Genomic DNA, 72,089 nt, shown 5'->3' on the forward strand with positions numbered 1-72,089 from the left:
ATATGTTTCATCCAATTAAAGAATAAAGTAAAATGCATTTAAATTTATTTAATATAAATAATATAAAAATATACTTTAAGAATCCTCCTTGTCCACACCTTAGGAATAATTACTATGGGTGTTATACAAACATCAAACTTTGTCAGGCAGCTTAGCACCATTTTTCAAAAAATCACGACACTATTTTCAATTAAATGTATGTTATCTTATCGGCATTACTAAAACTACACCGTAACTTGCACTGATTTTGGAATTTACTTGAGCTTTTTTTACATTAAACTAATCATATACTCCTTCCGTCCCAAAATGAGTGAGTCATTTTGACTATATACATCATTTACATATTTTACTTTAACCCTATTTTTCTACTAATAAATAAAAACAAATATTAGCATATAAAATGTTGTTAGATTCATCTCGATAATTATTTTCAAAATATCATATTTTTATATTTTTTACTATATATTATATAATTAAAAATACTAATCGTCAAAGTTATGCATTAACATGTGTGACGCAGTCAATTGGCTCACTTACTATGGGGCGGAGGGAGTATTTCACTTTTCAGCAATATTCACTCCCTCTAAACATTGAATGAACCTTATTTTGTTTGACTTATAAAAAAAACTTATTTGGTTGTTTCTTTTTGGTGAAAAACTTATTGTTTTATCTTTTGGTAAAGTGTGTAACTTTGGTCCATTGTACACCCTACATTATTTTTGTGCAAATAAAATAAAAGTGATTTTAACAAATTCAACCATTCATTAATCATATATCTATATTTATTATTTTTATTAAAAAATGATTATGATGTATGTTACTCCCTCCAGACACAAATATAAGAAAGAAAATACTTCAAATTTTAGACACAAATATAAGCAAAAGTTAACTACTTTTAAATTAATTAATACTACTATTCCTAATATACCCTTATTTAATTATTGCACTTTTCAAAAGTTTATGTGATTTCCAAGGCATAAATCACTTTTCAAAGGGTAATATAGTAAATTTAACTCATGTTTTGCATTAAATCAAGCAAATTAACAACACTTAACTAAATTTCTTAAATACCGCGTAAACAATTATTTTTTCTTATATTTGTGTCTGGACGGAGTAATATTTAAATAATGTAAGATAAAAAGTCATAAATCACACACTTATATATATAGGGGGCTGCTAATTTAGACCTAGTTGGGTCTAAATTAGTAAAGTGCACCTTTTCAGTTGGACCAAAATACCCATTCTTTTTAATTAATTAATCAAATTACCATCAATGGACGCGGATCCAGTGTCGCGCGCGTACCGCAGGTCCATGCTTACAGGCCGTTGATTTCCATCAGACAGCCAAGATCTGATCTCATCAAGACTGTCTGATCAATCAGACAGCCCAGATCATCCGAATCCATCAGATTCCAGAGCGTGCACCACACTGGATTACACCCTGGAGAGAGAAGAATCTACTTTTTAAAAAGCAGGACACGTGTCGCTGTCTGATTGGCTGAGCGTGATTTTTTTCCATTTAATACTTTGAACTCAATTATTTCGTTGTAAATTAATTTTTTATTTTTTTTTTATACCAAAATTCATAATTTTTTTTTCTCTACAAATAGAGACTTGGTTCGTTTGATTTGGACACAGAAAAAAAAACCCAATTTTTCACTACCTTAATCTCATTTTTCACTACCTTACATCAACTCACTGAAACCATTCTACCAGGAAAATGGTTTCAGAGTACAAATCTCTGAAACCATTCTACCAGCTAAATGATTTCAGAAGCAAACACAATTAATAAATTACTCACTGAAACCATTCTACCAGTAAAATAGTTTCAGAGTACAACTATGTGCAACCATTCTACAAGCTAAATGGTTTCAGAAGCAAATAACTAATAATCAACTTACTGAAACCATTCTACCAGCAAAATGGTTTCAGATTACAACTCTCTGAAACCATTGTACCAGATAAATGGTTTCAGAAGCAAACACAATTAATAAATTACTCATTGAAACCATTCTACCAGTAAAATGGTTTCAGAATACAACTATGTGCAACCATTCTACCAGTAAAATGGTTTCAGAAGCAAACATTAGTTTTTAATTACCGTTTTATCTCATTTAATTAACTAAAAATAGTTTCAGGTCTCCAAAAATTTCATAAAATATACCAAAAGTTCCAGAATATTATCTACTATTTTCCTGGTATAATGGTTTCAGTGAGTTGGTTGAGTGGTGCGTGTTAAATTACAACACACAAGTAACGTATTTAGTAGACAAAAAATGAGATTAAGGTAGTGAAAAATTGCATTTTTTTTTCGGTGTCCAAATCAAACGAACCAAGTCTCTATTTGTAGAAAAAAAAATTATGAATTTTGGTATAAAAAATAAAAAATAAAAAATTAGTTTACAACGAAATAATTGAGTTCAAAGTATTAAATGAACAAAAATCACGTCCAGCCAACCATTGTGTGACACGTGTCCTACTTTTAAAAAGCAAATTTTTCTCTCTCTTCAGGGTGTAATCCAGTGTGGCGCACGCGCTGGAATCTGATGGATCAGGATGATCTGGGCTGTCGGATTGATCAGACAGTCTTGATGAGATCAGATCTTGGCTGTCTGATGGAAATCAACGGTCTGTAACCATGGTCCTTCGGTACGCGCGCGACACTGGATCCGCGTCTATTAATGGGTATTTTGGTTAATTAATTAAAAAGAATGGGTATTTTGGTCCAATTGAAAAGGTGCACCTTGCTAACTTAGACCTAACTAGGGTTTAAGTTAGAAAACCCCATATATATATATATATATATATATATATATATATATATATATATATATATATATATATATATATATATATTTAGCGGTGGTTTATAACCGAGAAACATCGGAAATATTAATTTGTTGTTTTAGCGACAGTTTATAACCGCAGCAAAAAGCACACACATTGAAAAATATTACAGCGGTTCCAAATCGCCGCTATTAAAGATATATACACATACTTGAACACAACACTTGCATACTCAGAACTATTGATATACTCTGAAAAGTAAAAGCGTAAAAACACTTAGCATATACTTACAACTTTGTATCTCAGAATATTCTAATAGTTAGAAACTTTGAGTTTAACTTAGCTTCCCACTCTTTGTGTGTGAAGTGTAAACATCCAATCTACTTTCTAAAACTCTGATTAAGAAAGTCCTTAAATGTAAGACAGTAAGACTTGGACTTGTGTGTCTGAGAACACATGGACATGTGTGTCTAAGAAATATTTGTAATCTTGTGTGGTTATAGTTAAAGCTGTCAAAAAAGGGTCGGACTAATGGACCGGCCAATTAGCCCACGATCTTGGGTGGAACGGGCCTAAAAAAACATAGCCCAAAATACAACCGCAACTTTTTGGCCCAAGCCCATATATCCCATATGGACATTGGGCTGGATCGGGTTAGCCCATTGGACTTCGGATTGGTCCATTATAAACACATTTATGTCATTTAGTAAAAATAAAATCAATAAAAATATAAAAAATTTATCTGTTAATTGATAAATTATTATAAAAAAATATATTTAAATGTGTAAGCTTAAACCATTAATTTTTATGGGTCTCAATGACATACCGAATGATTTTCAATCTTTTCAAAAAAAGTTATGAATGATCTATATAATATTAACTTTCAATCCAAATATTGATTTTGTAAAATTCATACTCATTATAATAATATTCACGACTTGTACACGGTGAAAGACTTAACTAGTATAATTGGCCTCCAAATCATTGTTCTTCATTTAGATTCAACCCCATTATACTTTTTGTTGTTTTTGGTTAACATTATATACGTACACACACTATACCTTGATTGTACCTTCCGGCATTTTTCTTTTCTCCACTTTTTTAGCAACAAAACTAGTAATAGACTCGAGCAATCGAACGGGTCGTAACATTACGACGATATTTTTTTAAATTATAGTTTGGTAATCAAAATTGGTTGCAATTATAAATAGGGTAAATAGGCTTACCCCCTGCAAAATATTCGAATTTTGTGTTACCCCCTGCAAATTAAAAATTTTGAATTCCCCCTCATAATATGAAGATTCTTTGTCTTTCCCCCCTTGTTGGCCAACTTGGACATTATTGATGAGAGTTTAATTGATATGCACCGACGGTGTAAAATAGTTTTACACCATCGTCCAATAAAAAACCATTATTTTGCCATGTCATATCAAGAAAGTGAGGTGAAGTGGGGTGATGTGGCGAAAAACATGGTTGATATTGGTTGACAGTGTAAAATTATTTTACACCGTCAGTGCATATATCAATTAAATCCTATTGATGATGTAGCAAGCATACATGTCGTTTCTATCACTTTTTTTTTATTTATTAAGTGCCATATAGGTTAATTAATGATATGTTTATTCTTAAAAGAAAAAAATATAAAAAAATATTTTTTCTATAGTTTTTTTTTACCGAAAAAGAAAATACATAAAGAAATAAAAAAACATATTAGAAAACATAAATCCAGAAACCTTCTCTCTATGGAAAAAAATATAAGATTATATTTATTTATTTTTTTTAAAAAAATATTGTAAAATTATAATCTGATTTATTTATTTTTTTGGAAATATATATACAATAAAAGAGGGAAATTAATTTTATTCAAAAAAAATATTTTTTTAAAAATAAATATGAAATATATTTATATATGTGTCACTGAATAAATTAAACAAGATTGAAATAAAAAGCCACATAAGCTGCCACATCATCAAAAATAAAGATTTCATATCTAGTTGGCCATTGAGGGGGGTAATTGAAAGAATCTTGACTTTTCGAGGGAGGAATCAAAATTTTTTATTTTGCAAGGGGTAACACAAAATTTGACTATTTTGCAGGGGGTAAAAGCCTATTTACCCTTATAAATATTTAAATTGAAAGAAAAAATTACATAGAACATATTTATATATCAGTTAGAATTTATCCCGTGTAAAATAGTTTTTTTGAAATTTTTATTAATTAGAACTTGTTTCACATATGATAATTATTTTAAAATTTTTATCAGTGATAATTTATCCCGTATATGATAGTTAAAATTTATATATCAGTTAGAATTTACCCCGGCTAAAATAGTTTTTTTGAAATTTTTATTAGTAAGAACTTATCTCGCATATGATAATTATTTTGAAATTTTTATCGATGATAATTTGTCCTGTATATCATAGTTAAAATTTATATCAATTAAATTTTATCCCGTGTAAAATAGTTTCTTTTATAAATTTTTTATTAGTTAGCAAGAAAAAAGAACAGCAAGGTTAGATTGTGAAATTGAAGTGAGAAAAATGAAGAACAAATAAAAAAGGAGAGAAGATGAAATAAGAAGTAAGTGATCATGTTGGGTGAAAGAATGAGTAATATAAAAATATGTTTAATTTGAAATTTGAATATCATAGTTTGCCTCCAAAAAAACAACTCATGACAACTTACAAAATAAAGGACATTGTCACATGTATCTTAAGTGGCTTAGATGACTTAGTTACAAAAACCAATTTTCCACTCAAAAAGAGATAAATAGCTCATGTGGCTTGGTTAGAATGCAAATGCTAGTTTGAAAAAGCACTTTTTCAATCACAATGTCTCAATTGGCTAATGTTGCTTGGTTGGAATAACAAATGGTGTGTACTTTTAGTCCAGTTATCAATTTTTTGGACATCAATTATCATCATTTAGGACATATGACAACAAATTAAGTAAGAGTATTTTGGACTTAATCAGAACAATTAACTTTCTTAGATAAATTAGATAGATATTCAAATATTAGCTTATTAAGGACTATAGGTTATACATTATGGAACTGTCAAAAAAAAAAGGTTATACATTATGGAACCTATACATTATATATAGCTTGCCAAATTAAGTCACCACCACTTTCTTCATTACCATCCAATTATTTGGGCAAGCGAAATTTCTCCATTTCTTGAAATTGATCTTTCAAACAAAAAAATCATTGCTTTGATATTTGATTAGAAATCGAACCAATGTGGAATTGAAACGTCCCTGGCTAGCCCAAGGATTCATATCCCTTCATTTTGTACTCCTTTAGTCCTTTTTTCATGACATGATGAAAATCTTCCAACTAAATCTATATCCATCTTTTCATTGATGCAACGAATTGTACACTCTCTTGCTATGTAAAAAACAAAATAGGCAAAATTTCCGCACATGTCCTTTTTCTTATATAATTTATAATTAAATTTCCGCACAAATTTAGAAAACTATGATAAAAGAATATACTCTCTTGCAAATATAGTTACTCCCACCAACAATATTTTGCAAAAGGATAGATATTTAGATCATATAATATTTAATTTTAAATTTAATTTTTAATTAGTATAAATAAAGAAATATTTATTGAGAAACACCGATTTCTAAAATACATTTCAATTATTTTTTTAAAAATTATATCATCAAGTTGTGTACGTACAAAAGAAATATTAATTTCAGCTCCATCAAAAAATACATTAATTTACACAAACAAAAACAAGCGAATCTCAACTGACCTGCAAACCAAATTAAGAGGTTTAGTGGACCGGATACAAATGATGGAAAAAAATCAATTGTTTTTTTATGCATCATAATTAAATAGAAAAATAAACTCGATAAGAAACAGGACCGGCCTAAAAGCCATGCAACTTAAGCAAACGCTTTAAACCTCAAGTTTTTTAGGTTAAAAAACGTCTTAAAAAAGTTAATTTAATTATAAATTAATAACATGATAAAATATTTGCATATATTTATCTAACTTAATTGGTTAGAAAAGCTGTCTCAAATCCTCCTTAATGAAGGTTTAATCATCTAAATTTTGCATAATATATAATATTGTTAATTTTTTTTTTTTAGCCTTGTGTTTTATTTTTAGACCTCACAAGTTTTGTTACTTGAAGTCTCTATGCCCGGATGCCAAATCAAATCCTAGGTTTGATTATTCCCCATCTTCCTCCTCACTCTCAAATCACAATTATCTTCAAACAACCCAAGCACTATGAACATCAACCCTTATGCTATAAGATTTTATGACCATGTAATTTCTCGATTTCAACATCAAGCCTACAAATTGAATTTAGTCTAAATTGAATGTTCTAGTTCTTCAACTTGTTGATCATAACAGCACTCAGATATTCAAGATTGAGCTTTTTCTCATGTTCAAATTACACTACAACATTTTTCACTTTCTGCAATAGCTACAAACCATGGCTAAAAGTACAAAATTGTTGCTAAAACGTTTACAGTCATGTTAGACATGCAGTTACAGTACAGTCGTGTGTGGTGGATTACGGTAGAGAAGGTATCCGCGCAAAATAGATTAGCACTTCAAAGCTCAAGTCAATATGTGATCAAGAAGGAGTAAAATGAAAAATGATTAAATTGTGTACGCCGAATTATATATATAGTTATTATAATTTTATTGACAGTTTATGGGGAATTAAAATAAAAAGTATCAAATTTTATATTTGTGACAGTTTTAAAAAAATAATATTTAGTTATTATAATTTTTTAAATGATAGTAAAAAGGATTTCATTCAAAATATATTCAAATACCTATTAATTTAATGACATAATGTATCGATACATTCGAATTTTCAAATGGACAAAACTTATATGCATTTCTTTAGATGCTGTTTTTTCTGTTCCTCTCACAAAAAGATAGTTATTTATATTTTTTAGTTAAAAAAAGAAAAAGAAAAAGAAAAATGTTTTTAAATAAAAATAACTTCCCCATGTATCTAGCACAGTAAAAACTGTGTATATGGAACTGTACATAAGTTTAGTCCAAAATATACCATAGAATTTTCCAAGTTGAACATATATAAATTGATATTTTTCAATTTATATCTTTGCCTTTAATGAAGTCTTAAAGACATAATTGTGATGCTAATCTTTTAAAGACTAACTTGATTAAAGAACTCTAAAAAATTATCTTTTAGAAAATACAAACTTTGTTTCTCTTTGTCTTTTGCTGCTCCAAAGGCTATATTTATTCAAAACATATTTTATTTAGTTTTTGTCTTTTATCAAGGTAAGTTAAATGAAGACATAATTGTGATCCAAGTCATTTATAATTAATAAATCATCTAGATAACTTTTTTTTTATTCAAAGAATTGAACTTTTGTGCTTCTTTTATATGTAAGATTCAATAAATTGCTCATTCATGTTAGTGATTTTGCATGTTGGAGTGAAAGAGAAAGCTCCTCTTGCCTATATATATAATGCAAATTTCTTCTCCCATTGCACCAATAAGTAGCTTTGGCTTTTCTTTCATCTTTTCTCAAACCTCTATCTCTTTTCCTCTACATATTATTTTTTATCATTTTTATAATTATTATTATTATAGCATTGTTAATACAATGGCTATAGAATGCATTACAAGTAAAAATCACATGAATCAACCATCAAAACAAAACCATGATAAAAATGAAGATGAAGAATCATCATTAGTTTTTGATGCATCATTTCTAAAACACCAACTTAACATTCCAAAACAATTCATTTGGCCAGATGAAGAAAAACCATGCATGAATGTGAAAGAACTTGATGTTCCACTTATTGACTTGAAAAATTTCTTATCTGGTGACCCTTTTGCTGCAATGGAAGCTTCTAAAATCATTGGTGAAGCATGTGAAAAACATGGTTTTTTTCTTGTTGTTAATCATGGTATTGATGCAAAGTTAATAGAACATGCTCATAGTTACATGAATGATTTTTTTGAGGTTCCTCTGTCTCAAAAACAGAGAGCTCAGAGAAAAACAGGGGAACATTGTGGTTATGCTAGTAGTTTCACTGGTAGATTCTCTTCAAAACTTCCATGGAAAGAGACACTTTCTTTTCAATTTTCAGATGAGAAAAACTCACCTAAAATTGTTAAAGACTACTTATGCAACACTTTAGGAGAAGATTTTGAACAATTTGGGTAAGTATAAAATATATCAATATTAATTTCATATGATTAGTGTTACTGGATGTCCCTCTTATGTCTACTAGTCACTCTGATGTCTTAATGCTCTTAATTAAATATAATTTATATGTATTCCTTTGTTAAATTTTGTGTTTTTGTTTGTTGTAAATTAATAGGGATGTTTATCAAAAGTATTGTGAAGAAATGAGCACACTTTCTTTAGGGATAATGGAGCTACTTGGAATGAGTCTTGGAGTTGGAAAAGATTGTTTTAGAGAGTTTTTTGAAGAGAATAAATCAATAATGAGGCTTAATTATTACCCTCCATGTCAAAAACCTGATCAAGCTTTAGGAACTGGACCTCATTGTGATCCAACATCTTTAACTATTCTACATCAAGACCAAGTTGGTGGCTTACAAGTTTTTGTTGATAATGAGTGGCATTCCATTAGGCCAAATTTCAATGCTTTTGTTGTCAATATTGGTGACACTTTCATGGTATGTTTAGTTCTCTTTCTTTTCAATGAGTTTTAGAATCTGTTTTGTCACAACTTAATTTGTGTAAAAAAAACCACTTTTAAAAAGAAAAAAACAATACTTTTAACATTTTTCATCTATTGTTATAAATTTGATTAAAAATCATTTTAATTAGAAGTTTTGATTTTAACTAATAAATTGGGATCAAGTGGTTATGAGCTCCCCCAATAATAAATTGTTCGGAGAATCTGAGTTCAATTTTTGCTGGGGACAATTATTGATCAGACTTTACTTATCTTGGAGTCGAATTTTCGATTACCGGGACCTCTTTCCCTAAGAATCAGAAGGATAAATACCAGAAAAATTATGTTTTACTAGTTTCTCTTGAAAATCTTTTTTTTTTATAAAATCAAAGTGATTCTCATTATGATAAACAAATTTAAAATAGATAAATTATTGAATATAATTTTTTTTTTTAATTCATATCAAATGGGTGCTAAATTTTGGGTACTATTTTTATGTATGGTGTTATTGAACTTTTTTTTCACTTTGAATTTGTTTAGGCACTTTCAAATGGGAGATACAAGAGTTGTTTACATAGGGCAGTGGTGAACAACAAAACAACAAGAAAATCTCTTGCATTCTTTTTATGTCCAAAAGGTGATAAGGTGGTTAGCCCACCAAGTGAATTGGTGAATGATTTGACACCAAGGATCTATCCAGATTTTACATGGTCTATGCTTCATGAATTTACTCAAAAACATTATAGAGCTGATATGAGAACACTTGAAGCATTCACAAAATGGATTCAACAAAAAAGTGGCTGAAATTATTTTCAACCACATGAAATGATATATATATATATATATATATATATTATTAGTCATTGAGAACCTTATTAGAAAAGTGACCAATCATATGTGGAAGTACAAGTGTATAATTCATTCTTCAAAGGACTTATTTGAAGCTTATAAGAGTTAAAAGTGTATTTCATGTGGCACACAAGTGATGATAAGTAATGAACAAATCAGGGAATATATATAAAATAGTTATAAGGCATCAATAACAAAAATTGCCAGCTAATTTTGTAATTTTTATTTTTTATTATTATATAGAAAATATTATTAACTATATGCATTATTTGTTCTTTCATTTAACTTGCATAGCAACATATTATACGGTTTATTATATTGAACGTCTTATTGCAAAATTTTACAAACAAAAAATATGTAAAATATAAAAATACAGCTTTCAAATAAGGCCAATTCTTTTTTTTTTTTTTTTTGAAAAATACAGCTTTCAAATAAGGCCAATTCTAACATGCACTAGTGATGCATATGCTGCATGTTGCACAAGTTCATGATCTCATTATAAGGAATACGAATTTTACAAATTCTACCGTTGGATTGAAAGTTTGCATCATATAGATCATTCATGTCAAATTTTAAAAAAATTAAAAATCATATGATATGTTATTGAGATTCATCAAGATTAACGGTTTATAAGTTTTTATTAAATACCGTTAATCTTGATGGATGCCAATAACATATCAAATGATTTTCAATTTTTTTAAAATTTGACATGGATGATCTATATAATATAACTTATCAATCTAACGGTGAATTTTGTAAAATTCGTATTCGTTATAATGATATCGTTAACTTGTGAAACATGCACCATATGTCTCACTTGTGCATGTTAGACAAATAATCATTCACTATTTTCACAAAGGTCAAAATAATGTTACAAAATTTGGTGCTATTTAGAATGAATGTAAACATATTTTTAGTTTGTATTTAAGAAACTCTCATGTTAAGCTTGTTAAGAAACAAGAAAATGAGGCGGTTCATGCTCTTGCGATGGTAGTCACATCTTTAGCCAACTCTAATATTTCCGTACCGACATGTATCAACTATATTATTATGAATGAAAAATGCTTAAGTATCTTGAAGTAAAGAAAATAAAAAATCATTCACTATAATATAAGAACTGAGATTCCAAATTTTAGAACCTCCAAACCATGTTTTGAATTTATTGGATTCTATTTATTTTATTTTTTTCTTTTGTAAGGTCAAGTTGTTTGAATCATCAGAAAACCACGTTTAACACCTAATGAATCCTAATCATCACTTAAATTAATTTAAATGATGCTATGTTGCTAAATTATGCTTACTCATAAGCCTCATGCATCAATCAATAGTTTTTTTTCTTTATCTTGAAGGTCTTGGAAATATATGAGAGTAAAGTAAATACAGCAAATACATCCAATAAAACTAGTGGTCCCACAATTTGAATGATTCTGAGAAATAGGAAGCTAAAATCCATTGAGGATTGGCAGTGATCTTTTTTGTAATTTATGCAAATTTATTCTTCAATTGGAAGCACTTGTTTCTTGGTTTTACTATTCTGATTTTTTATATCTGTAAATTTGGAGGTTTGTGTAATTTTGTATAGAAGAGAATACTTGCCACAATCCTACCCTCAGTTGTCTTGTGGTGCTGCAACATTCTTCTAATGATATTTTAATCCCTACAAAGGCATAAAATTAAAATGTAAAGTAAAATAATGATACTGAAATCATCAAATTGTGCTCACTCATTGCTCCCCAATCGGACTCTGATATTACTGTTGCATTATGAGGGGAAAGTTTCACTGGGTTAGATCGACATATTAGGCATTGAGTAATTTAAAAAGTGACTCTAACACCACATATTCATCAAAAACATTATTAGGGCATTAGGTTTATGGGTCATCTCACTTATAAAGTGTTTAACTTCAACTCTTCCGATCAATGTGTGGCTTAACTCATACTTGTTTGATCTCAACACAACCTACATTTGTTTTAAAATAAATAGAAAACACGGTAGCATGAGTCATTAAAAATAATGTCCACATGCGCTTTAACCCGATCAAATTAAAAGGGGTCGATCTTTGCAAAAAGGGCTAGCTAAAATTAGGGCGTTAAAAATATTCTTTTCAAAATAGAAGACTAAAATTGATAAATTATAAAACTTTTTGTTAAGGATTATATATATATATATATATATATATATATATACACGATATTGAAAGAAAAACGGGTAATTAGCTGTGTCGCTATCTCTTTTTAGATGGCAAAACCAACCATCTTAAAACTTTGTTGACAAAAATTGCAATTTAATGTAATTATAAATAAGATTTAAATAATTGTGTAACAAAAAAAATTTAAAATAAAGTTTACAAAGAGCAGCCAGAATGCGGCCTCAACAATCTTGGATTCTGTATTCCTTCACAATTGTAAAACATTTTTCCTCCCACAAGAATGTATTCTATAGGGGTGATCCAAATGGGGCCTCTCTTCAAAAACTCAACGATGTTTTACCAATAGTCACACTTTTTACTGTTTTACCATGAAATGTTAAACATATCGGTCCAAAGTAGTTCCAGTGAATTTACTGAGTAATTAGGGACATTTTTGCATAGTGGCTAAAGATTCGAATCCTAAATATTCAACTTATTTATCTTAAAAGTTTGTTTGGTTAAGAAAGTGTTAAGGTAAATAAATGGAGTATTAGGGATTCGAATTCCGGCCCCTAAATATAAAAATGTTCTAACCAATTGAATTAAATTCACGAGGATTATTTTATATCGGCTTTATATAACCTTAATGGTACAAAATTTATATTCCCACAAAATAATTGTAAAATGGCAACGTCTCAATCCTCACCATACAAACTCGTTTTGTAGGGTTGAATTCGGCCAAACTTTCAATTATAAGATGGTATCAGAGCCTCTTCAAGATCCGTTGGGCCACCCGTTATTGGGTCATCCACCATTTATATCTACGCACCAAACCCAATAATGTTGGGCGTAACAGAGTGTGTTAAGAAATCTCTTATCGGATGTGAGATGGTCTGAATATGAAATTATAAATAAGAGGCAATTATCACCTTAAAAGTTTGTTACTTTTATGCTGGTATCTGTTCGTCTTATGCAGAGACTTGATTAATAATATATTTTTCGTAACCCATTTGGGGGTTGGTTGAGTGGTGTTGGCTTGGGTCCTTGGAGTATGCTCCTCTCAAGGTCTCAGGTTCGATTCCCACTGGTGCCAATTTCGGTGGGCTAAGTCCATACAGAGCAAAAAAAAAAGCTATGGCTTTAAATGGGGCCCCGCAAGTGGACGGTGGGATTGGTCCCCTTTGAATAGTGTCCTAAGGCCGGATACCAAGATTTCAAAAATATATATATATATATATATATATATATATATATATATATATATATATATATATTTTTCGTTAAAAAAAAATCACCTCAAAAGTTTGTTTTGTAAAATTGAGTTAGACCCAAATCTCAATGAGTAATACCACTTAAAACTTTGGTTGATAAAAGTTTCTCTCTTTCCTAATTAAAAAATTATTTGCATGGTATATTTTATACATGATGCTCAAGTTCCCAGCAGAAATATTAAATATTTACATATTAGCAAAAACAATATTATCATGAAGCAAATTTAATTCGCTGAGATTCTTAGACAAAACTTTTTGAAATGTCACTCCTCTTAAAATGCATCACAAAAACACAAAGTAACCAATATTTTCTTTTAAAAAGGTATTATCTTTGTAAATATCTGCATATATCTCAAAATTCGTGAATATACACACAATTATCAAGGAATTACAAATATCATAATTATTTAGAGTCAAACGGCCGTGATTAATCTATCACACCAATTAATCTCAATCACTGATTTAAATCGGACGACTGACATAAACACAAATAGGTAACTATATATTCCATACAAAATCCCTCTCATTTTCTCACATTTTGTGTGATTTTTATTTTTTATTTTTGAAAAGCACATTTTGATTGATTTGGTTTTTAGATGAAAGGCACAGCCGCCACAAGTAAGGACAATGACAGTCCCATTCTTGTACTCTTTTCCAAAAGGCCCGCATCACGTGGAAACCATCTGTTGTTTGTTGTTTTGGCATCACTTCTAATCCAACTTCATGCATTTTATTTAATTTAATTATATGGTTATTATTTTTTAAAATAAAAAATAAATACAAAATGACAATAAACATTTGTGTATATGCAACACAACTATGCTCTCTTGAAAAACGACATATCATAGGATTTCTGTCACAGATACCTCCTTCATTAACCTATCTGTATTATTCTTGTTTTCTAGCTCTCCCTTATTTATTTATATTAATTTTTTGTTTCTTTTTATTTGAAAAAAAAAAAAATTGAGAAAAAACAACTGTGGTACTGCTAATATGTACATCGGATTTTGGGCTTGGATTTACTGCAACTTTTATTTCGGGCATAGCTCCATTTCAATGGACTTGTCACAATATATGGATTTCAATTTGTACAATAGTGATTTGGGTCAAATTTCTTTTTGTAGAATAGCGATTAATATATGAATCATAGAAGACTATATAAATTTACGTTTCTATATTTATTGAATAATTGATATTTTTTTAAGACAACAAATGCAGTATTGTACATAAAAGTAAGGGAAAGAAAAAGATAAGAATTTAGTATAAGAAGTATTCTACCTACCCACCCTATTAATGGGACGGGATTGTCTCCGGTCAAATGAAAATTCAGTTAAATCCTAACCATTCATTATTTTTTAACATATGCATAAATAATTAAATAAGAAAAAAGGGAGGGCAAGGATCTGCACTTTATTCTCTCTCATGAGATTGTCACGGGAAACAATGTTATCCCCCTATTAAGGGTAAGTATATACATTTATTACTAGACCCAAAATCCAAAAAAAAAAAACAGAAGTCATACACCCACATACAAAAAGCCAAAACAACAATGTGGAGGGAGCCTCAATTAATGCCTAGTACTATACAATCTAGAGGATTAACACATCATTCACATGATTTGCCTTTCTTAGCCAGTAACATTTTACACAATGTGCATTTTATCCTATGTCTATGACCTCTCCAAGTACGTGTTCCTTGTTGGAGAAAATTTTGTCAATTTCTAGTTCACCAAAGCACTCAAACCACCATATGTCAAACCAATATCAATCTCTTATAAACCTTCTTTCCTCTCTTAATAGACGATAGAAAGCCTTCGAAATGGGTCTAAAGATTACCCGAAATTACTTCGACCACTTCAAAACACTTATGAACCTCCACCCAAATTGACCAAGCAAAGGTACAAATTGTTGGTTATTAGAGGGTAATCAGGTAGTTTATTCATTCACAAGTGTGCCTTTTATAGGCAGGGATACAATAGCTTGTTATACAAGCAGAACAGTCTTAGGCCTAGACAGGCAAGCCCAAGGCAAGGCAGCGCACGCTCATAAGCAGGCCCAGGCACAAACTAACACACACACAACTAACATACATGCTTAACATACCCTCCCTTAAATTGAATACACTAAAAATGGTATTCAATTTAGTGAACAAAAACTACTAACATCACAAATTCCTAAGCCCTCTCTTAACTTGCAAAAGGATTCCAATTTCAGAGGCTTAGTGAGCAAATCAGCCAATTAATCTTCACTCCTACCATGCACAAGCTCAATTGTTCCATCCTTTGTGAGGTCTCTAAGGAAGTGGAAACGCACATCAATATGTTTACACCTACCGTGCATGATAGGGTTCTTTGAAAGCTTAATGGATGAATTGTTATCACAATAGATCATAATGCACTTTGCTTGCTTCATCTTCAGGTAACTCAACACATTTTTTAACCAAACTCCTTGGCAGGCACAAGCAGCTGTTGATACGTACTCTGCCTCAGTAGTAGATAGTGTAACAATGGGCTGCTTCTTTGATGACCATGAAATAGCACTAGATCCCAACATAAACACATAGCCTATTGTACTCTTTCTGTCATCCAAATTTCCAGCATAATCTGAGTCACACCATCCTTTAAGTTTCATATTAGTTTTGCAATTTGACTTGTACACAATACCAAAACTCAGTGTCCCTTTCAAATATCTCATAATTCTTTTGACTGCAGTGACATGAATTTTAGTTGGCCTATCCGTAAATCTAGCAACCAAGCAAACTGAATATGCTAAATCAGGCCTTGTAGCAAGCAAATACATCAAGCACCCTACCATTTTCTTATAGAGAGTAGCATCAGTACATTCTTCATTTTCATTTTTAACCAATTTGCATCGAGGGACTATAGGACCGCATACTTGATTGTAGTTTTCCATTCCAAATCTAGACAAGATCTCAGTTGCATATTTTTGTTGTGTCATAGAGATTCCATTGTGACTTTGATTTACTTCAACACCTAAAAAGTATCTCATTTTTCCAAGATCAGACATTGCAAATTTCTTTTTCAATGATTATTTGAATTCATCCATCAATCTCTGATTATTTTCAGTGTAGATTATCATCAACATAGAGACTTACCACCAAAATCTCATCTTTCACACCATATTTGACAAATAATGTGTGTTCATAAGGACAATTTTCAAATTTTTCTGCAATGAAGTATGATTCTATCTTACTATACCATGCCCTTGGAGCTGGTTTCAATCCATATAGGGCCTTCTTCAGTTTATAAACTATGTTTTTGTTATTGTTGACATACCCTAAAGGTTGGTTCACATAAATGTCTTCAGTCAAGTCACCATGTAGGAAAGTCACCATGTAGGTTGCTAATATAACTCTGATAGTATCCCATCTTGCAACTGGTGCAAACACCTCATTGTAATCTATGCCATGCTTTTGTGTGTAGCCTTTTGCTACCAACATGGCCTTGTATTTATCAATCTCTCCCTTTTCATTATATTTTGTTTTGTAGATCCATTTTACCCCAATTGAATTGCATCCTGTAGGTAATGTAGTAAGTTCCTAGGTATCATTATTTTTTATTGATTCCATTTCAGCATCCTGTAGGTAATGTAGTAAGTTCCCAGGTATCACTAGTTGCAACTTGTTTCTTTGATTTTTCCTAATTCCAACCCTTTGATTCTTCAAAGACAACATCCCTACTAATTATAATCCTTTTCTCAGTGGGATCATACAGTTTATATGCTTTTGATTCTTCACTGACTCCAAGCAAAAGACACTTTTTTGCTTTTGTTGTCCAATTTCCTTCTTTGATTGTCATAAATGTGCACATGAGCAAGGCAACCAAATGTTTTGAAATGATTTACTGATGGCTTCTTGCCACTCCATGCTTCTTCAGGTGTCACATCTTTAACACTGAGAGTAGGGCTTCTATTCATCACATAGGCTGCCCATTTGACTGCTTCAGGCCAAAACCTCTATGGAACACCTCTAGCACTGATCATGCTTCTTACCATATTGAGTAGGGTCCTATTTTTCCTTTCAGATACCCCATTTTGTTGTGGGGTATAGGTTGCAGTCAATTGTCTCTTGATCCCTTCCTTGCTGCAAAAGTCATTAAAAGCATTAGAAGTGTATTCTCCACCTCTATCTGTTCTAAAGCATTGGATGGCACATCCAGCTTCTTTTTCAACAAGTGCCTTGAAAATTATGAAATTTTCAAAAGCACTGGACTTTTCTTTCAGCACATATATCCAAGTTTTCCTGCTAAAATCATCAGTGAAGGTCATGAAATATCTGCTACCTCCATTGGATTGAGGAGTTATTGGACCACATATGTCTGAATGCACAAGTTCAAGTCTTGTAGTAGCTCTCCAATTTTACTGTTTTGGGATAGAATATCTAGCTTGCTCTCCAGCCAAGCAGTCGACACAGTTATTGATTCACAAGTGTGCCTTTTATAGGCAAGGATACAATAGCTTGTTATACAAGCAAAACCGTCTTAGGCCTAGACAAGCAAGCCTAAGGCAAGGCAGCGCGCACGCGCTCATAAGCAGGCCTAGGCACAAACTAACACAAACAACTAACATACATGCCTAACACAAATAAGAAGAAGGTTCTTCGTTTCGACAAAACCCCCCTCACAAAACACAATTCGCCCCTCCCAACATAACCACGCCGTCGCCGTCAACATCAAATTATTATTTTTTTTTTTTTTTGAGAAAAACATCAAATTATTTAATCTTTAATATTGATTAAATATATCAATTATTCGACAAATTAAAAAAAAATTGTTTTTTATAAAGAGACCAAATGAAGTAATAACAATCAATATTGCATATTGCTTTAAAAAAATGTGGTGATTTAAATTTTTAAATATTAATTTGTTGAGTAATGTGTGCTATAGAGTAACAAAAAGTGATGTACTGTGAGTTTAAAAAAAAAAAAAGAGTGATGTACTATCAGTGTTTTAAAAACCGGACCGGACCGGCCGGTTGAACCGGTCGAACCGGAAACCGGAGGGTGTCCGGTCTGGTTCATACGTTAGATCGGACAAGCTATTGGACCGGTGGGAACCGGAAAAAACCAGAAAAACCGGTGAACCGGCGGTTTTCCCGAACCGCCGGTTTGATTACACTTGTTTTTTTTTCGCCCAAAATGTTTTCTTCTTCCGTCTTTGTTCTGTTTTGTTTCTTGGTTTCTATTCTGTTTTTTGTTGGTTTAAAATGATGTGTTTTTTATGGTGTTGTGTGGTGGTATTTGGGAGAAAATTGTGGTTTTTGTGAGGAAGATGAAGATTGTTCAGGAGGAAGAGTTATAAAAAAAAAAAATCACATGAAATTGAGGGGTTGAACTGTTGAAGTAAAAGATGAAACAGAGAAGGATTTGAACAATGAGTTTTCCATTATTTTTCACTGAGTAGGAAGTTAAAAAAGATGGAATACAGTACATTGATTATAAACATAGAAAAAAGAAGAGACCATTATTGAAGGCAAAGAATGAAAGAAAAAGAGGTTGCATTGGGAAGGGCAGAAATATTTTGGTGTGAAGTAAAAATAACATCGTGAAAGATGAAAAAATTGAGTGCTATTTTTTAGTAAAAGCAGTTAATAAAAGCCTTGAAAATAGGTTAAGTTTAACACTACATTAATACTATTTTTTTTTTTTTTTGTAATGTTGTGGTTTATTGAGTTTTATCGAAATTAAATATAAATTACAATAATAATAAAATAAAAAAGAAAAAGAAGGGGTGGGGGACGCTTTGCTGTTGTTGTTTGTTTGTTTTTTTATTTATTTATAATAATAATAATAATAATAATAATAATAATAATAATAATAATAATAATAATAATGGTAGGTAGTAATTAGAAATTGCATAAAAATAAAAAGAGAATAATAATAATTATGATAATTAATGGATGGAATATAAAAAAGGAAATAAATGGGGATAAATATGGTAAACAAATACAAAAACAAAATAAAAATAATAATATAGAAAAACAAATGGTAAAAGAAAAGATTTTTGTCAGTTAAGCTAAGACTTATTACTAATTTTAATGTGACATTATGAGTTTATGAAATTTTCATATTTTTTATGATTTTTTTTACCTATATACCGGTTCAATAACTATATAGCGACCGGTTTATTCCACCGGTTTAATCCGATTTAATCCGATTTATCATGCGGTTCGACCAATAACTCAGTGGTTCGACCAATGAACCAGTGCCTTCGCCGGTTCGATGTCCGGTCCGATTTTTAAAACACTGTGTACTATGCATCCGACTCTTCCTAATGATCACGAAAGTTACATCATGACTTGAATTATGTGTCAGAAAAAGAGAAAAATAGAATTTATAGATGTAGAAAATAATAGAAGAGTGATATAAAATATAGGGTTAAAAAAATATATATTTGTAATTTTTATTTTTTTTGAAAACTCAACCAATCTCACCGTCTAGTTGCAGGGGCTCATTTAAAGTCAAAATTTTTTGCTTTGTATGGACTAATACATCAAAATTGACATCAAAGATAATCAAACCTGAAACCTTGGGAAAAACATACTTCACATGACATCTATGTGTAATAGTTGGTTCCACATGGCATCTGCCATGTCATCAAAGTTGATCCCAAAGTGGGGGTGGGCTGGGGACCAAAAGCCAAAAAATAATTGTAATAAGAGAACTAAAAAATGGTGGTTAAAGTAAGAGGGCCAAAACTTAAAAAAATTTAAATTAAGATGACCAAAACTACATTTAAACCAAAATAGTAAAAACATAAAAAAGTACAAGGGCCTTATACATAAGGGTATTTGTGCTTGTTTTATGTGTTAAAAAAATATTTTCAATTTCGGAAAATTTGCACACCTAGTACTCTAGGTGGTTTTAGATCAAGTTTTTCTCCTGCGATTTTCAGCTCAGGAAGTTTATGTTAGAACAAAATATTTTCAAATCAATATCTAGTTCATATTGGTTTTGAAGACAACAAATTAAATGAACAATTTATTTACTAATTGTCGCTTAAGTATATATGTATTGACAATTGAGAAACGAAGTAAAAGGATCAAAGAATTCTCTTGGTACTCTCAGGACCTTCTACACAAAAGGAATGAGGCAAGGAGTATTGCGCCTCATCATCTAGGAAAGCAAAGACGATGAAGAATGAAGTATGCGTCAATGTATGTTCATCACTTGGATAACAACTAAAGATTTCAAGAGAAGAAAGTAATTTCTAATTCTAAGATCATCAACCTCTGGACATCATAGATGGTCAAACAAAGTCATTTCAACATCTCGCTCCATCATCCGGACATATGTTGAAAACTTCATCTAAAGTTTAGACCTGTTAGACATATGACTTTCGACTTAGAGAGAGTGAATAAGTCCATGATATTAACTTTGAATGTTTTTGAAAATTTTGTGCTTGCGGAAGTGATTCCGGATCGACAACATCTATCCAAAACTATTGAGGAAAATAATGCGAATTAAAATCGAATTTGAACTTCAACAAACGATAATCCAATAACAAGAACACAGGTTTGCAAGCAACAAAACTATCAGATAAAGCTCTGAAATCTATCAGATTTCTAGAATCTACCAAAAAGAGTAAATAATTTGAAATCCACCAAACTCTGGAAACCACCAAAAAGAGAAAATCTCTATATATAATTTTATTCAATGAAAAATGTGTGCCCTCAAAGCTACAATAGTTTAAGTATGAAAAAATAAAAATAAAAAACACAAATGGGCTAAACGATAGTAAAAGAAAATAATAAATCTAACTAAAATATAGTAAAATCAAATCTAATTAAAATATAATAATATTAAATCTGTACTATTTTTATTTACGCGTCACTTCATCTTCGATCAACGTGGCCAGCCTTCGTACATCATTATTAATGAAAAGAACAAATGTTGTGTGATGAGCTATCTTTATTACTATGGATCACTTTCAAGATGATCTATTTTAGAATTTGTCCTTGTATAAATACTGATGTTTTTTTTATATGCAATGTGCATTGTAGCATGATATGATAGGTACTCTCGCATGAAGCGCCACATATATTAACATGTACTTTGAATCACTGAGATTCTATCTATATATATAACAATGAGAGGAATATAATGAATACCAAATAATAGAAAAGAAAAGGGGAATCGAATCACCTATATATAATTCCAAAAGTATCAAAGATAATTTTTTTAGATAAATGAAATAATTAGTGCAACACAGTTTGTTCAATTGTTTTAGTTTCAAATTATCTATATATGTTATCTACATTTTAGTTTTCATATAATTCATTTCTTAATTTTGTTTTTAAATTTGACAGTAAGAAAGAATTTTGTTGCTAAGGGGTAAATTTGTAACATAAAAATGTCCAAATAAAACTGATAATTAATTTTATAAAGTCTATGAGGTGCCGGCTCAATATAAAAATTTGTTTTCAGAGTTTGAATTATAACAAATACCTCTTAAGTGGTAAAAATTTTGGAGTCTTTAAGCAGCAGTAAGGGGTTCGATCTATTCTTTTTAGAAAATTAAAAGGTTTCATCGCTGACTCTTATTTATCGAAAAAAATTTAGTTGAAAGAGAAAAACTCATCTCATGTATCTTACATGTTCCTCCTAATAAAAACTAATATTAATAAATGATCGACCAATAATAAAAACATATAGAAACTAAACATAAATCAAAGTCACTAGGTTTGGTCAAATGATGATAAATTTGGGTAATATGCTATAGGTCTGAGATCGATCTCTGCCTCATTGTAAACAAAAAAAAAACAAAACATAAATCAAACGATTAACACAGACTAATAGTATATGACTAATATCGAGTCGAACACAACTAATAAAACATCATAACGAGCATCATCGGCACTAAAATTAGTTTCAAAATAGAGGGGTGATGAATCACAACATATCCCAATCCATTGCATAATGTTCACGAATCTATCAAAATCAAGGTCGATCCTCCCAAAACTTTAAATTCACTGGCATAGCTTATTTCAATCATTTTCTTTGATTTTATTAGGTACCCAAGAGTTTCCATTTCCCTTTCAATAAAAATTTTAAAAAACAAAAATGTTTCCATTTCAATTAAAATCAGTATCCATTTGAAGTGGCACGGGAATAGCAACGAGCCCCCACATGTACATCGTGTGCTCTGGGCCCAATATTGCCCCTACAAACACATGCATTTTTTATTTATTTATTTTCTTCTCCTTTTTTTCTTTCTGTTTTTTTGCTTTCATATGTTGACTTAATTAATTATCAACTTTTTGACAAAATATGTTGAATTAATGAAATGGATTGTTTCAATTATAATTAAGTAACTAGTTTTAGGCACACATGAGGTAATGATACCAACGTTTTAATAAAAAAGTGAACTTTGGGGCGATGATGCTTAAATAGAGTAAGAGTAACCTTTAACTTTGGGGCGATGATGCTTAAATAGAGTAAGAGTAAGAGTAACCTTTAACTTTGATGCTCAAAAAAAAAAAAACCTTTAACTAGGCTCTGTACAGCTTGTAATAGAAATAAAAACAGATATTGCTTCAAACCTATTTTCAACAATCTAAATCCTAATATAGGGAAATAATTGAACAACCAAGCAGGAGTAAGGGAGGGATCATACCACACTTAACCACATCGTGTGGTCACATACACACACCATTTATCTTTCTGTCATTTAATTTCAGCATTTAATTTCCTGTCATTTACTATTACCCGTAAATATACCTTTTCAAATATCAAAGCGAAGGCAACTATCCATATTCTTAAGCGAAACTAGTAACCTTGACACAATCCCTGTGAAAAATTAAACGATAAATTTACTACTTTATTACTTGATAGCGGTTTTGTACACTTGCAGAACGACCGTCGGAGTATAAAAGAATACATTAACAAAGAAACATGGAATATTATGAGGAGAACGACAAAAGTTACATGTCTTTCATAATAATTGTGTCTTATTATTTATTGTAAAAAAGATTTGTATCAAGTGAATAAAGGGAAAAATGTAACAATCAATCAACAAGTATAGTAGACGTAATTTAGACTGCTCTTTGCTAAATGACAATCTCAAATTGAATCTGAAAATTACATCTTTAGCTCTCTATATGAGCTAGCTAGAGAGTTCTAAGGATACTGCATGCTTGTTGCAGCAGCTGTTTGAACTATATGTTTTGTCTTATTATCTCATAATTAATTTTCATTGTATGTAAACAACAAAATTTCAATAATTTTTCTTTGCATCTAACATCATATAAATAACTAGAAAGTTTAATGGAGCCTTTTTTATTGCTATAAAATTAATACAATTGTGTTTCATATAGCTAGTTCGGTTGATGAGTAAAGAGACATTGAACTAGGTTTAAGACGGGAATTCTAAAAATTAATTAGGGGTGAGCATGAACCCGAGACCCGACTCGAAATCGATATAACCGACAACATATTGAAACATTCGGTCGGGTGCGGGTCGGGTCTCGGGTCAACAAATTGCGAAAAATCGGGCATGAACGGTTGCATACGGGCGGGTGCGGGTCTCTAAAATTCAATCTCTCCATAACCGAAACCGACCGAACAACCATTAGATGCAAATTAATTTTTTTCCTTCTCTCCCTCTCAATCTCATATACTCTTCTCTTTGTTATTTTTATCCATCTTTGATATAAGATAAAAATGTTATATTTTTCAAAGCTTATAATTAATAATATGGTGATGAAGAAGGTGAGAAAAATATTCTAATATATATATATACTAGTCTCACACCCGTGCGATGCACAGGTATTATGTGGTATTTTATGTTATAATGTTGAAAAATTATTCATATAAATTGTAACAATAAGTGTTGTGAAAATGAAAATAATAATAATAATAATAATAATAATAATAATAATAATAATAATAATAATAATAATAATAATAAAGTGATGTACTTATCACTTCCTCCAACCAATATATTTTCAACCTTATATGTTGATCCTTCGTCAACCAATTTTTTTATCTTTGAAACCAAACTATTTCCCAAAGTAGCAAGAATCTTATCACACTGAATGATCAAAGTAAAAAAAAAAGGGAAAAAGTCAATAAAAAAAACATCAATAGAGATTTTGTGAAAATGTGAGAAGTATATCAAGATAGTACATCACCTTTTCATCAACAAACAACATATTCATAGACGTAACCTCAGTTTGATTTGTATTTGTCTGTTACATTCTACACATTAACAATTCGAACTTTCAACTTTAGATTTGCTTTTCCAGCTACTATAACAGACACGTGAGGGTAGATAGGAGCTATAGTTTGAAAGAGTAATTTGTTTTAACTAAAAACTAAACTCAATAGAAATGTAATTAAGTCAATAATGTATACACTCTTCGTATTTTTTTGTGTGACTAAATTATAAACTCTTTGTTGTTTCTATGAAAACGGTTGACATTTAAATGGGATAAATGTTGAAAGAGAATCCCAATATGTTCATCTTCATTGTCACTAAGGAATGTTATAGTAATATAGAAAAGTGTAACATCTTGGGACATCAATTTTTGGATAATTGGAGAGGTATAATTCAATAATAATGTAGAAAACTGTAACATCTTGTGACATCAATTTTTGGATAATTGGAGAAGCATAATTCTTTATTATTTATTATGAGATTGATATAATATAAAAAAAAAATAGAGATGAAAATGATATAATATAAGGAAGTGATGTGGCATTATTGTGTGATTTAATTGGATGTAAGTGGATGATGTGGATTAGGGTTAAGATGGATAGTAGGAGAACTATCTAGGAATTATATATATAGATATATTCTAGATCTATTTTAATTTCTACGTCTCTTCTACTTGATATTTTATTGTGTTTAGATCTACATATTGAAAGAAAGTAACTGCATCTAACCCTCTTTGTTTTTTAATTTACTTCGTCTATCTTTTGTTGCATTGTGACGAGGTATTAAACTATTCGAAAATTAGAAAATTTTGGAGAATGTATGAGTTTTAGATGTAAACAAAGTTTCGATATAACCCGTAATAACCGACCCATTCAACCCGCCACCCGTATGACCCGAACCCGAACAAACCGAAGATATAGACGGTCGGAATTGGGTCCAAATTAAATGGTTGCAGTTTTTATCGATTTAGTGATTTTCGGCCCGAACCCGACCGAAACCGACCGATGCTCAGGCCTAAAATTAATAACAAAAGTTAACATAACATTTTTGAATAAAAATTATTATAATTTTAGTGTGTTTGAATAAAATATATTTAGGTTCAAGTTGTAGTTCGAAATAGCATATATACTTTTAGTTAGGTTTGTACATTAATCGAGTTTGGCCAAAATTAAGATCCAAATTCATGCATGTAAGGAACTTCAATTTTAGTCTAGTGGGAGAATCGTCAATTTGGTAAATACTAAAAAAATTGAAATTTTCTTATAAGATTGGATTTTTTATAACTCAAAGGAACAAAATATAAAATATGAATGTTGTCAATTTTTATAGGAACAAAAATATGGTAGAGTGCGAGAAGAAAAAAAAGCTGTGATCATTATCTAGAAAATAAATGCTATATATGACATCAAAGCATTCATATGAAAAGAAACTAAAGCCTTTGATAATTATCAACAACAAAAAAAAGGCTTTGATAATTATCAATAATTTTCAATTGTGTATTGATGATTAAGAAAATCAGCTCGAATTCTGAGGGAGCAACATCAACAAAGTATTGTGTCCCTTAATATGTGTGGGTGGGGCAATATGGCGAAACGACGTCGTCTGACATCATTGCTTAATTTAGGAAACAATTTTCTCGGAGTTTGTGTTGAATGGGAAGCAGTATTGGTCTATATTGTCAATATTTATTCTCCTTGTAATTTATCTGGGAAGAAAAAACTTTGGAATGATCTGTTTGAATTTAATTTGAACAATAAACCCGGCGAACGGTGTTTCCAGAATATTGTTTCAATAGAGACATCCCGAATATTGTTTCCCTATTGGATGATATTAAAGTCTCTTCTTGGGTGTGGTTCAGTGACCATTATGGCCGAAAATCTTGTCTTTCTTTTTCGGAGTGGTGTATTGACCCTATGAGTTGTTTCCAAAACATATAATAATTTGCTTTGAGTTGTAAGGGACTGAGTACCCCTCGTACTCCCTTATAATTTATATATATCTTCCTTATAAAATATATATATATATATATATATATATATATATATATATATATATATATATATATATATATATATATATATATATATATATATATATAGGGGGCTGCTAATTTAGACCCAGTTGGGTCTAAATTAGCAAGGTGCACCTTTTGAGTTGGACAAAAATACCCATTTTTTAATTTTTTGGAAGAATAGAGCAACAGGGGCATTTCTGTAATTTTCTGCAATTTTACACGCGCCCCCCACTTCTTTTTCCCCCCCCAGGACACGTGTCACGCGATTACAGGACAAAATTCACGCGCGTGCACCACACGCGCCGACAGGCGCGCGTGGGAGGAAGGATGGGAGGAGAGAGAAACTTTGCTTTTGAAAAAGGCAGCCACGTGTCACGCTATTATTGGGTCTGCGTGATTTTTTTCATTTTATACTTTAAACTCGATTATTTCGTCGTAAATTAATTTTTTATTTTTTAATTTTTATACCAAAATTCATAATTTTTTTTTCTCTACAAATAGAGACTTGGTTTGTTTGATTTGGACACCGAAAAAAAAACGCAATTTTTCACTACTTTAAACTCGATTATTTCGTCGTAAATTAGTTTTTTATTTTTTATTTTTTATACCAAAATTCATAATTTTTTTTTCTCTACAAATAGAGACTTGGTTCGTTTGATTTGAACACAGAAAAAAAAAACCCAATTTTTCACTACCTTAATCTCATCAAATAACTAATAATCAACTTACTGAAACCATTTTACCAGCAAAATGGTTTCAGATTACAACTCTCTGAAACCATTCTACCAGATAAATGGTTTCAGAAGCAAACACAATTAATAAATTACTCACTGAAACCATTCTACCAGTAAAATGGTTTCAGAATACAACTATGTGCAACCATTCTACAAGCTAAATGGTTTCAGAAGCAAATAACTAATAATCAACTTACTGAAACCATTCTACCAGCAAAATGGTTTCAGATTACAACTCTCTGAAACCATTGTACCAGATAAATGGTTTCAGAAGCAAACACAATTAATAAATTACTCACTGAAACCATTCTACCAGTAAAATGGTTTCAGAATACAACTATGTGCAACCATTCTACAAGCTAAATGGTTTCAGAAGCAAATAACTAATAATCAACTTACTGAAACCATTTTACCAGCAAAATGGTTTCAGATTACAACTCTCTGAAACCATTCTACCAGATAAATGGTTTCAGAAGCAAACACAATTAATAAATTACTCACTGAAACCATTCTACCAGTAAAATGGTTTCAGAATACAACTATGTGCAACCATTCTACAAGCTAAATGGTTTCAGAAGCAAATAACTAGTAATCAACTTACTGAAACCATTCTACCAGCAAAATGGTTTCAGATTACAACTCTCTGAAACCATTCTACCATATAAATGGTTTCAGAAGGATTTCGGTGTCCAAATCAAACGAACCAAGTCTCTATTTGTAGGGAAAAAAAAATTATGAATTTTGGTATAAAAAATAAAAAATAAAAAATTAATTTACGACGAAATAATCGAGTTTAAAGTAGTGAAAAATTGCGTTTTTTTTTCGGTGTCCAAATCAAACAAACCAAGTCTCTATTTGTAGAGAAAAAAAAATTATGAATTTTGGTATAAAAAATAAAAAATAAAAAATTAATTTACGGCGAAATAATCGAGTTTAAAGTATAAAATGAAAAAAATCACGCAGACCCATTCATATGCTGACACGTGGCTGCCTTTTTCAAAAGCAAAATTTTCTCTCTCCAGCTTATAATCTAGTGTGGCTCAGACAGGATGATCTGATAGATCAGGATGATCTGGGCTGTCTGATTGATCAGACAGTCTTAATGAGATCACATCTTGGCTGTCTGATGGAAATCAACGGTCTGTAACCATGGTCCTTCCGTACGCGCGCGACACTGGATCCACGTCTATTAATTGTTTAAGAAGGTGGGGCGCGTGATGTTATTTTTTTTTTTATGTAAAATTACAGAAATGCCCCTGTTGCTCTATTCTTTCAAAAATTAAAAGAATGGGTATTTTGGTCCAACTCAAAAGGTGCACCTTGCTAACTTAGACCTAACTAGGGTCTAAGTTAGAAAACCCCATATATATATATATATATATATATATATATATATATATATATATATATATATATATATATATATATATATATATTACGAAATGAGAAAGTTAAACTAAATGACTACCTCAAAGTCTATTCATATAGACATATTCTAACTACTTAACAATATCTTCAATAAGTTTTATATTTTTATAAAATATTTAATAAAGAAAAATGTGTAATATAATTAAGGACAAGGTAAAAAAATAATTAATTCAGTTAATTCTGTTAAATATTAGAAAGTGGCTTTAAAAAATTATATATTTTGTAAGAAACGGAGTTCGAATCTCGATCATTTTACTTATCCATCATTAAAAAATTATATATTTTAACAAACACGTTAATAGAATCCCTCATAATTAGCCAAAGTATCTATATTCCAATTTTATCTCAACGTCTTTTAGATATCGTTTGGCCCAGCTTATTTCAGACTTTTTACTTGATATAAGGAGAAGTCGGGCCAAACAATATTTTTTTAAAGTACTTAATTAAAAAAGTAGCTTAATTTATGTGTGTAAAATTAACAAATAATGAGCTTTCAACAAAGTTGATATATGGAGCTTTTTTTCCCTAAAGCAGTTTCTCGGCATATGCTCTCTCTTCGATTCCCACTCACGCTGTTTAATTTTATTTTATTTTATTTTATTTTATTTCTTCTTCATTTCTTTTTATGTTTCTTAAATATTAAAACAAAAATTTTACATAAAAAGAATAATGCAAAAAAATATATTATAATTTTTTATTTTGTATACAAAATTAATTTCTTCAGTTGACATCTTAAAAATATTTCACTTAATACAACAAAAAAATAATTTCACGTGTGTGTGTTTAATAATTGGTTTTATCTATCATGTGCAACTTTGCACATGTTAATAAATTCAAAATAGTAAGTTTGCATTGAAATTTGTGCATTTTATATTAAATGTTTGATTTTTTAATAAATAATTATTGTTTTTCATTAAATAGTTACTATTTTTGGTTACTTTAACATGTGCAATATTGCACATGTTAGACAAATCCTTAATAATTTAGAAGAAATTTTAAATAAAATAATAGTTTTTCTAGAAATATTTTATTAAACTCAAACAATTTGAAAGTAGCTTTTATATTAAAAAAATTGAAAATCCAAACAACTTTTACTTTAATTTAAAGTTATACTTTTTAACTTTAAGTTAAAAGTAAATTATAGGTTGAAAAAAAGTTCGGTCAAACATAACCTTATTATCTTCCGACATTATTGATTTATTGTATTAATATTATTATTGGTGATAAAATGAATCGATTAATATTAAAAAAATTAAACACAACATGAGATAATTATAATTTAATAAAGCCAAAATTTCTTACATGATCATTACCTTTCTCATACTTTACTAAGCTGGCCATTTAAGCACCATGAGGAGCATATATGAAAACGCCAAAAGAATAATTAATAAGCATGACCAAATCAATCTTGTCCCACCGAATTAAAATAGTAAAAAGTAGATTTATTTTATTTTTTTACTTAAAATCCTATTCCATAATTACGTGCCAGAATGTTCAACACACAAAACTGTTTAATCAAAGGCACAAAATCTTATTAATTCTGTGATTTGTCGTTTCTTTTGTTAGATTATGTGGGGGAGAGATAGTGAAATGTGCAGAGAAAATCGACAAAGATTCATCATGTGTTGTAATAATAATAAAGTACACTTAGTTTATCAAAACCTCTCTATTTGAGAGAGAACAGTAGAAAACAGTGGTCAATGATAAAATTTTGTCCACGATATAATGGTAAATAAATAAGGTAATTAAAAACAAAAGATGTGTTATCGGATACTGCATGGGCAGGGATGGATCTAGAAATCAATCATACGGTGGGTCGAATTTCTTTTTTAACAATAAATAATAGAGTTAAATATATTTTTTATCCTTATAAAATAACGAGTTTTTATGTTTAGTTCTATTAAATTTCAACTGAAAATATCCTTTAAAATATTGCAACTTGGTAAGAATAGTCCCCATTTTAAAATATTCTTACAAAAAATTGATAATTTTAATCCTCAAAATAGTTCATATTAAATTTATATTTTGTTTGCATTATGTTATAAATAAATATTTTTTCTTAAAAATACGTCATAATTTAATAGTGTTGTATTTTATTTAAATTGATATACATATACTATTATATAATAATATAAATAAAATAAATAAATATATATTATGTGGGTATGAGGCGAGGTGGGTACTAAGCAGAGGCGGATCTAGGTACAGTTGAGGGTGTGCAGCTGCACCCGCTCAACTGTTAAAATTTGCACCTATAATCTTGTATTTTTGTTCTTTGCACACCCTGAAATTTTCTTTTTGCACCCATGATCAACTATTTCTATAACAAAGAATAATAACTGAAGAAAAAGATGTGAATTAAAGTGTAAGAGTTCATAAACTGAGAAAAGAACTGAAGAAAAAGAAGTGAATTAAAGTGTAAGAGTTCATAAACTGAGAGAAGAAGTAGAGTAAAAGAAGCAGAGTCGAAGAAGTGAAGAAGTGAATTAAAGTGTAAGAGTTCATAAACTGAGGAGAAGATGAAGTGTGGCGGCTACATAATTAGGGTTAAATGCGTGTATGTATGTTATGCTATGGGCTTGGGCCACTAAACTTCTTTTTAAAAATATCACTTTGGACTAAGAGGTAGTCAACAAAGAGAGGTTTATTATATTTTTCACCGATTTATGCATGATAATTTTTAACAATTGGAGCAAAGGGAAAAGGAAAACTAAAAGCTGGAAAAATTAATTATTTTTTTTAATGGAAAAGTTTTGCCATTATATGTCATTCAATATAGTCAGATTAATATTATATATTGGTGTAGTTTTTTTCTACTAATTTTATAATATAAAATTTATTGTTGGATTGCAAATTTATATCATATAGATCACTCATGTTCAATTTGCGTAGGCCAAAGTTCGTACCCAGGATTTCTTACTTAATTATTGACTTTAAGGTAGAAATTTTGTGCCACTATACAAATTGAAGAAAAAAAAATTCACCGTAAAATTTGCACCCCCTGGTCCAGGGTCCTGGATCTGCCACTGGTACTAAGGTACCCATACCCGCACCCATACCCGCTCACTTTTATGGGTAATTACCATCCCTATCAAAATGCGGGTTTTTACCCTATTTGTTGTGGGTATTTTTTGTGGGTACCCAATGGGTATGGATCAAATTATTATCCCTATCGAAATATACGTTTAAATTTTTTTTATTTAATATGAAATATTAACGAATTTTTTTACAAACTAAGACGTTGTTGCATACCATCTTAGAATTTAGGTTGAATTTAATTTTGTACCGGTCATATACTTTAAATATCTTTGATGGCCCAAAACGGAGAAATGGAGCAGTCTTTGGAAGAAGCATCGGCCCATGTGAAATCAACCCAACAAAAGGGCGGGAAACGACCGCCCATGATCTCCACGTGATTCCAGAATAGATGTTTTCTCTCCCCACCCCCCGTGAATCTTTTATACCCCCAATATTTCAATTTTGCCCTTGCAGAAAAATTCGGTTCGCAGTAACCGAATTTTTACTAGTGCAAATTCAGAGTAAAATTCGGTTTTGAGAAACCGAAATTTGTTTTCAAGGAAAAAAAAAACTTCAATTTCTGCGAACTGAAGTTTTTTTCAAGGGCAAAATTGGAAATTCAGGAGAATAAAAAATTCACGGGAGGTGGGAAGAGAAAACATCTCCAGAATAACTATCCACCATCCATGTTTCCCACAAAGTGTTGTGTGGTTTCTGAAGAGTGCCCCATGAATTTTGTCTCTATAAATAGGACCATTTTCAATAGGAAAGAGGTCGAACACTTTTCCCTAAGAACAAATTCAATTTTACAAAATTGGTTTACAAGAAACCCCCACTTATAAACATGTATTTAGTTCATCATTTAATCAATGTAAGACTTTTAACATGTACTATTATTTATCATATTTATAAGGTTAACAATATTATTATTACTTTGCATTAAAAAAATGCAATTGACTACTTTTTCTAAGGCAAATGTTGGCTTGTCCATCATAATTTTACCATATAACCACGAAAATGCAATGCATTAACAATTTATTTTACATAAATAAATGTGCTTTTGTTATTATGTAATTATGTAAAATAATTGGTTAGTGATTTGTCGGGCGCATTAGTGTTGAGATCTATCAAGTGTGAGAAAAAGTGTCACATTGGTTGAAATAGTTGAGATTGGGCACTTTATAAATGAAAGGACCCATAAATTCAATGCCTTAAGATTTTGGGTGAAGATGTGGTGTTAGAGTCACTTGTAAGGTTGCTCAATGTCCAATATGCCGATCTAATCAAGTGAGACTCCCCCCTTGCAGCCCAACAACGATATTAAAGCCCAGTTGGAGGAGCAATAAGTGCGTGTCGAAGGATCGTGGACACAGACAGACTCACACCTGAGGGGAGATGTTGGGATCTATAAAGTGTGAGAAGAAGTTCCACATTGGTTGGAAGATCGTTGAGGTTAAACACTTTATAAATGAGAGAACCCATAAACTCAATGCCTTAAGGTATTGGGTGAAGATGTGATGTTATAGACACTTGTAAGATTACTCAATGTCCATTGTGTCAATCTAATTCAGTGAGGTTTGAGACACCGATTGAGGAAGGGGATGTTCTTTGGAACAATGAGCACACTACTAGAAATTTGGTGGGAGTTGTTCATGAGGTTGATATGATCCCGTCGTTACTCGTTACAAGTTACAACGCTTTGTTGTGGGGGCAAGTTTTCAAGAAGGTTTCTTCTTCAACTTGAAAGAGAAGGCAGTGACAAATATTGTGCAGGTGTATATATGGAGTTCCTATTCATCTTTGGAATGTGGCTTTATTTTTAAATGCTATTTCTTCATTCAATCACTTTTGTTATATGTGGTTTTGATTTTGCTTGTGTTCTTTTGAGTACAAAGTCTCTTGATTTGATAAATTCTTTAGAAATTTTTTTAATTGATGGTGTATTTTTTCAAACTTCGAACGGTCCATCGGCAAGGGAAGAGTGAGTGATTATGGGGTGGAGGGAGTGGATGAAAGTAGTGGCCCAGTTGTTGAACACAAGCCTGAGGCCAAACACCGGGTGGGGTTAGTAATGAGGGAGATGTAGTGACAGACAGTAGGCCAAAAGTTAGATCTAAGCCTGTAGGCCCAATTCTGGATAATGAGGGAAACGTGGTGACAGGTGGTAATTCAGGGGGTGCAAACAGCAAACTGAATAATAGTGATTACATTTTTTAATAGTGAAGATTGGCGTAATTGCAAGAAATTGCATAATGGTTAGGCGGCAACAGTGGGTGATGAGTGTGGGATGGAAGATATTATAGGGATGAATTTCCAAGGTGATAAAAACGCTTTCGTTGATACTAATTTATCGGCAGATGGGAGAGGTACGAGTGGAGGAAGCCGAACGCGTGCTGGCCTGCTGGGGGAGAAGGTGATTGTTAAAGATCATTTTGTTAGTGTTTATGCATGGTTGGTTTCCGATGAAGATTATGAATTATACTATTAGGGGATTGGGAATTTGCGTGTATTCAGGAAACTTAGTTGGAAAGGGTGGAGGAGCTAATGGTGAAGGATTTGTGGGGTTCTTCGGTGTTAGGTTACTCTTTATGAGCTTCTGTTGGGGTGTCAAGGGGAATTCTTACTATTTGTAAATGTAATTCATTATTAAAAACGAGATTTTTCGTAAATACACGGGATAATCATTTATTACTAGAAGAGATTGGAAGTTTGACCAACATAACATAAATGCATGATTATCAACCATTTATTATATGGGTTTTCTAACGTACGTGTGCAATATTGAACATGATAGAAAAACATTTATATTGAATAACTAGAAATCACGATAATTTACATAGCACAAGATGGTTGGCCGAGCTAAATTGAATAACTATATATAACTAAATTGTGAATGGTATCCCTTACCCGTTTTTCAATCAAATGTGATTAGCTTCTTCACTAAATCACTCTTCAAAATCGCTTTGCACCAATCGAATCTTTCTAAATTACAAATTACATATTTCCTAGATCAAATTCATACTCGACTCATAATTGCTTCACACCATAGAATTAGGGTTCTCGCCGTTTTCAATTTGTTCACAATCGCTTTACAGTTTTCACTGAACCACCGAAGAACCATTCATTGAGTGAGAAAGTGCTTCGCTGAAAAATGGGAATCTTAAATTTGTTACTAAAAGTACTTTTTAAAGTGAAATTCTTTATCATCCCATTAATTGCATGTCGAAATTCTTCTTTTGTGTGGTGCATTATTCCACCATGATGAATTTCTAAAGTATGTTTTTAAATTAAGTTTTGCATATTTGTGGAATATGGTATAACACCCCATATTGATTTATCTAGAATATCAATAGGAATATACATAACTGAATCGGGAAACATTAAAATTACAGAATAACTTTTGTCCGACATAGTACAATTACAAGATAATTTGCTAGACAATACATAATCTTGACAAAATCCTGAATAAACTGTCATAATGTACAACCTATAATATATTATACATCAGAGCGAAATAGAATGCATAACAATCAGGATCAAGCCTTGAGTCATCTTCTATAATAATCTAACAGGTGAATGCTACGAAGTTTCCATAAACAGCGTCTTTACTTCAATCCTCTTGAAAATCCATTTATCATGCTCAACCTGTTACCTATAATCAATAAATCGTGGGTTGAGACTACTAAGCCTCAGTGAGCTCCTGCTACCCCAACTACGGTGGTGACTACACCGAGGGCTCGTACATAAATCAGTTGATCATTAAAATAACTCATATTCATAATTGAATAGCTTAAACATAAATAAAGGTGTATCACAAAATTTATTATCTTTATTAATTTTATAACTCATGGACACTTCGAGGTGAGCGGGTCTCGAAGGCCTGACTGTAGTTTCTGATATTAAATGTAGATCAGAGAACCACCTCAGCTCACAACTTAAATAACTTGATTCCCACTAAAAGTGAAGAATCCCTCGTAGCAAAAGCTAGACTCATAGCCAAAGGCTAGATAAAACTGTGGTTCGGGATCAACCACCATAATCTGATCAACTGTCTTAAGAATCTAAATTGCAGTAACCTGCCCATCAACCCTTCCCGGGAATATTTCTAACTATTATGATCATCCTGATTAAATTCCTAAGTGTACTGATTTTAAACATGTAGAAAGTCTGTAATCGTGGAATTTAGACACTTGTTGTTTTTATAAAATACTATTCGTGACGGAGGGTTTTTAGTTAAATTAAATTAGTTGACATATCCTCCATCCTTAACTCAAAAGAATAATGGTCTCAGGTTGCATCGATTCATAAGAGTTGTGCACCGGTTCATGTACTCAGTTTGTTACAGAAATAGTTATTGTTACAAAAATAGTTATTCTGGGTTCCATGCTCCCGTGCAAACTGTCTATGCACCGATTCAAACTCCGTCCAGGCCATGTTTGAGTCACTCATACCGGGTATGCACCGATTCACACGTTTTCCATGTTTTTATAAAACACATACTGAAGCCTATGCACCGGTTCAAGCATAGCTTGCACCGATTCATAGACTCAGAACACACATTTTCTAAGCTCTGGAAAACATATGCATCGATTCATAGCTGTATAAACCGACTCAAACACACAACCTGTAACATCCAGCAGCACTTACCATTCCAAAACAGTATACATATCAATCATTTTATGCTAAATTCCACGAATTAACAACATTCCAAACATGTAGGGCATATTCAATTCATTAATTAAGTCATTTCATGAGTTCTCCCTAATTAGTCCCTAAAACTTAAGTTAACATGCATAGTTGGATTTTGGGGAAAACTAATAAGGCTACTCTATTAAGTGAGAGTTTTCCTAAAGGAGCCCACCTGAACATGACGTTTGAATCGTGTTAACAACATATTCGGAGCTAGTTGAAAAACAGAATTTGCAGCCACAACACTCTAAACCCGTAGCCCAAAGTTCTGCATCAGACCTCGAACTTCAAATGCTTCTCCCGAATTCATCACTGCTTAGAAATCCATGAAACTGGCGTCAAATCGACCGGAATTTCGTTAGCTTACCACAGAATCAAGCGGGATCTCAAACGGAGTTACGAGGAGTGAGAATTTACCTTTTTAGTGGAGGTCTGTCCAGATTACGGGTTTAACCCAAATTCTTCCAATTTCTTATTGTACTTTCAATTCTTGGCTCAATCACCACAGCCCATTATTTGTAGACAAAAAGCATGCATCACAAACCCATATCAGAATTGGGGCTAGAGAGAAAGGGCTTGAAATTGAGAGAAATAGATGGAGGATTGGAGAAAAGCTTACCTTACAATAAAGCCCAAGACCTAATTAAGGATTTCAATTATGTGTTTGCATGCAAGATTTGGAATGAAAGGATTTGTGCTTATTGCTTGAGAATGATGAGGAACATGAGAAGGAGAGTGAGAGTTCACGAGAGAGAGAGAGAGAGAGCTTCTGATCTTTGGTTATCAGTAAATGAAAATGAAAGTGTGAGGGTAAGTTGTTCATTTGCATATAAGTGAGGTGTAGGGTCCACCTCTATGACTAAGGCTTCTCATTGGTTTCACTTGTATCTCACATAATCTTACTTGGTCAATTATTTATCCAATTAATCACAATAACCTTCATTAATTAATATTACTTCTATTAATTAAAGTCAGATGTTACAATCTACCCCCCTTAAAAGAATTTCGTCCTCGAAATTCGGAAAACCAACTGATCAAGAGAATAAATTGTTCGTGTCTTAACTTGATTTTTCAGGTCTCTTCTCATACTCGACTACATAATTCATCTTATGAAGTTGTTGGTTGCAATGTTTCGACTAAAATGATCGTTAACATTCTTCCCGTCATTATTCCTCAATCACTCCATTTTGATTTTTACTTGCTATACAAATACTGGTGTAACATTCCTCCTATTCCAACTCATCAAAACCATACTGTATTTCACATCTCTAACCAAAATCCGTCAATTCACCTCGCTTGCGCCATTACGGTTCTTAACCAGTTCCAGTTTTCTCTAATCCCAATATCTCGTTTAAATTATCCCCATTGATAGGTTAGCTTACATGTTGACTACTCGGAGTTTCCAATTATATTGCTGATACCGCCGGTTTAACTACATTGAGTTTTATATCGCCTTGCAATTTCTGTTGACAGATTGTCAACTTAGCATGAATCCGGGTTTTTATGGTTCGGGAAGTTAGTGTCAGACACGTGTGCGCTTCGCTCGCAACATGCTCTAAGGCAACTTACAGTCATCCATTTCCTTGTACTTCAACCCTCAGGACATCGACAACTATACAACTCTAATTTACCCTTTTGCTGCGTACTCTTATCTCGAAATGCACCAAACTAATCTTCTATCAGCTTTATTATAGCTTAATTTCCGAATTCTCTTACACCATTAAATCTTCGATAGTAAATTGGACGCATCATATGTCTCGACATTTAGTGGCTTAATCTTGAATGATTGTCTGCTTATTTTCCTCTGCATTGTATTTTGCTCTACTTGCTCCCTCAAGATTGTTCTACTAGGCAAACTGATAGTCATTCCATCTTACACCTAATTACTTCTTCCATATTGTGACATCTCAGTTCAATTCTACACCACGACAATCTGAATCATTCTCAGCTAACTCGCACATCCCAAAACTCTTCGCTTCATAAATGCCTCCACATCTCTTCTTCATCAGTGTACTTCCATTATGGTGACCAAGTTGCTTCGACAACAGTCATCGTCCCATCTACTGGTACTATTTACGAATTAGGGTCTACTTCAACTTCTCAATTCTCACCGGCCATCTTGTCGTCTAATTTCTCTTACGTTCACATTACATATACTTCCACTACTTCATCAGGCCGGTATCTCGCCTGGTTCCCCAGGGAGTTTAACATTGCAAGGGGTTCTAGGTTCGAACATACTTCGAGTCCTGAGATAGGGGTAATTCTGCTAAACCATTCCTTTGGTGTAACTCCCAAAATGACACTATCTTCCTTCATTGTCCATCTATCATCATCCGCTGACAGTTATTGAGATATCTCTAATTGCACTTAAGCTCACCCAACATGACTCCTTACTGCCAACACTCCTCTTTTAATTGGGACGGGTCTGGATCCTATTTGGAATCCACTAATAAGATCTTATAGGAAAGGATTGGCTGGTACAACTGAGTTATTGGCTGAGCGGTTAAGTATACTAAGGTTTTAGGCGATTCATTGGGGTTAGAATTGTGCGAAGTTACTTGTTTCTGAACGGTTTAGGGAAAAAGATTAATAAGTCAACCAGATAACTGAATGCTGATATTGAAACTACTCAGTAGTCTCCGCGAGCAATCAGACTTCTACTGATCTGGATCAGTAAATAATTTTGGAGATCTGAACACAAAAGTTTGGATTTCTAATACTAATATTGAGTTGTGTTGCTTAACTTTGGTTCACTTAGTGGCGCTAACTAAACGACTCACTAGGAATACTTATAGTTTCCGAAGGAAGACAACTCATTACTTGTTACGAGCAACTCCATACTTATGCTGATTTGAACCGATTGCTAATAATGAATTCGAAAAATCGAGGGAAAATATATATCTCAAAGGTACTTAAGGATCATTTTCTGAAATATCAGCTTGACTCGCTAATATCGACGGATCGGGACCATTTTCGACTTAGATGAATCCTTGCATGAACCTAGCTTATAGGCATTGAGGCACTAGAATGAATTATTTGCCCGGAAGAGGTCAGACAAATTAAAGAGAGCATTCGTTTAGGATACTCTAAAGTTTACTAATTACGAACCGAGCATTACTTGATCCGATAAAATTCTGGTTGAAGGAAGGTTCACATAGACAGTTAGATAACTCACGTGTCACGGTCTACACATGCATGAAATCCTTTGATTTTTCTTGCTTAACTTACATTCCACTTTCTCATAGAGCTAAGGGGGTTGTCGTCTGACTTGACAATCACTTAATTCCAACTTCGGTGTTTTACTCAACAGAACCTCTAGGTACCAGTCAACACTATTTGACTAACGACCTCACAAATCCACATATGCAATTATCGGTTGTTTATTACCCGACCCTCAAGCACTGCATTCTTATTGAACATTTGGGCTCAATCCGCCCTCAGTCATTTCAACTCCAGCATTTGTCTTCATTCTTCAAATTACAGTTGCATCACTCTAATCCGGTCTTGGTATTGGTTCTATACTTCAACACAACTGTTAATACTTCAATTCCAGTCTTTTCCAAAGCGTTCGACTCTTCGCACCTACATCATCTGACCATGTCTACATACACAGACTTTATCGAGATTCCCCGCATTTAGTACATTGTCCAGAACAGTTGTTATTCCTACGTCCATGTCCATTTCTTTATCTTCTTTACCCCTTCTTTCTTCGTCTTAATTGGACGCTTTCACTTCTTTGGTTCTCCGTCAGAATTGGGATAGTTTTACTCCAATGAAATTTCTGGTAGATCTTTTGTCTTTTCCCCCTGACAAGAGATATGAGCTTTACTTTCCCCCATCTTTCGTATACCAAAAGGTTCCAAAAGATGTGCTTCTGTATCCAACAGTCTCGGTTCCATTCTAATCGAGACATCTCCTGATACCGGGATCTCCCTTTTACCAGAGTATTCAAATTGCTTACACACGTCACTTTCCACTGGACACCTCACTTCACACGTACATATGCGTGCCACTTATTACCGACATTAAGCCACTTATCATCCTTTGAATCCCTTGCACCACTTAATGGTGACACAATGCTTACCTTCGTGGCATCGACTGCTGCAGCTCCAACATTCATACCCAGGGTTCTTCATTCAAGTTTCCTTCTAACTTCGCGTTTTCACCACGCTCTTCATCCTTGACCTCCTTGGTCCACTTCGGTTCTCAACCGTAATACCCTGCCTACCATACACGATACTGAGTTGTACGGGCTCAGCACGCGTTGGTTTCAGCGTAAACAGTCCAGACTCCAAAGGGTCCGCACCACTTAATTTTGAATTCTAATGATCCATGGCAAGGTCTGATACTGGATCGACCTGCTCTGATACCAATTATAACACCCCATATTGATTTATCTAGAATATCAATAGGAATATACATAACTGAATCGGGAAACATTAAAATTACAGAATAACTTTTGTCCGACATAGTACAATTACAAGATAATTTGCTAGACAATACATAATCTTGACAAAATCCTGAATAAACTGTCATAATGTACAACCTATAATATATTATACATCAGAGCGAAATAGAATGCATAACAATCAGGATCAAGCCTTGAGTCATCTTCTATAATAATCTAACAGGTGAATGCTACGAAGTTTCCATAAACAGCGTCTTTACTTCAATCCTCTTGAAAATCCATTTATCATGCTCAACCTGTTACCTATAATCAATAAATCGTGGGTTGAGACTACTAAGCCTCAGTGAGCTCCTGCTACCCCAACTACGGTGGTGACTACACCGAGGGCTCGTACATAAATCAGTTGATCATTAAAATAACTCATATTCATAATTGAATAGCTTAAACATAAATAAAGGTGTATCACAAAATTTATTATCTTTATTAATTTTATAACTCATGGACACTTCGAGGTGAGCGGGTCTCGAAGGCCTGACTGTAGTTTCTGATATTAAATGTAGATCAGAGAACCACCTCAGCTCACAACTTAAATAACTTGATTCCCACTAAAAGTGAAGAATCCCTCGTAGCAAAAGCTAGACTCATAGCCAAAGGCTAGATAAAACTGTGGTTCGGGATCAACCACCATAATCTGATCAACTGTCTTAAGAATCTAAATTGCAGTAACCTGCCCATCAACCCTTCCCGGGAATATTTCTAACTATTATGATCATCCTGATTAAATTCCTAAGTGTACTGATTTTAAACATGTAGAAAGTCTGTAATCGTGGAATTTAGACACTTGTTGTTTTTATAAAATACTATTCGTGACGGAGGGTTTTTAGTTAAATTAAATTAGTTGACATATCCTCCATCCTTAACTCAAAAGAATAATGGTCTCAGGTTGCATCGATTCATAAGAGTTGTGCACCGGTTCATGTACTCAGTTTGTTACAGAAATAGTTATTGTTACAAAAATAGTTATTCTGGGTTCCATGCTCCCGTGCAAACTGTCTATGCACCGATTCAAACTCCGTCCAGGCCATGTTTGAGTCACTCATACCGGGTATGCACCGATTCACACGTTTTCCATGTTTTTATAAAACACATACTGAAGCCTATGCACCGGTTCAAGCATAGCTTGCACCGATTCATAGACTCAGAACACACATTTTCTAAGCTCTGGAAAACATATGCATCGATTCATAGCTGTATAAACCGACTCAAACACACAACCTGTAACATCCAGCAGCACTTACCATTCCAAAACAGTATACATATCAATCATTTTATGCTAAATTCCACGAATTAACAACATTCCAAACATGTAGGGCATATTCAATTCATTAATTAAGTCATTTCATGAGTTCTCCCTAATTAGTCCCTAAAACTTAAGTTAACATGCATAGTTGGATTTTGGGGAAAACTAATAAGGCTACTCTATTAAGTGAGAGTTTTCCTAAAGGAGCCCACCTGAACATGACGTTTGAATCGTGTTAACAACATATTCGGAGCTAGTTGAAAAACAGAATTTGCAGCCACAACACTCTAAACCCGTAGCCCAAAGTTCTGCATCAGACCTCGAACTTCAAATGCTTCTCCCGAATTCATCACTGCTTAGAAATCCATGAAACTGGCGTCAAATCGACCGGAATTTCGTTAGCTTACCACAGAATCAAGCGGGATCTCAAACGGAGTTACGAGGAGTGAGAATTTACCTTTTTAGTGGAGGTCTGTCCAGATTACGGGTTTAACCCAAATTCTTCCAATTTCTTATTGTACTTTCAATTCTTGGCTCAATCACCACAGCCCATTATTTGTAGACAAAAAGCATGCATCACAAACCCATATCAGAATTGGGGCTAGAGAGAAAGGGCTTGAAATTGAGAGAAATAGATGGAGGATTGGAGAAAAGCTTACCTTACAATAAAGCCCAAGACCTAATTAAGGATTTCAATTATGTGTTTGCATGCAAGATTTGGAATGAAAGGATTTGTGCTTATTGCTTGAGAATGATGAGGAACATGAGAAGGAGAGTGAGAGTTCACGAGAGAGAGAGAGAGAGAGCTTCTGATCTTTGGTTATCAGTAAATGAAAATGAAAGTGTGAGGGTAAGTTGTTCATTTGCATATAAGTGAGGTGTAGGGTCCACCTCTATGACTAAGGCTTCTCATTGGTTTCACTTGTATCTCACATAATCTTACTTGGTCAATTATTTATCCAATTAATCACAATAACCTTCATTAATTAATATTACTTCTATTAATTAAAGTCAGATGTTACATATGGCTCAATTGTATTGGTAGATGAAATAATATTCTAGTTGTCTTATTATTGTGCTTTGCTCTTAGTGCATCAAGTGGAGTAATAGAGATAAGATAACTTCTTTTTGGGCAGTGACACACGAATCAACCCTTGGTACTTTAGTTTGGATGATAATATTATTTCATTTATCTTGGAAATAAGGGTTTGATTTAACTGAACACTATAAAACCGGCTTATAAAGTGATTATTCTATCTACTTATAAACTCATGTTCACACCTCTCACACAGGGACGGATCCAGACATTAAATTTTAGTGTGGCTAAATATTTGAAAGACATTAACCACACACACTTCAAGCTTAACCACATCTAATAATATCAATATTATTAGTGATTTATAAACGACTCGAAAATAATATTATTAAACTCTAATAGATACTCACCCAATTAATAATGAGCAAGCGAGTTGATCAAATTAATGTGTAATTAATCTATATAGGTGGGTATAATAACGAGGGTTAACAATATTTGCATTCTATAGAGATTATTTTGAGGCATCTATTTTTCATGAAAAGATTTTAAAATAAAGACTATTTTTATAAATTATAATATTACAGAAGACTAAAATTACCATTAAAATTTAAGCTATTAGATTTGATCTAGTAGTGAGAGGTTTGAGTAGTATGTTATAGGTCCTGGGTTCGATTCTCAGCTTATCGTAAACCAAAAAAAAAATTACCATTAAAATTTAGTAAGAATTTTTTTTAATGAAAAATTTAATAAGAACTGAACTTATGATTTTTCTCTTATATTAAAGAAACTTTTTGAACTAAAGAAAAAATATATATGAATAGCTTTCCCAGCATTTTTTCTCCGTTTGATCCCTAGTGTTCAAAATACTACCAAATAGGGGTATAGAAAAAAAAATAAGTGGTCAAAAGTGACACACATAAACATAAGGCCAAACGGCCCAAGCCCATATATAATATGCACAGATGTTTTCTCTCCCCACCCCCGTGATTCTTTTATACCCCCTAAATTTCCAATTTTACCCTTGCAAAAAACTTCGGTTTATAAAAACCGAAGTTTTTTTTGTCTTGAAAACCGAAATTTACTCTGAATTTGTACTAGAAAAAATTCGGTTTTTGCGAACCGAAGTTTTTTGCAAGGGCAAAATCGAAATATTGGGGGGTATAAAAGAATCACGGGGGGTGGGGGAGAGAAAACATCATATGCACAACCCTAAATAATTGTCTTATTATGATGTAGAGGACAAAATCTGCCGTCAGGGTGTTTGCTAGTCTTCTTCTTCCAACTTCCTGTACTTGTTATTGCTATTCTCTATCGTTTTGCTTCATCTTCTTTTCTTTTCATTTTTCTCATTTTTGCTTCATCTTCATGTTTTCTTATTCTGGTTTTCTTTTTTCTTTTTTATGCTCAGTATATACCATGTATATGAAAAAAAATAGTTAAAATTCTGGTGCGGCTATAGCCACACTCAGCCTCTATATAGATCCGTCCCTACTCTCACATCCAATGTGAAACGAATCTTGGAGAGACTCTGATACCATCTTAAAACTGAGAGCTTAACTCAACCTTATAAAATCGGCTATAAATAATGTGAGGATTACCTCTAATTATAAACTCATTTTCATGCCTTTTTTATATCCGATCCGTGATTTCTTAACAATTTACTTAGATTTGCTGCACCTGTATATGAACCAAGCCGAGCAAGAGAAAACAGAATCAAACCGGACAACCAATGTCCAACTTACCAACCTAGTGAATCATTTGCTACACCTCTGCGATTTGAAATTTATTAGAGGCTTGGAAATTACATATTTATTTAATGAATCATAATTACAATGCATGATTTGTTAATTTTTTTTTTTTTTTATGAAAAATATATATTAGAACCTAGAACCAAATGAGTACAGAGAATACAAGAAATGTTGTGAACAAATTTATTCTTAATCCTATTTTCCGAGTTAGCTTGTAACAGGGTTCATGCAAGAAACAACCTGTTTCAAATATGTACATCACTCAAAGCTAGTGCAGTTGTCAAGTATAAATAGTTTGGAGGATGGCTTTAAATTGCAGTTACGACGCTGATGCAGTTAAGGTTGTTGCGATTGAGGTAATTGCGGTTCTTGTGACATCTATTGTGATTGTTGCGGCGTGAAATGATTTTTAATTTCACAAACTATACTAAGTGGCACCAAAGGACACTACACTATTTACCACTAAACTATCTAAATAAGGATTGATATTTGTTTAAAATACGAAATATGAAGATTGTAAAAAGTAAAAAATTTCTTTAGATTTTAATTTTGAAGTATTTAGAGATTTGTGGTTCTGAAATTTTAATTTTTATGTAAGAAGATTTAGAGAAAATGTTAGATATTGATAATATCTCAAAGTCATATGACTCATGATATTATACATCAACTGAAAAGTATGGGGAATTTGTAAAAAATTAAAAATAAAACTCAATATATTATACACCTAGTGCATTTTTTTATTTTTTATTTTAAAACAGATATATATTAAACAAAAACTAGAGAGAATACATGAGGCCCGTATCATTTTAGATGTGGGTGAAAATACAAGGAGGAAACAAATTGGGCCAATCCTTAATTGGCTCCTTCTCAGCCCATTTCGCCAGCTCATGTGCGACCTGATTCCTCAATCTATTGATCCATGAAATTGACGAGCTAGGGTTTGTCCTGAGGAAAGAAACACAACGATTAACAACACAACCCTAATGTTTCCTTACATTCGTCTTCTTCTTCACTAAGTTCACGAAGGATTGAGAGTCTGATTCGATGATTACTTTCGTTATACCAAGCTTTTCCACCAAGTCCAGAGCAGCATTAATTCCAAAAGCTTCATCTTGAATAATTTCTTAAGCATACCAAAAATAGAAATAAAACATAAAGTTAATGTTGATAAAAATAACTTTTTATACCTTCAATACATTGAATGCATAAGTTTCAAAACAAAATTTCCTTTTTGCTATGCTTAACTAGTGCATTGGGTGCACTATTTAACATTTTCCTTATTTTAATTATAAGAAAAATGATTTCCTTTAAAAAATATTCATTTATCTATTAATTTAATTACCTAATGTATCGGTACATCAGAAATTATCAGATGTACCATAAAATTTGTCATTTTAAATTTCTTGTTGTGTTTGTTATTGCTTGTCAGGTGGAGAGGGATTGGATTGTATCATTTTTTGCGTTGTTTAAAGACTCGTGGCCTAAAAGTTTGGAACTTGAGATTTACTTTTCGCGTCCCTCAGAAATCCTCACGCACCCCCATAAATTTTCAAACTAACCCCTCACTAATTAGGGTGCGAGCAATGTCCATGTGCTAGAATGAGAGTGTGCAAATAATTTGACTGCATGGTTATCCACCTCCCCACACCCCCCACTGAAGAATTTTTAAAAATACACTTTCGCACCCTATACGGAAATAACGGAAAACACCGTCCAACATGATTGCGATGTAGGATGCGAACGACCTTCCTATATAAGGCGTGTTCACCTTCTTCCGCTCATTCTTCAGTTACAAAAAAACATGATTTTTTTAAAGAAAAACCTCTCAAACCCTCAATATTCGAAAAATTCGACCAACTCAAAGAATTCTTTCATTTGTACTCGAAATCAACAAAGAAGTAAAGATTAACATAAGGTAAGCCCGCATTTGATCGTTTGAAACATTTTTCTGCATTTTTTTTTTGGACTGGGTTTGTTCGCTTTCTGTTTGGCGAACGGTCTCTAAACGGTTCATTTTCTAAAATGCGAACCCCTCTAATGTTGATTTAATTTTGCTAGTTTGTTTGATACTTTACATGCGGATTGTTATCATTTTGTTGGTGTTTAGGCATGGTTGGTTTCCAATGAAGATTATGAATTATACTATTACGGGATTGAGGATTTGTGTGTATTCAAGAAACTTAGTTGGAAATGGTACCGGAGGAGTTGATGCTGAAGGCTTTGTAGGGTTCTTTGGAGTTTGGTTATTTTTTCCGAGCTTCTGTTGGGGCGTCAAGGGGAATTCATCATTAAAAACGATAATATACTTATTCTAGAAAGGATTGGAAGTTTGATCATCATAACATAGACGTATGATCAACCATTTATTATATGATGAGTTTGTCTAACATGTGCAATATTGTACATGATAAAAACAAAAAACCCTTATATTATAGTATAACTAGAAATTACAATAATCTTTTACTAGTAAAAGGAAGGTTGAATTGCTCATAGGCCTTCATTGTGATGATGTGGCACTCTAAGAAAATGTTTTCAATCTTTGTTAAAATCTTAATATTATCTCTTTTAATTTATTAAATTAAATCTAAAAAAACTAATACATTATATTAAAAGGTAATAAATATTGCTAATGAGTAATGACATCAACTTAATGAAAAAGAATACGGAAAATCAATCTACTCACACCTTATGAAATGAATACATAAGGTCAATAAATATAATTAGGGAGGTTATTATGCTATGTGACTCAAAGAATTCCAATAATACACATATACGTTCATAAAATTAAGAAACCGTAGACATAGTAAGTATATATAGATATCTTTTACTAGTAAAAGGAAGGTTGAATTGCTCATAGGCCTTCATTGTGATGATGTGACACTCTAAGAAAATGTTTTCAATCTTTGTTAAAATCTTAATATTATCTCTTTTAATTTATTAAATTAAATCTAAAAAAACTAATACATTATATTAAAAGGTAATAAATATTGCTAATGAGTAATGACATCAACTTAATGAAAAAGAATACGTAAAATCAATCTACTCACACCTTATGAAATGAATACATAAGGTCAATAAATATAATTATGGAGGTTATTATGCTATGTGACTCAAAGAATTCCAATAATAAACATATACGTTCATAAAATTAAGAAACCATAGACATAGTAAGTATTTCTCTTCATTTTTTTATATTAATTATGTTTGCAATATAATATTCTTATACGTTATGATCTCATTCTATTGTTTCTTTTGAAGGTATTGACTATGTATCTATTGTCAACATGAAACATTGTCCTTAAGAGCTTTAATATGTAGTACGTATTAACTTTATGGTTATTTTGTAATAGATAATTTTTAAGAGATTCATATTAAACATAATGTGAATTTTTTTTAATGTGAGCCACATTTTTTAGATTTAATTTTTCCATTTATTTTACTTTAGTAGTTTTTTTCCTTTTTGTAATTAGCCTTCCTTTTGTTGAATATGAATTATAATTATTATTATTAAACCTAATTAAATTCAAATATATGAAATCAACATCCAAACTTATATATTGGCGACAAAAATATTCAAGTTTATATTATAACAAAAATAAACTAAATATTCAAGCAAATATTATTTTCCACCAAGTGAATATGTGAGAAGAGACTTAAAAAAAAGAGAGAGAAGTAAGTAGAAAAACTATATGTAGTAACTTAAATTGCATGGAAGAGAGTAAGCGTTTATGCTATTTTATACGTAATTTTCAAAAAAACGAGATTATGTGATAAAAAAAAGCATGTATGTATGCATTCCTCCAACTCTTATTGAAAAAATAAAATAAAGGATACATCAAGAATAAAACGCAGAGTGATATGTGACTATACAATTGCAACTCATATAAAGAAAGCTAAAATCTCATACGACTACACCATTAAAATAGAATATGATGCATCACTTCAAACTTATAAGATATTATGAAAGATCTATTACATTAAAATAATATAAACAAAACTACGATATAAATGAATAAAAAAATCTAATATTTTTAAAAAATTTATACATATACTAATATTAAATATAATCATATTTTAAATTATTATACATTTAACTATGTATGGTTATACTTAATTATTATCACAACTATTTATTTTTCATTTATAAAAATATTTTAATTATATATTTTAATCAAACCTGTGCAACGCACGGGTTTACCCCTAGTTAACATAACACAAGATGGTTGGCCTAGCTTTTAATTAAAAAAAAATAAAAAATCAGATTTGACAAAAGCTGATGTGTACATTTAATTTTGTCACATTATTTTCATATTTTATGGGTTTATTTATTACATATGCTACATTTTCTCTTTTCTTTGAGAGTGGGACAATTATTTTTTAATTTTTTTTTGACATAGACAACTTATTTTTATATTGAAGTATAGCTAAAATTGGAGTCCGGATATACAACAGCTATCTATCTTCTAAGGAAAAGTTTTCTTACAAAAAAACTACCATTGTAAGTTACAAGAAAATTTGTGTTCAACATTTTTTATAAATAATGTTACTATAGCTGTTTCTAAACACATGTTTACGAGGACAATTTATAAAAACTGTTTCATGATATTATTAGCTTTAGTATATTTAATTTAATAAAAAGAAAAATGCAGTTCATAAATTTTAGTTCAACTAACAAAAATATCAAAATTGTTAGATCAGATATCATGATCGAGATTCCAGTAAATTTATAATGGTTTTGCCATTTCGTCTATCAATTAAAAAAAAAACGCACACTGCCTCGTCACTTTCCCACTTCTAACGTTTCCACACCAAAAGAAAAATCATGGGAAGATAATTTTCACCGTTCTCATCCACTTTTTTCTAACTTACTCACTAGCTATTCTCGTCATTTGATCCTTTCTCACTCGCACTTTTCACTAAATCACGAATGGCATCCCTTACTCGCTCTTCACTAAATCGCGACTAACTTCTTACTTTTTCACTGAATTGGTCTCAAAATCTCTACGCACCGATCAAATCTCTCTAGGCAATCTTTTTCAAAACACAACTTACATCAAGTTTATATTTTGCATTAAACTTCTTAAAATCAACTTGTAGTCTATTACTGTTGGCAAAATTGATTTATTCTATTTCGAGGTTAGAGAAATCTCTTAAGAAGATAAGAAGAAAAAAATGTTTCATTTTTTTAACATGTTTGTATAAGCCAATACAAGATTACATAGAAATTTCAATAACATAATTTATACCCACATAATAATAAAATACTAATAAACTTATTCTTAGAATGTAGATGAGTTAATTCCACCTATTGGATTTGAACCTCAAAGATCATAACCACAACATAAAATAAAACCGTATTCATTTTACCTTGACAACCAAATTATGAAATAAAACCCGTAATTAACTCAATCAATTTCTTAGCTTTCAATGGATCAGAATACTCTACACCATGAGAACCATCATCCTCAAAATCCTTCACAACATGAACACCTTCTTCCTCCATCAATTGTGCCAATTCTTTCTCACGATCCACCAGTGGATCTCCACCATTCCCACTAATCAACACCTTCCATCCAAGGGTCCTTATCTTATCAAACTTTTCAAGACCATTCCCAACCGTTAGATTGCAATACTCATGATCACGGTCAACACCAATTGGAAGTGCTAACTCCCACAATAAATCATTAACACACAATGGAATGACTTGATCATTCTCAAGCTTTAACTCTGATTTGGTTCTCTCTTTCCCACCAAAGAATGGTTGGCGCAATATTAACCCTTGGATCTTTAGTGGCTCAAGATCCTTCACAACTTCTACTGCCCTTAGACCTGAAACAATTGTTATGTGGAAGTAAAAGGTTTAAAGTGTATATAAAATAATTAAAATATTGATTTAAATATATTATATATAAATAATTTTACCTTATCGATTAATCATAATTGTCAGATTATTATAATCATTTGACTTTCAAATATTTTCAAATATAAAAATATATAGAGATGATCAAAAAGTTCGATTTTAAAATAGGAGGACTATTTTCGTGAGTTTAATAAAATAGGGGATCAAACATGCAATTAAACTTAATATAATCAAAGCTTAAGAATTTATTGTCGAGTAAGAACTTAATTTAGTTAGTAATCATGTCATATATTATGAGACAGGCAACCCTCAAAGCTGCTTTAAGCAAAATGACTAAACATGAGAAAACATATTCTGACAATGAATATGCTTTTATATCATTTGTGTTTCATATTTTTGGCTTCCTAGCATTAGAAGTTGTGAGTCTTTTGCAAAGAGTTTTAAAGATTATGCATAACAATGTTGTGTCTTCTTGGACTATGAATGTTACTTTTAAGAAGATTGATTTTTTTGCTCAAGTATCCTGGTGACTAGAAAATTCACCTTAAAGGTGAATAAGTGGAGTGTCACGGGTTCTAACCACTCCTGCACATATAGTATGATGTCTCTACCAACTGAGCTAAGCTCACAGGAACTAGAAGATTGATTTTATCATTCAAAAAAGGATTGCGGCACAACTTGTTGTATTTTATTTATGTATAATTATACTATATTTATTAATATATCAAATTGTCTTTTATTTATCAAATGTCATGTAAGTCTTCCCACTTAGCATAAAATTAGACCTTTTGTCCATCTCAAATTGATCTCTAAAATTAGATATAAATTTGGTATCTAAAATTACTAGTTTGACAAACTTTCTGCAAAATGGTGGATCAACAATTTAACATTTTAGGTAAGTGAGGGATCAAAATGAAACAACCTATAACTAGCAAAGTGAGGGATTAAGTTCCAAATTTACACGTTTTGGTTAGTCAAAGATTCCCACTCAGAAGATAGCAAGTAGTAGTGTCATTTGAGACTACCTTTTATATAGAAATAATGTTGCATATGACAAAACTCGTATCATGCGTGAAATGTGCATTTTATGTCTTTAGTGGGGTGGGTGTACTTGATGACCCACATTTGAGTCATAAACATGGAATATGAGTCTTCAAGGCCAAATTACATTGTCAATTCCATGTGCCTTTGACCAGTTCTAACACCCCTAGCCTATTACCCTTGTGGACTCTTTGAACATAAAAAAAAAATCAACTAACTCGCATAGAAATTATAAGCAAAAAAATAAAAATAAATTATACTCCTTTTGTAGTTACAATTATAAGGAAAAAAAAATATTATATAGATTTATTGAATAACTGATCTATTTTATGGAACAACAAATATATTTAATTTATATTAATAATTAGATATAGCAGTTATTCGATGAATTTGAAAACTAAATCTTATAATTATGATTAGAGTGACAGAGAGTAATCAAAATCAATCATATATTACATAACCTACTTATATTTTAGGTTAAATTAGAAATTTTGTTCTTTAACTTAGAATCCGTTTGAATTAGTTTATTTTTTAGCTTACGAAAAATAACTTATGCAAATAAATAAACTTTTATGTTAATTCATATGTTCTCGCTAGTAAAAATTATATCTTTTCATGAAATGTCTTAACAAACTTATAAATAATACATAAAATATTTATTTGTATAAGTTGTTTTGCATAAGCTAAAGAATAAGTTAATCTAGTTAGGTAAATTAAATTTTTTGTCCTTTAACTTATTTATTGGTTTTATTTTGATTCCATAATTAATTATTTGTAGGCTAATTATTGGTGGTCGCAATTAATTATTTGTAGGTTAAAAACAAACAATAATTAATTATGGAATTAACATGAAATCAACAAATAAGTTAAGACTAAAAATAACTCATAATTTTATATACCTGCGTTGTAGGCTATGGTAGCACCAGCACTATTCCCCATGATATAACATTTAGAATAATCAACATAACGTGTCACCCAATCATCATCAACATTTCTTATCCAAAACAGTGCTTCCATAGCATCATCAAACGCCGCCGGCAATCGATGCTCAGGTGCAAGACGATACTCAACAGAGACAACAAAAACACCAAGATCATCAACCATTTTCACACAAAAATCATGAAACATAGTTGAACCAGCACTTGCTAGTATAAACCCACTTCCATGAAAGAAAATAATTAGAGGTAGTTTTTGATGATTTGTTGGAATTGGTTTGTTTGGTAGGAATAATCGAACCCATGTTTTGTTTGTTTGGTTTATTGTTATGTCTTTTGTGAGAACTGAGATTGGAAGTGTTGGGTCGGATGAAGGTGAGGTTTGTGGAAGTTGGTTTAAACGTGTGATTGTGTTGTTTGGGTTTTGAACAAGATGAAGGTGTTTGTAGGGATCGGTTATTTGAGATGGTTGTGATGTTTGAGACATGGTGAAGATGAGAATTTGCAGCTTATACTATATGGTATATAACTTGCTAGCGGTGTTATTTAATTAAAAGTTTTTATCAAAGAATTGTGGGTAGTTTATTTGTATGCAACCACCAATGAAAATTAGGCAGCTTAGCAAATTTGAAAGTTAAGTTAAAGTTACTTTATTTTCATATTATTCCGTGGGTTGTTCCGATATAAATTTCATCTTCACCATTCGGTAAAAGTAGAGTTGTTATTGATAAAAAAAATGTTTTATTCGCACAAAAAATAATTTTGAATTTATTTTTATAATAGGTCTTTAAATTAATAGGGAAATGAGTATTTTTGAAAAATATTTATTTTTATCATTTAAAAAAATTATAGTAAATAAATACAGTATTATTTACCAAAACTATCAAGAAATAAAATTTGATTTTTAAAAATTTTTTATTACTCATAATAGTGAATATTGAATATTTTAATAAAAAAATATAAGAAATTAGTATAAAGGTCTCATGTTAATTTCATTCCATCTATTTCTATAGATCCAAACATAACCTATAAGTAGGTATGTAAATAGATATCCATAGAGGCGGATAGTATGATATTCGTGTCCACTCCGTTGGATAAATATGATATTCGTGTCCGCTCCATATCCGTGCGGGTATCCATTAAATGGGTAATCCACGGATTTTGAGATATCCGCGGATATTTACATATATCCATGGATGAAAGAGATATAATTTGGAGTGAAAACTTTTAAATTTTGGCATATTTTTGGAGTACCAATTTTTTATAGTTGATTATTGTATAACATTCTGTTCCGGTGCTTGTAATTAACTTTTCATTGTTGATCAGCCAGCATTTTTTGTGTTAGTTGGTTTATTTTTTTGAAGAAAATTAAGATATTGTGTTCAAACAGTTAATGAGCTTTTTTTAAGACGAATCATTTTGAAAAATTCAAGTTCGATTTTAAGTGAAAATAATTATTAGCCAAATTTTACTTAACTCGTAGTCGGATTCTGAATTAACGGACTCAATTCTCCTAAAAACTAGACGATTAATACCAAATAAAGTTGTAATAGTAAGTTTAATGGTGATGAAGTGATTAACAGTTGGGATTTCATTAACAGGTTAATTGGGTATCTAATTTGATAGCAATAAATTCATGTGCAGAACAAGTTATAACTTATAACTCTAAAATCTAATTAAGTACAAAAACCAAACATTCATCATCCAAAATTTAATTTTGAATGAAGTAAACTACAAAGGAAATCAGATACAAAACCACAAAAGCAATGCTTTAAAAAAGTGAACCAAACCAACTAATTAATGTCCCATTAAGTTAAATCTGAATTCGACAATCAATATCAATGGGTCATATTGTTCATATGTGGTATCCTATAGTATCATTCCAATTCAACCAACTTAAAGCATTTGAACCATGATTCAAAAGTCTTGTTATATCAACCTTTTGTTCTAGTAATTAACAAGATGTTTTCATTCAATTGCCTGATTAGGCAAAGATGAAATGAACTTTTTAATCACCACAAAGAGTTCCTTAGCTTTCAATGGCTCACTATCTTGAACACCATGATAATCCCCTTTTGTAAAATGTCCCATAACCCTCACTCCTTTTTTTTCCATAAATCTCACTAACCCGATTGAACGATCCACGAGTGGATCACCGTCACAGTCAGTCACCAACACACTCCATCCAAGTCGTCTAATGTTTTCCAATCTCAAAATATTATCTCCAACTGTTGGATTGCAATACTCATGATCACGGTTAGCACCAACAGGTAACGACAATTCCCACAACATATCATTGTTACAGAGTGACAAATGAGAATCACTAACAAGCCTAAGTTCGGAATCCATCCTATGGATTCCACTGAAAAAAGGCTGAACTAGTATAAGTCCTTTAATCATCTTAGAAATTCCACTATCTCCATCTTCTACACGGAGACCGGTGTTATACGCTATGTTTCCTCCTGCACTACTACCCATAAGAAAAACACTAGAAAAATCGACATGATTTTTAAGCCAATCATCTGATTGATAATTAGTTTTGATCCAGTGCAGAGCCTCCACTGCATCTTCATATGCAGCTGGGAGTCTATGCTCCGGGGCAAGACGATACTCAACAGACGCAACAACCGATACAATGTCATTTGCCATGTTGAAGCAAAAATCATGGAAAATTGTTGAAGCCGCGCTAAGAAAAATGAATCCACCACCATGGAAAAAAATGACAAGAGGAAGTTTTTTGGGGGTTTGATTAAGTGTTTTGCGGGGTACATAGATCCGCGCCCACGTGCCTTTCGATTGATTAATGATGAGATCTTTGGAGAGAACGGGGAGGGTCGGATCTAATGAAGGAGGTGTCTCGGGTGGTTTGTTTGGTCGTGTTATTGTTCCATTTGGATTAAGGATAAGGTTGAGTTGTTTGTAAGGATTGTTGCATGGTTTTGGTGATAGTGTTTGGGGTTTGGTTGAGTTTAACATTAAGAGGAATGTTAATGTTAAGGAGAATAGAAATGTAAATTTTGTTAATGAAAAGAATGCCATGGTTGATTTCAGAAATACTATATGATGGTATTTAATTGCTAAAGTTAGGAGAATGAATGAGATAGTGGTCATCGAAGTAGATGAAATAATTGCATTTTTTTTTTATCCACTTTTTATTTTTCTATTTTCTAGGCCTCATGTTCTTTGTAACTAGGGGACAATATTGGAGTTGTTGTTAAGCAAAAAGACAAAAGCCCAGACAATAATAATTAAATTAAGTAGGAATTGTACTTTTAAAAAAAATATTAAGATGGCTTTGTTAAAAAAAAATTATTATTATAGCGGTTGTACAAATTTTTTTTACTATCATTTAATCGTGACTAATTTTTATTGAAGAAATTATAGAATATATGACGTGGAATCTCTACTTTCAACCGATTATAAGAGTGAAAGATTAAAATTTCTGACCATTTATTTAAGGAGCTTAAATTTCTTACCACTTGAATTATAATTAATTTATAGTTGGTTTTGTTAATTTTTTTATTACTATCAACGCTTGTTGAGGACATATACATGTGATAGATCTATGGATTTAATATTTTCATACTGTAGCTTGTATGAAGTGATTGTGGTCCCTTTGACGGAGAAAATTGTTATTTTCAACAATGATCAAAGGTTTTTAAATCAGGGTTTGAGAAAATTGTTCTTAAAACAATACAATTTTCACTTTGTTTTCTTGTGTCTTTTACTATATTCAATTGGTATATTAAAGTTGGTCTCTTTATTGAACTTTTTATTGTAAGAGTAAAAAGATTCTTTTTGTACACTTTGATTAACCTAACACATTGAACTCAAATTGTAATAAGTTCTCTCTAAAATAAATCGCTCGAAAGAGATAAATGGGGAGTTTCTTCAACCCCACAATCATTGGGATTATCTAAAGCATAATGGGCCAGAATATGGGCTACTTAACTCCCCATCCTATCCACATGACTAAATCCAACAAAGTTGAACTTCCTTGTATTCTTTTTAATATTGTCCATAATAGAATTAAATACGAATGTTTGTAACAAAAAAAAAATTAAATACGAATGATTCTCTTTCTTCCTCTTTAGAAACCTAATCAATAATTAGCAATATGATTCAAAGCACACCGATTTGAAGCACCTATCATAAGTGAACTCTACTACCTTCAGCATTGCATAAGCCTAAGCAGTTGATACGTCCGCAAAACCCACCGCCAACCACGTAGTTTTCGCGACTACCTGTCCCTCCGCATCTCTGATTACGGCACCAAGTCCCGAAACACCATTCTGTAAGATTTCGCGACTACCTGTCCCTCCGCATCTCTGATTATGGCACCAAGTCCCGAAACACCATTCTCTGATTACGGAAGGTTTACACCATTTCTTTTAAATGTTTGAATTTGCATATTTGAACCCCTATGATTTTGTATGATAGTTGCTTATACTCTATAGTATAGAGTATAAGCAAATCTATCTCTTTGCCTTGTTAATAAAATTGTCTTAATTCAATTTTATTTTCAAAGACTTTCATATTTCTAACATACTAGATTTCATCGATAATGTAGACAATTTGTTCCAAGATATCTCGATTAGAATGGAGAATGATATAGTTCAACCAACCAATAAAATTCACATTAACATAAAAGTTAAAATTTATACCCATATAGTAGAACCAAACCACACCCTCTTAGTAATGTTGCATGCATAAAATTATGGTTAATACTCTCTAATCCTTGATCAATTTAATATTATATATTAAATTATATTTGTTATTCTTTTTATCTGATGTGTTTGTCAAGTTCCTTGGGTATTCAAGTAATCACTCATGGTCGCACATGATAAAAACGGGAAGCATTAATATTGATTCATTGGGGGAGAAATTCATTAACCACATGAATTGAATCACTTGGTTTAACTTCATTAAGACGAAACACACAATGATCCAAAACATATTATATTTTGGAAAAGAAACTTTTTTAGGTGATTTTGTTCATATATTAGTGTATTTTTTAAAAGTTTAAAATATTATTTTTATAAATATGATATAGACTATATTTTCTCTCTACTTCAAAAACATTCTGAATCAAATTAATGAACACCGCGACAAAATAAAAATCAAACGCGAATCGCACTAAGATAGAAAATCAAACTACGCCACTGAAACGTCAAAATCACAAAGAAAAATAAAATGAAAGAATTATATAAACATCCGATATATGTTGAAACCACTTATTTATATTAAAGGGAAGAAGAAAAAAATGTATATAAATGATTCCGGATAAACAAAACATAATCATTCATTTTCAACAAAAGAAGAATAAAAAAACTTGGAAAAAAAATTAAGCCTTTCTCTCCAAAAAATTAGGACCGGCATCTATCCAACACTTACGCGATACTATTATTTATGAAATATTTTATTTGTTCAAATAATGGTTCATCTCCCTTTGGTTCCAATAGTTCCATCCCATGAAAACCTTTCCCAAAGTAACTCACAACTTCAATCCCTTTGTGTCTCAACATCTCCACAAATTTAACTTGACGATCAATCAAGGGGTCTCCATCACAACCTGTCAAAAGAATCTTTAATCCCAACCGTTTGATTTTATCAAAACATTCACCATCTTCTTCATCAACAATCATTGGATTACAAAACTTATGGTCCCTACCTACACCCTCGGGCAATGAAAACTCCCACATTAGATCACTCGCCTTAAGAGGCAAAGCTCGATCATTTTCGAATCTCAACTCTGTATTTGTCCTTTTGGACCCACCAAAAAATGGATGGTGCAATATCAACCCTCTGATCTTAAATTGGTCAAAATCAACTTCATCAATGGTTTTAGCCACACGTAAACTTGCGTGGTATGCGATGTTCCCTCCCGCACTAGATCCCATAAGGTAACAATTGGACACATCACAAAATTGAAGCACCCATTTTTCACTTGTCGTTTGCAACCAATGTAATGCCTCAACCGCGTCATCATAGGCGGTAGGGAGGCGGTATTCTGGCGCAAGACGGTAATCCACTGATGCAACCACGACGCCAATTTTTTCCGCTAATTTGACGCAAAAGTCATGGTTGATTGTTGAAGAAGCGCTAAAGAATACAAAACCACCTCCATGATAGTAAACAATTAGAGGGAGTTTCTTAGAAGTGTGAAGTGCTATCCTAGGTAGGAACAAACGTATGAAAGTTTTGTTAATAGGGTTTAGAAGGACATCTTTGGTGAGAACAATGTTGTTTGGGTCTTGTGTGGGTTCAGTGCTTGGTATTTTCACATTCCTTGTGACACTACCATCAGGATTTATGATAATAGGTTGGATCTCTGAAGGATCAACGGTGGGATTTGAATCTAATGGTAAAGCTTCTTTTGGTTCATGTTTAGACATGATGGATTGTTCTTTTGCCTGATTCACATGTAGCCCCTTAGTTGATTGTTAGATTTAATGAATAATGAGTAGTTGGTTCTAGACCAATAATAATGCTTACAATGAATATATAGAACACCAAGTTTATATAATAATACATGGTATAAATTAATGTGACTGTTTATTTAAATTTTTTGAAACGTGATTTTTGTATTTATTCTCCTTTATGAAATGTGACTGTTATATTTATTTTTTTCCATTACGAAACGTGACTGTTATATACTTATTAAGTTACTATTTTGACTGTCAAAAAAAAAAGTTACTATTTTAATAGTTATTTTTTTCATTGTAAAAGTCACATAATTTTAATATTTATAGTATGTTTTATTTTAAAAAAAAAAAACTGTAACATAAAGTTTATTTTTATTGTTAATCATAAAAATTTATTCTTACAGTATTATTTTTTAAAAAAATATGGTACATTGTATCATATAAAAATGAACAATGATAATATTTTAGAGGAGTATTTTTTAGATTAAAAAAATTGTTAGATATTTACAAATTCTCATCTATGGAAACAAAAAAATCCAATAGAAAGCCCAGTGGACCCAAAATGAAAATTTACCAATATAACAGTCCAGTAGGCATAAAGGCAAAATGAAAATTTATTTCATGCCCCCACTTAATATCTATACCCTTCCCAAACACCTAATATTCAAAAAGCATAATTTTTTTAAACCATGTCAAAAGTACGAAGATTTCACCACTATTTATTACTCCCTACGTCCCTAATCTTTGGTCCTTTAGTTTTTTACTTTTGTCCCAAAATTTAGTTTTTTTAAGAAATCAAGTTACAATCAATCATGTTTTACCGTTCTCTTATAAGAACTAAAAGCATCCATTAACATCTAAACGAACAGTAGCCTTCTATCTCCTTTTATTATTCACTGATGCATCGAAATATTTATAATTAAAATCTTTCACCGAATTCTAGAATTTTGCCACAAAATAATATAATTAGCTCTAGAAAGAGGAGAAAATTTGAGAAGATAAAATACGCCATTCGTTCACCTCGTTCTCATCTAACGAAGACTCTTTACCTTTTAAATCAAGAATCTCACATTTGACATAAAAGAATAATTCAATCTTTCATGACTTATTCAATCTCGCATTTGTTTGTTTTTTTACTTTTATTTTCTATGGTATGGTCTAGCCCTTCTTTTATATATATATATAAAAGAAGGGATAGACCATACCATAGAAAATAAAAGAAAAACAGACAAACAAAAACAAAAGAAAAGGAAAAAAATATCTAAAAATAGAGGAAGGCCTAAAACCCTAGTCAATCCAAACAAACGTATTATTGCGAGTACTAATTAGAGTTCTGAATTCTACCAAATGAATTGACCGTCAACACGAAAACAAATTTATGTAATGTCAACTCCCTGCATTAAACGACAACAAACATTAAAGAAAAACTATAACGAAGAACTAATATGTAACGAAGAACCGTCACATCACATGAAACATAAGTAACAACGCTAAGAAGCAAGCAACCACCGCCAATACTTTTTTAGGTTGTCGTCACTGTATCTTTGTTACTACCCAGATGGGGTATCACAGTGATGCAGAGAGTCTCATGAGGAACTTACTCTCATCGCACCACCACCATATGAACTATATCGTGACGGAGTTACATGAATTTGGAACAAGAGGATGATATTGTAGGAGAGGCAGATGACGGAGGACTTCATATGTTTTATTCTTAATTTTGAATATACATGTTCTTTAAAAATAGACATAAAAATCAAAAGATACCCATATTTGACAATAAAATTTCAATGTCAACATTTCTCTAACTAAAAACTCTCTTACCATCAACAAGTTCTAACTCAATTAGCAAATATCAATATTATATGCCAAATACAATATAAAACGCAATTATGTGCAAGTTTAAATGGTATTTCAATCCGTTAGAATGAAGAAAGAAAAAAAAACAAATACCATCTTGTATTTCTTTTTCTTTACGGTAAATTAGTCTCTCTTATTTGTTGGCTAGATATTGTTAGATAATAACATATTGGGCCAATGCTATTAGGCCCATTAAGTTTAGAGTCCCCTAGGTTTGGATATATAATATCTTGTAATTCTATTTTATAATGGAATGTTCATTGCAATGTAAACCCTAGCCGTTTTTTGCTCCTTTTCTATTTTTCTCTTCTCTTTGATTGATTGTGTTGTTAACATGGTATCGAGAGTTTGTTTCGACCCTCTTTAAATTGTATGTTGTTATTCCGCTGCAGAGTTCTCGATAATTTAGGAATGTGTATGTGTTGCTTTGTCTTTTTGTTGGAACGCAAGATTGGTTTTGTGGATTTAAAGGTAGGTTTCTTTTTACGTTGTTTAGTTTTGCAATTCGGATAGTAAAGGTCGTTTTGATTGTTTGTGTTGGTTCCATCTACCCATTAATTTGAAGAAAAATGTTGGATAATGGAGTTCAAGATTTTACTTCCGTCATTGATTTTTGTAAGCAAGCTGGAGAATCAAATTTGTTTTGTGATCTGGAGTTTATTCATTGGCCACTGCATACTACCAGAGCTTGTTGAAGTTTTGCAAATTGAATTGGCATTTGAGTGGTGCTTCTATGATGGATTTGGTTGTTGGTTTATTTTTCTTCATGGTGGAGTAGTGGTTTTGTAAGACAAGTTGTTGCCTTTTATGCTTCTGGTATGTTTTGGTGTTTGGTTCTTCTTTCTCTTTTGTTTTGTCTTGGGTTCGTTTTGTAGTTCCGTTAGATTTGATCTTGTTGACTTAGTTTCATTTGGTTCAGTTTGTTGATTCCAAAAAAAAAAAGCAGATTGATTCGGTTAGGTTATGTTCTGTTTGGTTTTGTTTGTTTGGTGAGTCAAAATACTCACAATTTGGTTGTTTGGCGAGTCAAGTGCTCACAATTTGATTTCTTTGGATTGATTATCTCTTTATTGGTCTCTCTTGTTTGATTGTCTCTCCCCCTTTTGATTCTTCTAATTGGTTATCTATCTCTCTCTATATGTTGGTTTCTCTTCTTTGATTGTCTTCCTCTCGTTGGTTTCTTGACTTCTTCATCTATGTTTGATTGCACTTCTTGTCGATTCTTCTGATTGGATTGCATTTCTCTTCGTCAATTCTTCCGTTTGATTGCTTCTCTCTGATGATTTCTTCTGTCTAATTGTTTCTTTCTAATGATTTTGCTTCTCATTGATGATGTTTTTGTCTGATTGCTTCTCCCTGCTGATTTTCTTAAGTCTCATCTTCTCTCTCTAATGATTTCTCTTCTGTTTGATTGCTCACATCTGCCTGTTCTTCTATTTTGGTTGCTTATCTTTCTTTTGACTGATTCTTCTGTTTGGTGGTTTGGTTCTTTTTATGTTGGTTTGGATTAGTTTTTATGATTTGGTTCAGTTTGGATTGGAACAATTTGATTTGGTAAAGTTTGGATTTGTTGGATTGGTTAGCTTGGACTGAATTGGATGATGAATTGGTTTGTCTCTCTCTCTCTGATGATCTATTTGGATGCTTCTATATGATGGTTTCTCTCTTTGAATGTTACTTCTCTCTCGGATGATTACCCACTTTGCTTCTATATAAAGCTTACTAAGCTTTATAGCTTGAGGAGTAGTGTTAGAAGTTTATATTATTTGGTATGTTTTTAGTATTTTGTTTGACAAACTCACAATGCTATGCATCATGAGTTTGAGGGTAGGTGTTAGATAATAACATATTGGGCTGCTATTAGGTCCATTAGATTTAGAGTCCACTAGGTTTGGATATATAATATCTTATAATTTTATTTTATAATGGAATGTTCATTGCAATGTAAACTCTAGCCGTCTTTTGTTCCTTTTCTATTTCTCTCTTCTCTTTGATTGATCTTGTTGTTAACAGATATGATATGATGTGCTGTGTATTAATTCTACGCCGGTCCTCTTGCTACTAATAATTAAGGCCCAATATAACTATAGAGAGTATAACTATAGGGGTGGCCTCCTGCTATGGATAAATTTATAGTGCAAAAGTGTACATGTTGTTTTTAATGTTTTGCTAACTAGTGCATCATCCGGTACACTAATAGGAATTAAAAAGAAAAATAAAAGAAATATATATATATATATTGAAAAAATTTAAATTTAAAATTTTAAGGTATTTGACTATATAATTTTTTATAAATTGTTTTAAAATTTGTACTCTTAACTATTGCAGCTGTGATAACTCAAAAAGAAAAAAACTAGTGTCCCGATACACTAGTTAGCAAATGTTTTGTTTTTGTTATTAGATCAAAAAATCTTACCATTAGATCAAATGAAATATAATATAATATATTAGTTAATATTTAAATGTATTATTTATTAAATCAAAATAAAAATAAATTTATGTATGGTGAAAGATTTATCTCGTATCTTAAACAAAGCCTTAATTAACAGGTACTATGCATTGATTACGTTTGTATAATAATAATTAAACACTGTATGCACCTATTCGTGCACATTGTACTTGCTACACAAGATATGCGCTGCATAGTTTAATTCTTCAACTTTACCTATGTTGTTACTAAGAAATTCAGGTAAAAAAGTGTTTGTTGTCTCCCTCCATACCAACAATTTTCACTAGCTCTGGTCCATATATACATTTATCTATTTGGGACCCAAATTCCATGCTATGAGAGAATCCTACACATAAATAAATTAGGTATTTGATCCAATTCAATACTATAAAATTAGCTTGTAAGTTGGGGATTGAGATTTCTTAACACACTCTCAGTCCAACGGTGCGTGAATATAAATGGTTGGTGGCTCGATAGTTGATGGTCCAACAGATCTTAAAAGGACTCTGATATCATCTTAGATTTTTATATTGAACTTAACTTATCTTTACACAACCGACTTGTAAAGTGAAGATTACCTCTTATGAACGTATATTTAGATCATCTCATATTCGATGTGGGACTTCTTAATAATACACATGATTGACAATTTCGGTCATTATTTTAAGATCGGATTATGGGTTAAATTATCGTTAAGAATCGAGGCAAAGAGTAATGAAAAATATGTTTGATGGAACACTTTAATGCAACTAGAGACGAATCCAAAAAAAAAGATGCAACCGAAAATATTATGAGGGGGAGGGGCGAGATAGCGGAGTTTGACTTTATTTTAGAATAATAACTTATCAGCTTACCTCTACATTGTAGGATCGAATTGATGTATATTCGAATCATAGGAGCTAGTAATCGACGGTATGCTTATATTGGTGACATTGTTGTTGCTGTAATAAAAAAAGTCATACCAAATTCAAGGTTTTAGTGATGAGTCATTTGGACAGGTTCTTATTATCGGAAGCTTTGTTTCGAACTTGGCCAGCAAGGTAGGACTCAATGGTGACAGAGTTATCACATCATTGTCCCATTTTGTTATGCAAATTAGTTCACAATCTGGGTTCAAAACATTTTCAAATATTAAATCTTAAAGGAATTAGAGATATATCACATAATGGAGTATTTGTTAGAGAGCAATGGCACAACATGCAGGTAGAAGGGTGTGCCATGTATATATATGTATTTGAAGAAAACCTCAAACGCACAAAAAAAAAAATGTTAAAAGAATGGCATAAAAATCATACTCATAACTTGTGAGGAAAAATTAAAGAGGAAAAAGAAGAGATTTTTGATATATTAAAAAATGATTTTGATATTCGGTGGCTTAAATATTCATGTAAAGATATTTTAGTTTAATAAAAATAACTTTTTTATTTTAAAAGGGTCTCTCAAAAATGTTTTATTTTTTTTAGAAAATAAAGACATTCATTCACTTCAATAATTGATAGAATATATCAGATGCAAATATAAATTCAAAATCGCTAAAAATAAAAGGATGAATCTGCGAACAAACTCACATTATCCAAATTAATAGCATCCAACGACAAAATGCCTACAAATAATATGATAAAATCAAAGTGACCGGAACAAGACGTCGATGCACAAATCATTGATTGAATCTGCATTTAATCACGTTGATCTTTCAATATGAACTAAAGAACAACGCAACAACACGGAAAATCAAACAGCATCGTACCAAGACGACTACCAACAAAACGCCGCAAGCAGACGACGACACCACAACAAAAGAAAGAAACTAAAAAACACAATATGTGAATTCACTTATTTAAATTAAAAGAGATAAAAGAAAAAAATGCTGAGAATCACCCCTCACCCGTGAAGGAAGAAGAAGAAACTCAAAGAAAGAATGAAAAACTAGGGTCGGCTGAGATAGGGGTTCAAAAATGATCCTTTTTTTTTATAAACAAAAAAAATGATAGCTATTTATAATACTAGCTTCTTATTTTAAAGATTCTTTTAAATTTTATCATTCAAATAAAATAAAAAAAACACCGTCTAATCTAATTCGGGGATCAATTTTGATATCGAGTGATTTCCAACTCCCTTTCCAATCACATCATTCAAATAATTTTGTAACAATAATATCAAAGAACTACATTATTTGTTAGCATGGCATAATATACCGTAAAAAAAACAAACATTGCTTGAAAATAAAGGAAAATCTAAAAAAGGAAAATGACAGATGAAAATGAAAGGCAAAAACTTGCAAAAGCCAACAATGGACAAACAATAGCAACATAGAAAACAAATTATAGTTTTTTTTTTATTTATATTTAAATTTAAAATTAAAATGAATAGAGAGAAGAAGAAATTCTGAACAAAGCCAAAATTGTCATAATAAGTAAAGCAATGCCTCATTGAAGCAGAGTCATCCCTTCGTGCAGTCTCCATCTCACATCTCAAAACCCAAAAACATAACAAGCCCACAAATATATATAAATTAAAAAAAAATAAAAAATAACATCAAACAAACACATGCTTCTAAAAACCTCACTCACACACTCATAGTTTCATTATAACCTCTCTCTATCACTCTTACACTCCAGCATAACAAACAACATTGAATGAATTAACTTCAACCCAAAAACAAAACATTAAAAATATGGAAAAATAATATATTTATATAGTATTGTTAACTAGTGTCCTAGAACACTAATCACAAAACCAAAAAATGTAAATTTTATGTTGAAAAAAGTTTTTTTTTCTTTTTTTTTACAATTTAAATAGAATGACACAAATTTCAAAATTGTTTTACTATTCGTCTTAGAAAAAAATCATTAACCACTTAAATTCAATATCTTCGATAAATTATTTTATTGATTTTTTTTTATAAGCAAAATTGAATTATAAATACAAGAAGTACTCAACATCACTTACAATTCAAGGAAACCATGTTAGATACTTTGAAAACAAACCAATAGGTAAAATACACCAATCAGAAAAAATAAGATGAGAAGTTTTTCCTACACGTCCTATAAATCAAAACCAGGAAAATAAAAATAGTTTAGTCTACTATGGAGGACAAAGTTACTATTTCAGCCCTAAACATCATATTATTGCGAGTTCGCCATAAAATGACTAACCAAATTATTTTATTAGTTTAGTTCCTAGTTCGAAATATTTGTTAACCATTTCTTTATTTATAATAATTCTCATAGTAGCGTTTTTCAGAAATAGTACGATATGATAAATTGACAACTCCTCTCTAATCATGCACTTACACCTCTCGCTATCTACCTTTTTTTCATTATCATTCATGATCATATGAAATAATTATAGTGTACAAATCAGCTCACACCGGTTCTCTTTAATTTCAACTAGAAACCTCCATTTCTATATACTGAGCAACGCCAAATTAAAAAGCTCTAAATTCATGACCCCTAAACTTTCTTGGTCCTTAGGTAAATAAATTTGATCTCATTTGACCCAACACCGCTTCTTCTCCTCAATATTGCCTCTCCATAAGAAATTCCTTTTAGTATACAACTTGGGGCCTTAAAGAAAGAGAATAAATAAAGAGGTATATTTGCCAACACTGGATTGATAAGAATAATACGCCACTGTAGATAGTTAACGGCTACTCCAAGTGCTTAATCTGCTAGACATGGCTTCCACCACCAGTTTCCAAGTCTCTCTCCTTCTACGATTGGCTCCAACTGGAATTCCTAGAAATTCGAAAGGCATAACATCGGCATGACAAGACAAGAAAGTTGATCCGACTTCCAACATCTACCATCAACATTTATACCATATATTTACTCTTCACAAAATTAATTCTCATGTCTGACACTAACTCAAAGCTTCATAACAACACTTTTATAGTCCACAAGTTATCTAGACCCCTTTTCCCCATAAAATATAATCATCGGCAAATTGAAGAATTTGAAATTAGATTCTATCATTTACCTGGAATCCCTTGAATCTACCAATCTCAACAGCCCTACGCATCACGTCTAATAGGCATTCAGCAACAATTAAGATGAAGAAAGGAGATAAAAGGTCTTTATGGCGAAGTCCTCTGCCTACTGTAAAGTCCTTTGTTGGGCTTCCATTAACTAAAATAGAAATAGAGCTCTCATAGATACCAAAAACTCTTTTCAATCTATTAGCCAAAACCTTAGACAAGATTTTGTAAAGACTCCCTATTAAACAAATAGGACGGCAATCAAAAATATTTTGGAGATGATCCTTGTTTAGTACAAGAGTAAAAAAAGAAGCGTTCACCGTTTTAGGAAGAGTAGCATTGGCATGAAATCCCGCTTTCTTTTTATAATTGGTATATTCATCTTCTTATTTGTGTCCAAAGTATATAATAATTTGTTTTGTATTATAAAGGATTAAATATCCCTTACTCTCTTAAAATAAATTTTGCTTATAAAAAAAATGTCAACAAATTATTTCTCTTTTCAACACACTGTCTCATGTCTTAGATCGTATATTTGAAATGTATTTATTTTGATTTAATAGATAGAATTTGAATCGCATGTAATTCCTCATTTTTCCAATGGCATGGACACATTGTTGGTTATTGAATAAAAAGTGAACTTTATTTATTTATTTATTTATTTATTTTATCAAGTAGCCTAATGAAAAAGATGTGTAAATGTGAAGAAACATGAAATCCGAGATTCGAACCTCGGTCACTCCAATAATGTCTATGTAGCTACTATTTGAACTACACTAGGACTGAACTTTCTTTATTTTAATGCGGACATAGCAAAGGATATGCCATAGTGTTTATTAAGCATGTTCAAAATATTATATAAATTTTATTTATTAAAAATTTAATGTTGGTTAACATGATTTGAATTGAATATGAATTTTTTAAATAGAAAAAGTTCAAGATAAAAGTAATGAAAATCATGACCTATAAATCAAATTTTGAGCTCATTTTTAATGGGCAGACTTTTTATATGTTCTAAACATACCTGCAAAAAAATTACTGAAAAATACAAGTTGTCTTAATTGTAGGGACCAAAATTGAGTGCAAGGTAATTTTTTATGGACTAAAAATTTAATAAAAATTAAGTAAAGACTAAACTTAGAAGATCACCACTTTGTAGGGACCAAAAATATATTTAACCCTAAAATTCACATAAATTAATTAAAATTAAATAAATAAGCATATTAACTATATACAAATAAAACATTATTCAAAAATAAATTAATTAAAACTAATAAAAACAAATAAAAAGCAATATGATCATATGATAATTGTGTGACAAGACCTTGATCAAACGGGCCTCCACCACACTACACAGGTTCTTCAGCCTCCTACGCATGCAGGTTGCAGCTCCTTAACCTCGCGAACAGGCTCCTCCTCCGCCCTACGCTGAACAAAGTCTTCACACCAAGACCTGGATCGTCGAATTCTACTATCTTGTCCTCTAATGTGTGCCACTACAAAAAACAAATAAGAAAACAATTTTTTTAAAAAAAAAGAAGCAAAACCTAAACATATTGTATGAGTGTTACGGTAACAACATTCAAACATTCATGAATGTTTCAAATAAAAACCCAAACCGAAAAACATCGTATGAGTGTCCGGGTAGAAAATGTACACTATAAAACTCATAGGAATCGTTTTGGAATCAATATTCATACTCGTACATACATCATTAATTGATCCGGTATGAATATTCAAACTGGAATACATATCGTTCTGATATGAATATGCAAACTGGAACACACATTATGTTCATTCCAATAACAATAATCAAATTAGGATACTCATACAAAGTGTTCCAATTTGAGTTTCAAACAGCTTACTCTCTATTTTCATACTACCTTTGTCCCAAAATAATGGTCCTTACGCATACCAATGCATAATTTAAATCATTAATATCTTTAGTTTTTTTTTTTTTTCAGAAAAATTATAAAAATTTAAAATTGTGAAAATATTCATTGAGACAAATCAAACAAGATATTATTTGCTAACATTTGTCTTTATACATTAGTAAAAAAATACAATCAAAATAAATGTTAACAGTCAACAACGACAATTGTTTTAAAAATATTTATTGTTGGGTTTTGAATGTTGGCTACAATTTTACAAAAACAACAATAGCCAAATGTTGGACCAAGATGTCGTAGCATGTCCGTACAACATGTGTTTCCTGAAGCAGGGCGCTAAAAATTCTGTTTTATATCTTTTTGAAGATTTGATTTACAAATAAGGTCGTACTTATACAGTAAGCTAAAACGCGCCTTCTACTGCAAGATACCTAAGGCGGTTTGTTTTATTTGTTACAAAAATATGTTTCAATATTTTTGCATCAAATATTTTTTGAAGAAATTTTTATTTGGAGTAAATGCTATCTTGAAGAATTATTTTTAGGAGTGCATACTTTATTGAAGAATTATTTTCAAGTAAATCTTATGAGCTGACCATTGAAGATTCCAACCAATTATTCTGAAGACCTAACTTGGGCATCAAGATTATTCAAGGCTATAAATACGAAGACTTAAACCTTGTTTCATTCATGTAATCTAAGCCGTGTTTTACTAAAGCGTGAGTTTTAGGGTTTAGAGTGTTTATTGTTAATTGTGAGCCTTTCTTGTGTCACATTGATGCAAGCTTAGGACTAGGGTTTGAGTTGTAAGTTGTGTACTAACTCCAAAGCTTTTAAGCAAGGAGGTTAGATAGTGTGTGATCGTAACCTTAAGCTTTTAAGTACGGGTTGCTATCGTTTGTGTCTTGAAGAGTGACTTCGTCATTGTTCTTGATTGTATACTATAACAGGTTGTGTGGTAGTGAGGGGAGTGAGACAGAGTCTCATATCTAGGAGTTCCTAGGTAGAGTATAGCACGGGTAGTTGCTAGGTGATAAGTCGTAAACTTGGATATTTGTCGAGGGCTTAGAACTAGGACTATTATGGTGGATTCCTCCTGAATTGGTATCTCCAAAGTAGGTGTGTTTACACTGAACTGATTTAACAAACCTCATGATTAATTACAAATAATATAAAAAAAGATATTATCTAATTAAAGGTCTAAAAAAGATAAATTTTACATTACAAATAATATTTTTTTTTATATTTTAAATTTATTGATTACACAACTTTCCATCATGATTATAATTGGAAAATACTAACTATTGTCTTTTTTTCAATTATAAATTCAAATGAATACTACTACATGAGTGAAAAACAACAAAACCGAACCGTCTCATTCACGGCAGTTCCCACACTTCTCTTGACTTTTTAAGTTTTTTTCTCCTTTCTGTTGCTACTTTTCATATTTTCGTATGTTTGCTTTTTCTTGCTGTGATCCTCTCCACTTTGTGACTTTCCCTTTTCAAGACAATTTATGCCAGCAACACCACCACTCCCATCATTCATCTATCTATCACTATCTATCACCCTCACCCTAAACCAAAAAAAAAATAAAAAAAATATCAAAACCCTTTTTTTTAAAAGACAAATAAAAAACAACAAATAATTAGTTGATTCAGTGGTGATTGACGCTAAACTTGATAGAAAATACCACAATTAAATGATCCCTACAACTGTGATCGGAAGGGAGTTGAAATTACTTGATGTCATCCTTGATCCTCAAATCAGATTAGACGATCTAATAAATAAGATATTGGTAGAAAAAATAAAAAAAAAAAAACTTCCCACATCACCAAACAACATAAAGATACTTGTTGCACACTTGCACTTGTTCTACTGCTACTACTTCCTTCTTTTCCTCTCTCTAACACTCATAAAAACCCTTCTTTTATTTTTCTTGATTAGACCCATTGTGTTTTATTTTACAACAAACAATATGGTTGGTGACAAAGGAGACACATCAAAGAAACAACAACAACAACCTCAACAAGTTTCATCTTCACCAAAAGCACCACCACATGAAGAATCATCATCACAGCAACAAGTTGTTGTTGTTAGTGGAACAATTACAAACCCTTTTATTTCAACTCCATTATTTGTTTCAACAAGTGGTGCAAGTTCTTCACCTTTTGAAAACCAATTTGAAACAACAAAAAGACCAAGATATAGTGGACAATGGAAGCTTCTACCATCACCACAACAACAACAACAACAAAAACAACCTCAAACTCAAACACAAACACAAATCACCAACATTCTTAATCAAACAACAGAATCAAAATCAACAACCCCTTCACCTTCAAATCTTCCACAACAACAACAACCTCAAACTTTAGCTGCTTCTTCATCAGAAACAACTTCATCACAATCTCATGATC

At 31.6% G+C, this 72,089-nt stretch overlaps 5 protein-coding genes and 1 long non-coding RNA gene across 6 annotated transcripts in view; 2 read left to right on the forward strand and 4 right to left on the reverse strand.

The window, feature by feature from the left end:
- The first annotated feature begins 8,184 nt into the window (after positions 1-8,184).
- On the forward strand, positions 8,185-10,464 carry LOC123911019 (gibberellin 20 oxidase 1-like). The gene is made up of 3 exons (XM_045962335.1): positions 8,185-8,954; positions 9,116-9,437; positions 9,980-10,464. The coding sequence occupies exons 1-3, from the start codon at positions 8,254-8,256 to the stop codon at positions 10,241-10,243; spliced, it is 1,287 nt and encodes a 428-aa protein (XP_045818291.1). The 5' UTR covers positions 8,185-8,253; the 3' UTR covers positions 10,244-10,464.
- A 24,952-nt stretch (positions 10,465-35,416) lies between these two features.
- On the reverse strand, positions 35,417-43,474 carry LOC123907024. Its single transcript, XR_006809075.1, has 5 exons — positions 42,909-43,474; positions 42,664-42,823; positions 37,161-41,454; positions 36,916-37,075; positions 35,417-35,706 (listed from the first exon to the last, which is right to left on the reverse strand). It is a non-coding gene; the product is annotated as an uncharacterized LOC123907024 (long non-coding RNA).
- A 6,920-nt stretch (positions 43,475-50,394) lies between these two features.
- LOC123907025 (carboxylesterase 1-like) lies at positions 50,395-53,713 on the reverse strand. The gene is made up of 2 exons (XM_045957093.1): positions 53,036-53,713; positions 50,395-51,064 (listed from the first exon to the last, which is right to left on the reverse strand). The coding sequence occupies exons 1-2, from the start codon at positions 53,556-53,558 to the stop codon at positions 50,616-50,618; spliced, it is 972 nt and encodes a 323-aa protein (XP_045813049.1). The 5' UTR covers positions 53,559-53,713; the 3' UTR covers positions 50,395-50,615.
- Positions 53,714-54,710: 997 nt separating this feature from the next.
- Positions 54,711-56,213, reverse strand: LOC123907026 (probable carboxylesterase 120). The gene has a single exon (XM_045957094.1). It carries the CDS (start codon positions 56,180-56,182, stop codon positions 55,040-55,042), a length of 1,143 nt encoding a protein of 380 aa, XP_045813050.1. The 5' UTR covers positions 56,183-56,213; the 3' UTR covers positions 54,711-55,039.
- Positions 56,214-58,461: 2,248 nt separating this feature from the next.
- On the reverse strand, positions 58,462-59,466 carry LOC123904834 (carboxylesterase 1-like). The gene has a single exon (XM_045954444.1). The coding sequence runs from the start codon at positions 59,464-59,466 to the stop codon at positions 58,462-58,464; it is 1,005 nt and encodes a 334-aa protein (XP_045810400.1).
- A 12,086-nt stretch (positions 59,467-71,552) lies between these two features.
- The window catches only part of LOC123907027, a 5,256-nt gene continuing 4,719 nt past the window's right edge, over positions 71,553-72,089 (forward strand). Inside the window, exon 1 of the mRNA XM_045957095.1 lies at positions 71,553-72,089. This exon is cut by the window's right edge and continues 285 nt beyond it. Coding sequence (XP_045813051.1) covers positions 71,648-72,089 — 442 coding nt within the window. The 5' untranslated portion in view covers positions 71,553-71,647.

The sequence above is a fragment of the Trifolium pratense genome, linkage group LG2 (assembly GCF_020283565.1).
Source record: "Trifolium pratense cultivar HEN17-A07 linkage group LG2, ARS_RC_1.1, whole genome shotgun sequence".
Lineage (NCBI taxonomy): Eukaryota > Viridiplantae > Streptophyta > Magnoliopsida > Fabales > Fabaceae > Trifolium > Trifolium pratense.

Excerpts from the sequence above, each read along its gene's own strand:
- LOC123904834 (XM_045954444.1), bottom strand. The coding sequence starts at position 59,466 with ATGTCTAAACATGAACCAAAAGAAGCTTTACCATTAGATTCAAATCCC.
- LOC123907025 (XM_045957093.1), bottom strand. The coding sequence starts at position 53,558 with ATGTCTCAAACATCACAACCATCTCAAATAACCGATCCCTACAAACAC. Across the intron at positions 51,065-53,035 it reads TACCATAGCCTACAACGCAG|GTCTAAGGGCAGTAGAAGTT; the intron begins GTATATAAAATT and ends CAATTGTTTCAG.
- LOC123907026 (XM_045957094.1), bottom strand. The coding sequence starts at position 56,182 with ATGACCACTATCTCATTCATTCTCCTAACTTTAGCAATTAAATACCAT.
- LOC123911019 (XM_045962335.1), top strand. The coding sequence starts at position 8,254 with ATGCAAATTTCTTCTCCCATTGCACCAATAAGTAGCTTTGGCTTTTCT. Across the intron at positions 8,955-9,115 it reads GAAGATTTTGAACAATTTGG|GGATGTTTATCAAAAGTATT; the intron begins GTAAGTATAAAA and ends GTAAATTAATAG. Across the intron at positions 9,438-9,979 it reads ATATTGGTGACACTTTCATG|GCACTTTCAAATGGGAGATA; the intron begins GTATGTTTAGTT and ends GAATTTGTTTAG.